This window comes from Phascolarctos cinereus, unplaced genomic scaffold, assembly GCF_003287225.1.
Source record: "Phascolarctos cinereus isolate Bilbo 61053 unplaced genomic scaffold, phaCin_HiC Scaffold_2;HRSCAF=192, whole genome shotgun sequence".
Taxonomy (NCBI): domain Eukaryota; kingdom Metazoa; phylum Chordata; class Mammalia; order Diprotodontia; family Phascolarctidae; genus Phascolarctos; species Phascolarctos cinereus.
The window spans coordinates 388,471,628-388,543,716 of NW_027555625.1; the positions used below are offsets into that span (position 1 = coordinate 388,471,628).

At 37.7% G+C, this 72,089-nt stretch overlaps 1 pseudogene; it reads left to right on the plus strand.

The window, feature by feature from the left end:
- The first annotated feature begins 45,436 nt into the window (after positions 1-45,436).
- Positions 45,437-46,090, plus strand: LOC110199706 (large ribosomal subunit protein eL14 pseudogene; annotated as a pseudogene).
- Positions 46,091-72,089: the final 25,999 nt, after the last annotated feature.

Consider the following 72,089-nt stretch of genomic DNA (forward strand, 5'->3'; position numbering starts at 1 on the left):
TTTAGCAGCTTCTACTTTAAAGTATCAGAGGAGTTGGAATAAGATATTCTAGAGGGCAAAAGGGCTAGTATTACAACCAAAAATCACCTACCCTAATCACCCACATCTACAACTAAGAATCACCCATGTATTAAGTATATAATCCTGCAGGGGGAAAAGTGGATATTTAATGTAATAGAGGACTTTCAAGCATTCCTGATGAAAAGAGTAGAAATTTTGACTTTCAAATACAAGATTCAAGAGAAGCATAAAAAGGTAAATAGAACAGAGAAATCCTAAAGGATTCCATAAGGCTAAATTTTCTACATTCCTATGAGGATAGAGGATACTTGTAACTTCTAAGAATTGTATCATTATTAGGACAATTACAAGTAGTATACATAGACAGAAGGCATAGATGTGAAATGATTATAATGGGATGACTTTAAAAAAATAAAATTAAGGTGGGGGAGAGACAGAGGGATGCACTGAGAGAAGGGGGAAGGGACAGGTAGAATGGGGTAAATTATCCAACATAAAAGAAGCATGAAAGGGCTTTTGAAGTGAAGGGGACTTGTGGGAATATCTGAACCTTACTCTCATTGGAATTGGCTCAAAGAGGGAATAGCATACACACTTAGTTGGGTATAGAAAGCTATCCTATCCTACAGAAAAGTAAGAAGGGATAGCAACAAGAGAGGGAGGCAGGACAGAGGATTGAGAGATATGGAAGTCAGAAGCAAAACACTTTTGAGAATGGACAGGGTAAAAGGAGGTAGAGACAAAGTTAGTAATCATAATAGTTTAAATTTTTTACAGCAAATGTCTCTGATAAATGTCTCATTTCTCAAATACATAGAGAAAAGAGTCAAATTTATAAGAATACTATTCATTCCCCAAAACAGGCAGTTTTCATTTGAAACAAAATTATTTATAGCTATATGAAACATACCCTAAATCAATATTGATTAGAGAAATGCAAATTAAAATAACTCTGAGGTGCCACCTCATACCTATCAGATTGGCTAACATGACAGAAAAGAGAAATTACAAATATTGGAGAGGATATAGAAAAATTGTGACACTAATGGATTGTTTGTGGAGTTATGAAGTGATACAATCATTCTGGAGAACAATTTTGAATTATGCCCAATGGGCTATAAAAATTTGCATACCCTTTCACCCAGAAATACAGCTACTGGGTTTATATCCTCCAAAATACACACATATACATACATGTGTGCACATAAAAGACCTATATCTAGCTTTTTTATAGTGGCAAAGAATTGCAAATTCAGGGGGATGCCTGCCCATTGAGGAATGGCTGAAATAGTTGTGATATATTATTGTGATGGGACACCGACATGCTATAAGCAATAATGAGCAGAACGCACTCAGAAAAACCTGGAAAGACTTTCATGAATTGATACAGTTTGAAATGAGCAGAACCAGGAAAACATTGTACAGAATAGCGGCAATATTGTATGATGATCAACTGTTAATGACTTAGCTATTCTCCACAATACAATGATTCAAGACAATGTCATCTCCAGAGAAAGAAGAGATGAAGTCTCAATGCAGATGGAAGCACACTTTAAAAAAAAAAAACAAACCTCACTTTCTTTTTCTTTTTCTTTTTGTCTCTGTTTTCTTTCACAACGTGACTAATATAAAAATATGTTTTGAATGATTGCAGAGGAGGGAGTGAGGGAGAGAATTTGGAACTCAACATTTTAAAAAAGAATTATAAAAATTGTTTTTACATGTAAGTGGGAAAAATAAAATATAAAAAAGACATTGCATTCCTTGCAGTCATTTATTAGCCTCCCAGGACATTTTTCTTCCTTTCTCAAGGAATTTAACATCTGGATCACAGAACTCTCTTCTACCCCAACGTCTACTTGAAGGATCTAATAAATGCTTTTTGTTCCTTCAAATACCCTAACATAATTCATCAAGTCTTGTGGCTTCCACATCTACTCTCCCTTTGCCATAAATAGTCATGGTATTGCCCATCTCTAAAAAAGCTCCCCTTGGCTTTTTTCAAATTACAATATTCAATCTCTCCTTTCTTTTTTATTTTCTTATTAAATATATTTTCACATTAGTCATGTTTTAAAGAAGCATTAGAACCAATAGGTGGAAACATGAGAAAGAAGAAACAAAACAAAACAGAAGGAAAAAAGGGAACAAATAGTATGTTTCAATCTGTATTCAGACTCCATAGGTCTTTCTCTGGATGTGGAAAGTATTTTCTATCATGAGACTTTTGGAGATGTCTTAGATCCTTGCATTACCGAGAATAGTTAAGTCTATCAAAGTTAGTCATTGTACAACATGGCTGTTACTGTGTACAACATTCTCCTGGTTCTGCTCACTTCATTCAGCATCAGTCCATAGAAGTCTTTCCAGGTTTTTCTGAAGTCTGCCTGCTCATCATTTCTTATAGCACAATAGTATTCCATTACATTCATATACTACAACTTGTTCAGCCATTCCCCAATTGATGGGCATCCCCTCAATTTCCAATTCTTTGCTACCACAGAAAGAGCTGCTATACATATTTTCTACATGTGGGTCCTTTTTCCACTTGTATGATCTCTATAGGATACAGCCCTAGAAGTGGTATTGCTAGGTCATCTCCTTTCTTTCACAGTCAAAGTTTCAGAAAGGTTACTAAAACTCATCACCTCTACTTCTTTATTTTTCAACCCTTGGAACCTGGCTTCCAAATCTACCACTAGATTGAAGCTGTCTGGTGTAAAGTTACTAATGTTTGTAATCACTAAATCTAATAGCTTTTTCTTGGTCCTTACTTCCTTGATCTGTCTTCAGCTTTGGACATTGTCAGTCACATTGTTTTCATATATACTTTACCCTTCCTTGGCTTTAGTGAAAATTCTCTCTTCCAATTTCCTCCAAGCTATCTGACTATTCCTTCTCAATTGTCTTTACTAGATTTATGTCATGTCTTAACTGTACCACAAGGCTGTGTCCTGGGATGATCCTTTACCTTCTCTCCCTATTTTCCCTTCCTCCTTCCCTCTGCATCTCTCTCTGTCTCTGTCTCTCTGTCTCTCTCTGTCTCTGTTTCTCTCCCTGTCTCTCTCGCTCTCTTAAATGATCACCTCTAAGAAAATGACTCAACAATTATAGATCCATCCCTAACCTGACCTCTAATCCCACAATCACAAGCTGTTGGACATTACCTGCATTTCCTATGTGCATATCTAATTCAACATATTCAAAATAGAACTCATTATCTTCCCTCTTAAACCTGCCCCTCCTCCAAACTTCCTCATTTTTATCTAGGGTACCACCATTCTTCCATTCACCTACATTTACTACCTTAACATCATGCTTTCCCTTATCACTCATTTGTTTTCAGGTTTCAAGTCTTGTTGATTCTGCACCCATGACTTTCTATTATTTATTAAACCCCTAATATGGTTACTACCCTGGCTTAGAATTTCATCACCTTTCACCTGGACTATCATACTAGTCTCTTAATTGTTCTTTATGCTTTCAACGTTTCCTCTTTCCAATCCACTCTCCAGCCAAATGCCAAAATAATCAAGTGCAAATCTGACCACATCATTCCCCTGCTCATGAATCTTCAATGTTTTTCTTTTGTCTCTAGAACAAAATATGAGCTCATCAGTTTCACATATAATGGACTGCATATCTGCCTCCATCCTATACTTCCAGACTCATTTTACATTACTCCCGTTTTTTAACTCTATATTCCTGCCAAGTTTGCCTACTTGTAGTTCTCAGAAGCTGGCATTCTATCTTTCATCTTCTTTCTTTTGGACAGGTTGCTCACCATAGTTATAATCAGTCTATTCTTATCTCTCCCTCTTAGAATCCTTAGCTTATTTAAAAGCTTATCCTAAGTGAACTTGTCCTGATCCCACTAGTTTTGTGTGTGTGTGTGTGTGTGTGTGTGTGTGTGTGCGCGCGCACATGCATATGTGTACATGCTGGATTCTCCTACCTCAAATTATCTTGTAATCTGTTTACATATTGCATTTCCCATTAGTATATAAGCTTCTTGAGGGAAGTATGTTTTTATCTTTGTTTTTTTACTGCCTAGAGAAAATAGTAGGTACACAATAAATGTTTCCTGAATGGAATTGCTTCCATCTTTAAAATCTGATAATGGTTCTATGATTCTCCCTGTTCTCCCCCACCTCCAAGCAATAAGTAGCATAAAGCTAAGGGTTTATCTCCAAATGGAAGTAGCTAGAAATGCCACAAGAGACAACAGATACTGCCAGGATCTTTGCCTACCCATCTGTTCAGCTTCAAGGATTCCTCTCCCTCTGGCACAAAGGCTCAGACACACCCTGAATAAACAGTGTGGAAATTGTGAATTAAGGCCAAAGTCATGTAGGCTAACGACCTTCCCTCCCCACCCTCCATTCAGCCATCAGTAGCTCTGGAACCCAACCACAAGGACAGTTGCTTCCTAAGCTGACAGTCCTGGTAGATGACACTTTAGTTAAATTAAGCAGAATGCAAGTGAAAAATGAAACTTGGTCCCAATCTAACAATCCCAGCCGTCTGCAAATTTTACAATGACCCTCAAAAAGCCCATTGTTTTTAGATCTTTCTCTGGCATCACAGTCCTGGATCATCTTTTATAAGGCATGCTATGTAGGAGGAAATAAATAAAAGGAAATGGTTCTCACATAATCATAGCAAAGGCAGATTTACTAGGCAGTATTATGATCTGTTTGGGGTAGAAATCCCCATATAAGAAAGTGTCCTTGTTATAAACATTTATATACCCCCTTTTTTGTATCAGAAGTGAAGATTGATCCAGGAGGAGTGGAGTCAGAGTACAATTTCCCTTTTCATTAGTCAGTTGGGATAACAGAAAAAAATATGTCTGCAAAGCCTCAAGGAGAAAGTAAGTTTGAAGGATTTTGTATTTAAGCTCATAGAATAGCCTGGAAATCCCTATTTTGTTACATTCTGCTTCCCCCCCACCCCCACCATTAGCCTCATTTCTCCTTTGGAGAAAGAAGCAATTACAGTACTTGGGTATGTGAATTGTAGACCTAACTTGGTATAGGCTCATAAAATTACAAGACATTATAGTGATTAATAAATAAAATTAATGAGTGTAATGAGTATAGTAGTGAATTGTTCTTCCTTGAAGTAGATGGTACAGCAGACTACTCTGCTGAGGCTGTTATTTAAAGAAATGCAGCTGGTCTCACAAAAGGGAAAAAAAAGGTGATGGATGACAATGTAGAAGAATCAGTATTGAAGATGGAAGAGATTATAGAAGAGAGAACATAGACTGTTAGTGCTGAAAGGGAGTATAGAACATAGAACATAGAACATCAGAACTGGAATTGCTCTTAGAACAAAGAGTGTCAGAGATGGAAGTAGATAGAATACCAATCTTAGAGTTAATAAGGAAGACTTGAATTTGAATACTGCTTTTGAAATTTGCTAGTGGTGAGATCAGGAGTGAATCATTTCCCATCTGGCTGACCTCCTGGATTTCATGATATCTAAAATTTCATCATTCTGCATGATTAAATCAAGTCAGAAATTTATACCTCCTTGGCACCCCCTAGCCATGGGGCCCCTCCCCACCTCTGACTGGAGAGGGTGGAGATTGGACATTGGAGAGCTCCTCCCAGGTCCTCTACCGTTTAAAAAGGAATTTACCTCATCATTTTGTATCTGCTTGACCCCCTGGGTTTCATGATGTCCGGGAACTCATCATTCTGTAAAACATATTTAACTCGGCAACTCACACCTCAGATCATTTCCTATCATGGCTACAGGATTTTATCATGTCCCCCCAACCTTTTGACCCTTTTTCAGTTTCTTCCCTTCATTAGATTGTGAGCTCTTTGGTGGCAGAGATGATCATTTAGCTTTCTTTGTACCCTTAGCACTTAGCATAGTGCCAGACATGTAGTAGGCTTAATAAAATGTTTATTGACTGTTGACTCCAAAATAACTTAGTCTCTCTAAATCTGTTTCTTAAGCAGTAAAGCAGGAATAATAATAATAATAATATCTGTAGTACCTACCTTAGAGGATTTTTTTGGGAGTGAGGCTTAAATGAAATGAATGTAAAGTGCTTTGTAAACATTAAATCATTGTAGATTTCTCAGGTATTGTTACTACTACGGTTATCACTAGTTTGACCTATTTAACAACGGAGGAAACAGTACCAGAGAGCATGTGTCAAAGGCTTATTAACAGTAGACCTGGGACTGCTAAAATCTTGACCCTAGTTTAGAACTCTTTTCACTGTCACCCTAGCTTTCATACAAACAAGTTGAGTTTCACACAGCTCCCTAGGTAAGGGGAGAGAAGTGGTTTTGTTTTTGTTTTTGATTTTTTTGCAGCTTCATTGATATTTTTTGCTATTATATCACCTTCATTTCTGAATATATTCTTTTCCCTTCTCCTTCCCACTGAACTATGCTTTGTAACAAAAAAAAATTAAGAAAAATAAAAGTAGTTCAGCAAAACTAGCCAATACATTAAACAAGTTTGACAGTATATGCGGTGTTGCCCACCTATGTACTCCTTCTGTAAAAAAGGGAGGCATGTTCATTTTTTAAAAACCTCTTTGTCTAAGTGTGGTCATTAGAGCATTCTGTTTCATTTTCTTGTTCTTTCCATTTAAATTCTTGAAATCATTGTGAATTTTTTTCTGGTTCCTTTAACTTTACTCTGCATCAGTTCATTTGTCTTCCTATGTTTTTTCTAAATTTCTCATATTTGTCTCTGCATACAGCACAATAATATCCCAGTGTAATCATGCAACACAATTTGTTTAGTCATATTCCCAGCTGATGGGCATCTACTTTGCTTCCATTTCTTTGTTACTGCAAAAAAGTGTCACTGTGAATATTTGAGTATATATGAGTCCTCTCTACCTTTGACGTCCATAGTATATATGCCTGTTCATGAGATCATATTAAAGGGTATGAACATTTTAATGACCTTTAAAAATACATAGTGCCAAATTATTTTCCATAAAGATTGAACCCATTCATAGCTATATAAATGTGCATAAATATGCCTATCTTTCCACAGTTCCCCTAAAATTTACTATTCTGATCTTTTGTCATTTTTTTTTCAATTTTCTGGTGAAACCTAAACATTCTTTTGATTTGTATTTATATTTTATTAGTGATATGAACTAATTTGTCATATGCTTCTTAATAGTTTACAATTCTTTTGGATTGTTTGTTTATAGTCTTTGATCACCTACCTACTGTGGCATGGCTTTTATTCTTATATATTTATGTTAATTGCCTATATGCGTCATCTAGATATATCCGCTGCAAGGATAGTTTGCCCCAATTTACTCTTTCCATTCTTTTCAGCTACATTGATTTTGTTTCTACAAAAACACTCTGATTTCATGTAATCAAAATTATTTGTTTTGTCTTTTGTGATCTGAATAAGAAATAGTAAAGTTATTGAAAATAAGGCTTGGACCTCATCGATTTCAAGAAAAGTGACAGAAAACATTAAAAAAACCTACTGAACTATATATCTGCATTCCAAGCAATATAAAATCTTTTAGTAAGATCTTGCAAAATCAAATGCTTCTTTTGCGTACACAAATCAAAGACCCTGATGAGGATATTGTTAAGGAATAGGAAGATATCTGGAAATAGATAATTACTATTTCTGAATTGTCTAAAAGATATAGAAGATGTAAGATTTCATTGTGTTTATTATTTGTTGATAATTTTATAAAACAATTTGATGGAGCAGAAATGCCACTTTGGAGGTTGTTAGATGCCTCCAGTATCAAATACAAAATGCTCTGTTTGGCAGTCAAAGCCCTTCAAAACATAATCCCTTTCTACCTTTCAGTCTTCTTACACCTTATTCCCTGACATGTACTCTTCGTTCCAGTGACACTGGCTTCTTGGCTGTTCCACAGACAAGATAACACCACTTTTCATTTCAGGGCATTTTCTCTGGCTATCCCTTAGGTTTGAAACACTCTCCTTCCTTTGTTCCAATGACTGACCTCCCTGGCTTCCTTTAATCCCCATCTAAAATCCCACCAAAAGGTAAGCCTTCCCCAACCTCTCCCTCCCTCCCTCTCTGTCTCTCTCTCTCTGTCTTTGTCTGTCTCTCAATATTTTATTTTTCCAGTTGCATGTAAAAATAATCATTGACATTCATTTTTAAAAATGTGAGTTCCAAATTTTCTCTCTCCCTTCTTTCCCTCCCCCTTCAGAAGGCAATCAATTTGATGTAGACTATACATGCACAGTCTTGCAAAAGCATATTTCCATATTACTCGTGTTGTAAAAGAAAACACAGACTTTAAAAAATAGCAAGAAAAATAAAATAAAAAAATAGTATATTCCAATATGCATTTAGACTCCATCAGTTCTTTCTCTGGAGGTGAATAGCATTTTCATGTTAAGTCCTTTGGAATTGTCTTGGAACATTATATTGATAATAGTTAAGTCATTCACAGTTGAACTTCATAAAATATTGTTGTTACTGTGTATAATGTTCTGGTTCTGGTCATTTCAGTTTGCATCATTTCATGCAAATCTTTCCAAATTTTTCTGAGAGCACCCTGTCATAGTCGTTTTTATAATACAATAGTGTTCCATCACAATCATATATCACAACTTGTTGAGCTAACCATTCCCCAATTGATAGGCATGCCTCTCAATTTCCAATTCTTTGCTACCACAAAAAAGAGCTGCTAGAAATATTTTTGTACATGAAAGTCATTTTCTTTTTTAAAAAAATACAAAAAAAATTGAGATACAATTTTGTAGCTGGATCAAAGGTTATGTAAGGTTTTATAGCCTTTTGAGCATAGTTCCAAATTACTCTCCAGAATGGTTAGATCACTTCACAACTCCACAAACAATGCATTAGTGTCCTAATTTTTCCACATACCCACCAACATTTGTCATTTCTCTTTTCTATCATGTTAGACAATCTGATAGATGTGAGGAGTACCTCAGAGTTGTTTAATTTGCATTTCTCTAATCAGTAGTGATTTAGAGTATTTTTTCATATGAGTATAGATAGCTTTAATTTCTTCCTCTGAAAATTGCCTGTTCATATCCTTTGACCATTTATCAATGGGGCAATGACTTGTATTCTCATTGATTTCATTCAGCTCTCTATGCATTTGAGAAATGTGGCCTTAATCAGAGATACTCACTCTAAAAATTTTCCCCAGTTTTCTACTTTCTTTATAATTTTGGCTACATTGGATTTGTTTGTGCAGAACCTTTTTAATTTAATGTAATCAAAAATTTCCTGTAAGGTTATCTATCTCTTGTTTTGTCATGAATTCTTCCCTTATCCATGGATCTGACAGGTAAAATACTCCATCCTCCTCTAATTTGCTTATGTTATCTCTCTTTATGTCTAAATCATGAATCCATTTTGACTTTATCTTGGTATATACAGTGTGAGATATAATGTATCTATACTTAGTTTCTGCCAGACTGCTTTCCAGTTTTCCCCAGGATTTCCCACCTCCCCCAATAATGAGTTCTTGTCCCAGACATTTGGATCTTTGTGTTTATCAGACACTAGATTATATGGTCATTTACTATGGTATATTGTGTACCTAATCTATTCCAGTGGTCCACCACACTGTTTCTTAGCTAGTACCAGATTATTTTTATAATTATCATTTTTTAACACAGTTTAGATCTATTACTGGTAGGCTACTTTCCTTCACATTGTTTTTTGTTGATTCCCTTGATATTTTTGAACTTTCATTATTCCAGATGAATTCTGTTATTATTCTTTTTGATAGTTTGATTTGTATGACACTTAATGAGTAAATTAATTTAGGTAGAATCATTTTTGTCATGTTGGCTCAGCCTACCCAGGAGCAATTAATATTTCTCCAATTGTTTAGATCTGACTTTATTTGTGTGAGAAGTTTTTTGTAATTATATTCATATAGGTTTTGGGTTTGTCTTGGCAGGTAGACTCACAAGTATTTTATATTGTCTGCAGTTATTTTATGTTATTTAAATTTAGTATTTTATTTTCCCCAATCACATGTAAAAACAATTTTTTAACATTTGTTTAAAAAACTTTGAGTTCCAAATTCTCTCTCTTCCTTCCTCCCAATCTCCTAAATTGAGAAGGCAAGTAATTTAAAATACATTTTACATGGGTAGTCATTCTGTAGTTATATTAAATGGAATTTCTCTTTTTATATCTTCTTGCTGTACTTAATTGGTAATATATAGAGATACTGATGATTTATGTGGGTTTATTTTATAACCTGCAACTTTGCTGAAGTTGTTAATTATTTCAATTAGATTTTTAGTCTATTTTCTTTGATTCACTAAGTGCACCCTCCTATTATCTACAAAGAGCAATAGTTTTGTTTCTTCATTGCCTATTCTAATTCCTTTAATTCTTTTCTATAGTTAGAATTTCTAGTGTAATATTAAATAATAGTGGTGACAATGAGTATCCTTACTTCACCTCGATCTTATTGGGATGGCTTTTAGGTTATTCCCATTGCAGATGATGCTTACTGATGATTTATCATTTAAGAAAAGCTCAGTTTATTCCTGTATTTTCCAATGTTTTTAATGGGAATGAGTGTGCTATTTTGGCAAAAGTTTTTTTTTTCTGCATCTATTGAGAAATCATATTATTTATGTTGTTTTTGTTATTAATATGCTCAATTATGCTAATAGTTTTCCTAATACTGAACCAGCCCTACAGTCCTAGGATAAATCCCAGCTGGTCATAGTCTATGGTTTTTGTGATATATTGCTGTAACCTCCTCACTAGTATTTTATTTAAAATTTTTACATCAATATTCCATAGAGAAATTGTTCTATAGTTTTCCTTTTCTCTTTTTGCTCTTCTTGGCTTAAGCATAAGCACCAATTTTGATTCATAAAAGGAATTTGGCAGCACTTCTTCTTTGCCTATTTTTCCCAAATAGTTTATATAATATTGGGATTGATTGTTCTTTAAATGTTTGGAAGAATTCATTTATGAATCCAACTGGCTGTTGGGATTTTTTTTTCAGAAGCTTATTGATAGTTTGTTCAATTTCTTTTCTTAAGATAGGATTATTTAAGCATTCTATTTCCTCTTCTGTTAATTTTGGCAATTTGTATTTTGATGAATATTCATCCCTTTCACTTATATTGTCAGATTTATTGGCATATAATTGGGCAAAGTTGCTCCCAATAATTGCTTTAATTTCCTCTTCATTGGTGGTGAATTCACTCTTTTCATTTTTGAGACTGGTAATTTGGTTTTCTTTTTTCTTTTTAAAAAACAAATTAAATATTTTTATTGTTTCCCCCCAGAAAACCAGGTCCTAGTTTTATTAGTTAAAAGATTTTCTCACTTTCATTTTTATTAATCTCTCCTTTCATTTTCAGGATTCCCAATTTAGTGTTTAATTGGGAATTTTTTATTTATTTTCTTTTTTTTTTATTATTTATATACCCAATTCATTGATCCACTTTTTCTTTATTTTACTTATGTAAACATTTAGAGATATAGATTTTCTCCTAAATACTGCTTTGGCTGCATCCCATCAATTTTGGAATATTGTCTCATTGATGTCATTCTTTTTAATGAAATTATTTATTGTTTCTATGATTTATTCTTTTACCCACTCATTCTTTAGGATTAAGTTATTTAGTTTCCAATTAATTTTTAATCTATGTTTTCATGGCCTTTTATTGAATGTAATTTATATTGTGTCATGATCTGAAAATGATGCATTTAATATTTCTGCTTTTCTGCATTTACTTGTCAAGTTTTAATGCCCTAAAACATGGTCAATTTTTGTGTAGGGGCCATGTACCACTGAGAAAAATGTATATTCCTTTTTATGCCCATCTAATTTTCTCTAGAGGTCTATCATATTTAACTTTTCTAAAATTCTATTCATCTCCTTAACTTCTTTCTTCCTAATTTTTTTCATTAGATTTGTCTAGTTCTGAGAGGGAAAAGTTGAGGCCCCACTCTAGCATACTTCTACCATTTCCTCTTGTGACGCCTTTCTTAAAAATTTGGACGCTATAACATTTGATGCATACATGTTCAGTATTGATATTACTTCATTGTCTATGATGCCTTTTAGCAACATGTAGTTTCTTTGCTTATATCTTTTGATTAGATCTATTTTTACTTTGAGATCATGATTGCTAATTCTGCTTTTTTTTAACATCTGCTGAAGCATAATAGACTCTTCTCCAGCCCCTTCTCTTTACTCTCTTTGTAGCCTCTGCTTCAAGTGTGTTTTTTCTAAACACATATATTGTTGGATTCTGGTTTCTAATCCACACTGCTATTTGCTTTCATTTTATGGGTGAGTTCATACCATTCACATTCATAGTTGTGGTTACTAACTGTATTTCCCTCCATCCTATTTTCTACCTGTTTATCTTTCTCTCTCTTCCCTTTTGTCCTGTCTCTTCTCAAAAATGTGTTTGGCTTTTGACCCTTGCCTTCTCCAATCCACACCCCTCTCTCTAATCCTCCTCCCCTCCTACTTCATTGTAGAGTAAGATAGATTTCTATACCCAATGAGTGTGCATATTGTTCTGTCTTTGAGCCAATTCCAATGACAGTAAGGTTCAGTCATTGCCTCCTACCCTCCACCATCTTTTCCTCTGTTATAAAAGTTCTTCTTTTCAAACATCTTTTATGTGAGATAATTAACTCCATTCTACCCCCTCTCCCAGTGCATCTCTCTTTCTCCTCTCTTAATTTAATTAATTTTTTTAAATCATCCCATCATAATCAACTCATACCTGTACTCTCTGTCTATGCATACTCCTTCTAACTGTCTTAATAATGATATAGCTTTTAAGAGTTACAGGTATCTCTTCCCATTTAGGAATGTAAACTGTTTTTTCCCCCTGTTATTTTTATTAATTTATTTTAAACTTAAATACAAGATAAAAATGAGAAAAACAAGGCATTGCCATGTGCACAGCATAATGCAAGAGAGGATTTAAAATATATACACCAAAAAAACATACAGCAATAAATTCTTATTTCAAGAAAGCCTATATAATAAATATTGCACATTGTGTTCAGAGCTGTCCATCTTTGCTTCCTTGTAAGCTTTCTATTATCCTCTGCTGTGCATTTTTTACTTTGTTCTTTTCCCCCTCTTTCTCCTCCCCCCTTCTCCAAGAAGGCTATAATTAAATGCATATGTGTGTGTGTGTACATATATACACACCTATACACACAAACATATATATCTACACACATACAAATACAAATACATACACACATGTACATACACGTACACTTAGATATCTATAATTATACTTATATATAGATATATACACTTGCATGCAATCATGTAAGACCATGCTGTACTTTACGTGTTTGTCTTCTGTTTCTTTGAGGGTAGATAACAGCTTCCTTGAAAAGTCCAAGTCTTTCTGCATATTTTTAAGTCCACCAACTCACCGTTTCCTACGCCACAGCAATATTCTAACTTTATACTATCTAGTTATTTTAAATAGTCTAAAACAATATTGATTAATATGGCTGACATATAGTGTAGTATCCCTACCTTTGTTTTTTGATTAAATCTATTTTATCTTTAACTTTGTTTGAGATTATGATTACTACACCTGCTTTTTTCCTATAAATTCTACTCCTGATCTTTATTTTATGTTTGTGGATAGCTCATTTCCTATCCCTTCTTACTCTTCTACTTTACTTCTACTCCCTACCTTGCCCACCTTATTACTTAACCTATGCCCCTCCAAAGGTCCCTCCTTTATCCTCTCCTTTCACCCTTTGCCCTTCCCTGTAAAAATCCTGCCCTTATCATGTTCCCTTCTGTATCCCCTTTGCAGTCTTTCTTTCCGAATTTTGTATATATTGTTCCCTCTTTAACTTATTCCTGATGAGAGTAGGGTTCCAGAACTATTAGCCCTCCTCCCCCACCTAATTACTCTGTATCAATTCTTCTCCTCACACCTCATTTGTATAAGATATTTACTTTTTTTGCCTTTTCCTAGTCTGAATTACTTTTTGGAATCACATGGTACTCAACTGTATGTGCTAGTTCCTCTTCATCCAGGGCTGCATCTGGGCAGCACAGCTGTGCCTAGCATCCCTTATCAGTAGAGGTTTTCTCAATCTTCCCCCTCTTAGATGCCTGACTCCCCACAGTGTACTACAAGTGAAAACCTCTGTGACTGGGGCCTAGGCTACCTCCCAACCCAATTAGCTGCAGGGTTCACTGCTTGCTGTTTCAGTGGAACTAGCCTGGAGGTGTTTACATTTCACAGGGACCAAACCTCAGGTCTGGGGTTTTTCTCCCCCTTCTTCTCCTGTTATTGGGAGAGGACCATTATTCTGCCCCAACTCTTGTTTATTTTTACCTCTCTACATTCTCCCTCAGGTGCAATTTTGTCTTGTTGGTGGGGGAAATCTGGAGAGCTTGGAATTTTCTGACCTATTCTTCCATCTTCTCAGAATCCTCTTGAATATAAACAGTTTAGCTTTGTTGAATCCCTTATGAATTCTTTCCTGTTTACCTTTTTATGCTCTTGAGTCTTGTATTTGAAAGTCAATTTTTTCTATTAGCTCTGGTCTTTTTGCCAGGAATGCTTGAAAATACTCTATTTCATTGAATGTCCATTTTCCCTTGAAGGATCATATTCAGTTTTGCTGGGTAGATGATTCTTGGTTGTAATCCTAGCTCCTTTGTCTTCTAGAATATCTTATTCCAAACCCTCTGATTCTTTAAAGTAGAAGCTTCTAAATCTCATGTTATTCTGACTGGCTCCATAGTATTTGAACTGTTTCTTTCTGTCTGTTTGCAGCATTCTCTCCTTGACCTGGGAGCTCTGGAATTTGGCTATAATATTACTGGGAGTGTTCATTTTGTAATCCCTTTCAGGAGGTGATTGGTGGATTCTTTCAATTTCTATTTTCCTCTCAGGTTCTAGACTTTCAGACCAGTTTTCCTTGATAATTTCTTGAAAGATGATGTCTAGGCTCATTTTTTAAATCATAGCTTTTAAGTAATCCAATAATTCTTAAATTGCCTTTCATGGATCTATTTTCCAGGTCAGTTGTTTTTCCAATAAGATATTTTACATTTTCTTCCATTTTTATTCTTTTGATTTTCTTTTATTGTTTTTTGAATTTTCATGGAGTCATTAGCTTCCCCTTGCCCAATTCTAATTTTTGAGGAATTGTTTCCTTCGTTGGGCTTTTGTACCTCCTTTTTAATTTGACTAATTCTATTTTAAAGTGTTATTTTCTTCTGTATTTTTTGTTTAGAGCCATTTTTACAGGTACTTGGAGGAGTTTGGGGGAGAGCTCAAGCAAATCATTGCTTTTACTCTGCCATCTTCTTCAGTATTTTTTGTACCTCCTTTACTGAGCTATTGTGTCTCTTTTCACAGTTTTCTTGCATCACTGTCATTTCTTTTCCCAATTTTCCTTGTATCTCTATTGTTTAATTTTTGAAATCCATTTTGAAGTCTTCAGGAATTCCTTTTTGGAGGTCTGAGCCCAATTCACATTTTTCTTTCAAGCTTTGCATGTAACTGTTTTACATTGTTGTTTTTGTCTGGGTTTGTGTCTCGATCTTCGTCATCATAGTAACTTCCAATGGTAAGGTTCTCTGTTGTTGTTGTTTACTCATTTTTCCATCTTATTTCTTGACTTATAAATTTTTGTTAACGTTGTGCTCTGCCCCCAGGGTGGAGGGGGCACTATCCCAAGCTTCAGGTCTTTCTTGCTATTGTTTTCAGAACTAGCTCTGGGAGTCTATAGGTTTTCAATTCTTACAAGGTGGCATCATCTAAGAAGAGGTGTGGTTATTGCCCTCCTGGCCAGTGCACTGGTCTGTGAGTGTCCGGAAGTATTCTTCTCTGCCCTATAACTGTGACCAGGGCCTCTTAATTCATGCTGCCACAAGTGTCAGTGAGCTGGTGCTCCTCTTAGCTCTGGGACTTTGACCTAGAAACTGTCTTTGAACAAGTCACCCACTGCCAACAAGTGTTCTCTGTAATCTCCTTCTGACCAGTTGTTCAACTCCCTTACTGTCTGTGGGTTAAGAGCTCCTGAAGCAGCTGCTGCTGTTTCCAATGAACTCTATCCAAGGTCTGCTGCTCGTCCCCTAGCAAGCCCAGTCTGACCACTGCCCTACTGAAATAGACCTTTCCCAGTGACCTTCTAAGTTGCCCTGGGCTGTAAAATTGTTTCACTCCTACCTTTGTTGTTTCTGCTGCTCCAGAATTCATTTTGAGGCATTATTTTTAAAGTTGTTTGGAGGAGAATTTGGGAGAGCTCAGGTGAGTCCCTGCCTTTACTCAGCTACCTTGGCTCTGCCTCCTTCCCAATCCCTCCTAATTCCAAGGTCTCCCTTCTGCTAATTATCTCCTATTTATTCTGTATATTGTTTGGTTTGTATATATTTGTTTGCATAATCTCCTCCTCTCTCCCCCACTACGTTGTATTCTCCTTAAGGGCAGGATTGTCTTTTGCCTCTTTTTGTATTCCTACCTCTTAGCACAATACTGGCACATAGTAGGTATTTAACAAATGTTTATAAACTGACTGATCTTTTCAAAGTGTCTGCTATCCATTCACTAAAAAAAATATGATTTCTTGAAATATAGCAATCAACCCCACCCCCCACTATCTCCCCCCAAAAAACCCTGTTCAATGGCCATCTGATTATAAATGTCAGGCCAAAGAGAACAAAGGAGATCCATATTCAACAAGGACATTTGCCACTGTGATAGGGGAGATCTAGTTCAGAGGCCAAGTTGAAGAGGCTGTCTCTGTGGATGAAGTCCACCAGATGCTACTTTTTATAGTGACACTGTGGCAGTTGCTTCAAGCCCTGGAACACTGAAAACTCACCAGGAAGAAATCTGTATTTCTCAAGAGTTTGTCTTGATCCTTAGCATAAGAAAGAACAAGCTGGAGAAGAATATCTATCGCCTGGAGGGTGACACATATTTAGATGGATGCCCTATAAGTATACAACACTAGACATACCTTAGCACAAATCCCTGGGATAGACAGTACTAATGGACAATGAGTTGAACCCAGAGTTGAACAGAAGAAAGAGAGTGGACTGGGTTGTATTGAAAGTATTTCAAAATTCTTTTAATGACCCTCAGCTTCCTATGGAAATTAATGCCCATCTTCTTATTAGCCACATTCATTTTTCAGAGTTGCTGTATGGCAGTGAGAAATGGAATAAATAAATACTTCAAAATTTAAAAATGAACAGCACAAAGAAATCAAAGGAGAGATACATGAAGGGCATGTAGAGGCTGCACCATATAATTGAGGAGCTCTGAAGAACATGATTAAAAGACGACGTTAATGAAATGTATGATAGAAAAAGAAGGTGGGCTGGTCATGAGGTAAGGGCAAGAGATAGACAGCCAGAATGCTCCACCAATATCCTTACAATGTCAAGAGGAAAGTAGGAAGGCCTCCGGCACATTGAATGGACTCCTTGTAATGAACCCATGGAAGGATATGGCTAAGAGTGGCACAGGATGGACAAGCATGGATGAATTGTGATCTAGGGGATCATTGATGGAACCGATGAGATCACAGGTACAATTTTAGTATCTTTTGTGATGACCTCTCTTGTTTGCCTAAGAATTTCCTCAAGTCCCCAAACCCCGCCCCCAACACTTCCTGCTGAAATTTTGAAAGTTACTTAATCTTCTTTTCTTCTAATTTTTAAAAAGTATATCCTTTCATATTCAAGTCAAGTATCATTTTATGCTTATTGTGGTATATGATGTAAGATGTTGATCTCAACTTAAGATCGTTCAAGCTGCTTTATAGTTTTTTTTACTAGCAGTTCTTTCCAAAAAGGAGTACTTCCCCAAATAATTGAATGAAAATAATCACAATAATAGCTAATGTTTATGTATGACCTACCATGTACCAGGTACTGTCCTGTGCACTTTATGAATATTATCTCCTCACAACCTGGCTGGTACGTGCTATTATTTTCCTCATTTTATAAATGAGAAAATGGAGGCAAATAAAGGTTAAGTGACTTGCCCAGTCACTTTTGTGGTTTTGAATTTATCAAATATTGGGTCATGAAGGGGAACATGTTTTGTTTTGTTTGTTTTTATCCTAAGTGGTATGGGCAATTTGACTATTTGGTTTGAAAACTGCAGAATGAGTGTTATTTGTTCATAACGTGAAGAAAACATCATCCTTTAAAGTCTTCTTTGCCAACTATGAATTTTTAGCAGCTCTGTTTTCTGGATAAAAACATTCTCCAAGGCCTCCTTTCACAAAAGGCCATCCTCCCTCTATCTGACCTAATTTTCCAACTAAGTAGTTGAGATTGTTTAATAACCAATTAAAGGATCAAGAACTCTCAGAAGCCACAGCCTCATTTTTCTCATGAGTACGTTGCTTGGATGTGAGGTTGGGCCTGGAATATCTTTAAGACACCACAGGGCATTGATTGACAAGCCTATGAGACAGAATTTTCCACATGGAGCTGGGGTGAAACTGAAAGGGTCAAGAGATTATCTGTCTCATGTTATCTTGCCAACACTGGTACAAGTACTTAAAGGTTAGAAAAGAAAAAAAAAGAAGTGGTCGAGTCCATTGCTGTATGATCCTAATTCTAGGCATAATTGACATGTGAATGCATCCTCTATTCAGATGAACCTCAAGAGGGAAACAGGAAGTTTTCGCTAAATTTTAGTGTCCTGATTGCTTCCCATTGAAAAAAAAAGAGATGAGGCATGAATTGTTTTTATTTATTTCAACTTTTCTTTTGAAAACTGATTCAGACAGAAAAATAAACAAACACTGAAATAGCCACTTCTGGCCAGAGAACATTCTGGCCCGGGAATTTTCCAGGAATTCTGGCTCCTAGGATAGAAAGGAATAGTATATCCACACAAATAAGCCAGCATCGTGGAGAACCGAGGAGGAAGAAAATCATGGTAGGGTGTCATAGGATTTAGATCCAGAAAAGACCTTAGACTCCATCTAGTACAAGCTCCTCGTTTTATTGACGAGGAGATTGAAGCCAAAGGATAAAAGTGATTTTCCCAAGGTCACATAGGTTGTAAGGAGCAGAGTGAAAAGACTTTGGTTCAGATCCTGACTGATACTTTCTGCCTCTGTGATCTTGAGAAAATCACTTAGCATCTTTAGTCTTTAATTCCCTCATTTCTAAAAATGAGGGTGTTTCACTATATGATCTGTATGAGTCCTTTCAAGCTCTAGTCTAAATCCTACAATTCATTACTTTCTAGGCAACAAATTTCACAGAAATGGAATAGATTCAATGAGCCTCTATCGAAGGGGTAGTGGGTAAGAGAAAAATGTAGAAATGAAATGAGATGTAAAATGGATGCTTGATATTATAGACTTCAAAGAAAAAGAATCACATACAGTTATTTGAAGAATTCATTAGAAGAAAAGCAAAACACCACATCATAGCCTAAGCAGAGTCTGAAAAGGAATAGCCCAAAGCAAAAAAAATTCCGTCTTTTATTCATTCAACAAACATAGCACCAGCTAGGGTTAAGGCATTCTACCTAGTGCTGTGACTTCAGTGTTCCTGCCTCTCACTTTTTGCATTCTTTTAAGTTCCTTTCCCAGGCTCTCTTCCAGCATGCACCTCTATAGTTCAGGGCTCTCCATTGTCATCACATTCCAGCAGATGGAAAGAAGATCTGATGAATCACTAATGTCTGTGAATTATCCCTCCATAGAGTCTTTATATTTTTAAAGACAGTATTAGGGAGATAAATGCAAAGAAATGAATATCTAAGAATGGAATTTCAGATACTGGTAACTGGGCAGGAAAGATTTTTTTTTGTTTTTTATTTTTTTTTGGTGGGAAGAAGGGCTGAGTGGTGGCAATAACACTTTCCCAGTGCCCCTGGAATCCAATCTACTCTGTCCATATTTAAGGCCTTTGCATTGTAAATATTTAGTAAACTTTAGCTGATTTGATTTATTCATGTGGCAGTTCTCCAGCCCATTCAAACAAAACTTCTGTTAAATGGCTAACAAACAAACAAATAACAATGAGTACAATAATAATAGATAAGACAATATAGCAATCTGGAGCAAAAGCTGAACTGCAGCTGGGTGGTGCAGTGGATAGAGCACCGGCACTGAAGTTGGACCCAAGTTCAAATCTGGCCTAACATCTAACACGTGACACTTACTAGCTGTGTGACCCTGGGCAAGTCACTTAACCCCAATTGCCCCCCAAAAAAAGTTAAAAAAAAGTTAAAATTCCACTCTTTCCACTTACTGTAACTTGTGTGATTATGGGCAGATCAGTTAACTTTTCTGGGCTTCAGTGTCCTTAGATGGAACATTAGGGCATTGAACTAGATAAGTTCCAAATTCCCTTCTAACTCTAAAACTACACTCCTAGATAATGCTTTAAGTCTGTAAAGTGCTTCACTTGCATCCTATCTCTTGATTCTTATAACACTCCATGAAATAACTATTTTGATGCCCATTTCACTGATTAGGGAACTGAGGTTCAGAGACTTTTAACAACTGGCTCATAGTCACACAAACAATAAATGTAAGAAGTAGAATGTAGGAATGTCACCTTGACTCCACATTTAGTACCCTAGCCAGTATTCCACATTGCTTCTCTAGAAAAATGACTCACTCCTCACCTTGAATGTGGTATTTCCATTCCACTATGTTCCTAGGTATTTCTTTTTGTTTTATGCCCTGAGGACATGGCTTGTTTTGCTGTTATTTTTGCCCATGATTTATCTACCCGACTTAAATGTGAGCTCCTGGAAGGCAAGGACCATTCCTTATTGATGCCCCCCCCCCACCTGGCACAGAGTAGATGATTAAGAAATATCTGTTTAGATTCATAAAGCATTAAAACTGGAAGGGAACTTAGTGATCATTTAGTCCAACGCTCTCATTATGTAGGTGAGGAAACTGAGGCTCAGAGAAGCTAAAATACTTGCATAAGGTCACACATGTAATAAGTGGCAGGGCCCCTAGATCTACTACCTCTGCATTTTATCTTTTAAGACTTGAATAGATTCTTTATTGGTTCATCAAATGCAAAGTTATATAGTTCTTTAGTCATTTTGGACCCAGATTAATTTTAAGAGAACTACCTCAGGTTTGCCCAGAATGACCCAAGTAACTCTGTGGACCTGCACCTGGCAGTTGAGATTTTGACATAGGACCTTCTGGCGTCGGGTTGGTAAGCCATCTTAGTTGCTGTGGTTCAGTTTTCTTTATCCACATCGGGAAACCTCTTTCTCTGGCTTCTCAGAAAATTTAGAAGCAGGACTGCCTGGGGATCTTCTCCTCCCCAGACTTGTGTATGTGTTTCCACAGTGGTCTGGTAGCTCTTTCATCCTGTTTTAGGGAGCTTCCTTTTTCTCTCTGCCGCTCCTGTTATTTTAATCCAGGACTATAAATAAGGTTGTTTTCCACACCCTGAGCAAGCCCTCTGAGAAATTCTCTATTGTTGCTATGTGACAAGAATGTGCCATGCTTTCTGTTTGATAAATTGGGTGCTCTTTTCTGCCCTGAAAGCTCTGAGAAATGGGCAGCAGGGGGAGTTTTCTCAGCCTCCAGGCCTCATCCCCTAACAAGCATGAACGTCCACATTGCTCCAACTACCAGGCCTAGCCTCACTCCTGAGCAAAGCAGAAGCCTGCCAGTAAAACCCAAAACTCCACCCTTAGGATTTTTTCCTTAGTGTGACAGCATTATTTTCTACTAAAAAGCAAATATCCCTGATAGAAGTAAGCAACTCTTTAAACCAAGTCAGTCATCAGTACCTATGTGGCCTTAGGCACTCCTTTAACCTCTCTGGGTCCCCTTCTTCATCTACAAAATGAGGGTGTTGACTAGAAGGTCTTTGAGGTACCTTCCAGTTCTAGAACTGTGATCCTGTGGGATCCCTATCTGTGTGCAAAAACTATTTCTGTCATTTACTAGCTGTGTCACCTTGGATCAGTCATTTCACTGGGAGGGGCTTCAGTTTCCTTATCTCTAAAATAAGACAGTTGGACTAGACGGCATCTGTGGCCTCTTCTAGTTCTAGATCTATGATTTCCTAATTGGTGGCAATGTAGTATAATTCAACTCAACAAATGTATTTGTTTGTTTAAGCCTATAATTTTTTTTTTCAAATTGGGAATTCCAAATTCTCTTCCTTCCTCCATCCCCTCCCCCACCCATGGGCAAGTAATATAATGCCCATTATACAAGTAAAATCATTCAAAAACTGTTTCTATATTAGCTATTCAAGAAACACCTATTAACATGCAAAGTAAGAGGTTTTGTGTTATAATGATAGTTAATTAATCAATATTTATGAAGCAGGAGCTAAAAAACAATCCCTGTCCTCAAGGAGCTTACAGTATGGAGAAGAGCTAGCATATACAAACAAATATATACAAAGCAAGCTATGACCAGGATAAATAAGAGATAATTAACAGAAGGCTCTGGAATTAAGAGGGGTTAGAGAAGATTTCCTATAGAAGGTGGGATTTTACCTGGGACTTAAATGAATCCAAGGAGGTTGGGAGTCAAATTGGAAGAGAGAGGGAATGAGGAGAAAAGCCAGAGAAAACGCCCTGATTCAAAATGTGGAATGCCTTGTTCTTGGAACAATCAGGAGGCCAGTGTTGCTGGAACAAGGAGTACATGGCAGGGAGTAAGGTTTAAGAAGACTGGAAAGTTAGAACGGGGCTGGTTATGAAGGGCAGGCTTGAATGCCAAATGGAGCATTTTGTATTTGCTCTTGGAGTTAATAGGAAGTCACTGGGTGACATGACTGGACTTGCACTTTAGGAAAATCACTTTAGTGACTGGATGGAGGATGAATTGGAGTGGTGAGAGACTTGAGACAGGCAGATCCACCAGCAGGCTATTGTAATAATCCAGGCACGAAGTGATGAGGTCTGTACCAGGCAGGTGATAGTGTCAGAGAAGAGAAGGGCTCATGTTGGAGAGAGGAAGCTAAAGGTGAAATTGACAGGCCTAGGCAACAGCTTGCATAAGGGGGGGGGGGAAAGGTGGCTGAGAGATAATGAGGAGTCCAGGATGATTCCTTGATGATAAGCCTGAGAGACTGGAAGGAGGGTGTTGCCCTCTATAGTAATAAAGAAGGTAAGTGGTCAAAGGGTTCAGGGGAAGATAATGGATTCCTTTTTGGACATATCGAATTTAAGATACCTACTGGACATTCAGTTTGAGAAAGGAGAAGCTAGATGGCTCAGTGAATAGAACACTAGGCCTAGAGTCAGGATGACCTGAGTTCAGATCTGGCCTCAGACACTTACTAGCTGTGTGACCCTGGTTAAGTCACTTAACCTCTGTTTGCTTTAATACACTGGAGAAGGAAATGGCAAACCATTCCAGTACCTTTGCTAACAAAACTTCATGGACAGTGTGGTCCATGGGGTCACTAAGTAACAACACATTAAGGGAGGAACCAGTTATAAGCAAATGAACGCTATGGATATATAAATATGTTTATAGCTCTTTTCCAAGTGGCAAAGAATGAGCATTTGAAGAAGTATCCACAAAATGGGGAAACAATACATAAGTTATGGTATATAAATGTGCAGAATTCTTATGAGTGTAATGACCAACCATAATTCCAGAAGACTGATGATACAACAGAGGGAGGTTACCCAGAGTGCAGAATAATGCAAATATTTTTTAAACATGGCCAATGCAGAAAGTTGTTTTGATTGGCTTCCTTTAAGTCCCAACTAAAATCCCATCTGCTACAGTGGCTTCCCTTTCTTAATTATTTCCTATTTATCCTGTATATAGTTGATTTGTATGTATTTATTAGCTTATTGTTTCCCCCATTAGATGGTGACCTCCTAGAGAGCAGAGACAGTCTTTTGCCTCTTTTTGTCTCCCCAACACTTAGCACAGTGTTTGACACATAGCAGACACTTAAATATATATTGACTGACATTGATCAACCATACATGTTTGTAATGGGTTTGGTTTTTTTTGTGTTCTCAGTTGGGGTTGGGGAGGGGAGGTAGCAGGGTAAGAAGGTGTATTTTGACTACTTAAAAACAAATTACACACACAGAGATATACACATAAAATATGTATATGTATGTGTTAAATACATATGCATACGTATATGTATAGATGCATATAGACTTTCCCAACTCCCTTTAACTGTAAAGCCTTCTTTCTGTTGATTATCTTCAATTCACCCTACGTTTTTTCTGTACATAATTGTTTATATGTTGTCTCCTCCATTAGATTGTCAGTGTTTAAGAGTTTACTGTGTCCCAGGTACCATGCTAAACACAGAAGACCCAAATGTAAAAAGAAGTCAGTCTTGTCACTCAAGGGAAGTATGTATATTCACAAATAAATACAGTGTTAGGTGGTCACTCATATCTGATGGGATCATTAAAGACTTTGCCTAGGAAGCAGCATATGGGCTGAATCATGAGGGAATCCAGGGTTTCCAAAGAGATGAAAGTGAGGAGAGAAAGCATTCTAGGCAGGGAGTACAGCCTGGGCAAAGACACAGAGATGGGAGATGGAATGTCATGTTTGGAGGTTAGCAAACAGGTCAGTGAGGCTGGAACATAAAGCATGTGAAGGGGAGTAATGTGTAATGAGCCTCTAAAATAGACATGAGCCACATTGCAAAGAGCTTTAAATGTCCATGGGCTTGCACCTAGATTTTCCAGATTTAGTCAGAAGATTTAAGTTCAAAACCAGAGTTGACCAATTACCAGATGTGTGACTGAGGACATATTACTAATCTCACTGAACCTCAGTTTTCTCATCTGTAAAATGGAGAAGATCACATGTGGACTGACTACTAACACTTTACAAACTATAAAGCACTGCAGAAATGAGAACTAGTGTATTATTATTGCCAGTCCAACCTGATGACTGAAAATGGGTATTGATAGAGAAAAGAAGCTACAGAAAATAAGACTACCTAGGGAGTGATAGAAATAAATATTTGTCAAAGGAATATGCCAGACCCTGAAAGAACTCTTGCTCTTCTGTGGCATCTGTGGATGATATAGAAACTTGAATCCCCATGGCTTTCTAATCAATGACATTACCATAGAATAATCAGACAGGATTGTCCAGCTTACCAGCAACTGGTATTGTAATGTGCAAAGGCCTGGGGAGGGAGAGATGGGGAAGGAATTGTTTAGGGCTTTGGGGGAATTTACAGACTAATTATGTACCACAGTTTCTCCAACTGGATTTTATTTGCATGGAGTGGGAGCTGATGAGAAATTCTTGGTGCCTCAACTTATATTACTATTACAATCCTAAGCGTTTAATAGTCTGAAATGGACACGTGGTAGTAAGAGTCTTTTAATGAGAAGGTGAAGATGGTACTTTAGTGAACTGAAAAAATTCTAACTAGAAGTCCCCACATCTCTCTCTCTCTCTCTCTCTCTCTCTCTCTCTCTCTCTCTCTCTCTCTCTCTCTTACACACACACACACACACACACACACACACACACACACACACACACGGAAGAAGCAATCATTGATAGGCTTGGGGTTTCATTTCCAACACTTGTCAGAAATCCCTGGAGGAATATATTGAATCAGTGACTGAATTGTTCAAAAGATCTCTCAGACCACACAGCCGCATCATTATTAAGCTGAGGTTGGTTTAGGAGAGTGGGTGAAGAGAGACAGCAGTCCCGAACCCCCAAGGAAGGTTTGGACACTGTGAGCACTAATATTAGCACTGGGACTTCCAGGGCATACTTTTTCAAGAGCAGCAATGCCTAGTGTGCTGAGAAGCTGCCTAGCTCAGTGGGCCAACCACAACAGAAGGGGGGCTTAGGGTTCTCACATTTGCAGCGTCTATCATCTGCTTTGCAGTTTCATAGTGAATTACCTCATCTCTTCACTGAATCTGGGGGCAGGCAAAGGGGTTCAGAATAGTACTGCAAATTCCCAGATGCAGTAAGAAAAGGCTAATGGACTGAATAAGTAAGGTTGTGGTCTCTACTCAGTGCGGTCAATTTCAGTTCTGTCTGCTCTATGGAGAAGGCTGGGGTAAGGGGAAAGTTGCAACAAGCTGTAGAGTATAGAATGTAGGACTTGGAATGAGAAAGGCCAGCATTTTAAATACTATCTAAGGCACTTCTTGGCTTTGTGACCCTGGACAAGTCACTTAACCTCTTAAGAGTTGAGTTTCCTCATCTGTAAAATAGGGGTAAAAATAACACTTATATTTACAACCTAATAGTGTTGTGGTGAGGATCAAATGAGGTAATTTATAAGATGTTTTGCAAACCTTAAAGAACTATAAAATAATGCTCTTATTTTGATAACTTTAAAAAAATTTGATATATTTTTGTGAACTATGAGAGAATAGATAAAAAATTGTATTTAGTACTTACTAAAATAAGGGCTGTTTTTACTTATAGAAAGAATAGACCCACAGACATAAGATTTTTTTAAACTAGCAAGGGACTTCAGAGATCAGTTAGCCCAATATTTCAGTTTTCAAATGTGGAAGTTGAGGTCCAGAAAGGAGGCATTACTCCAAAGACACAGATTATTGGTGACAAAGTCAGTATAATACCACTTTAGGATTACTTCTCTGAATCGTACTTGCACTTATGGATAGGTCCCCAAAAGGTAGACAGTTACTAACTTGGGTTCTCTGTGGCTGCCCTCCTATTATAATTCATGGGCCCTTACTGGAATGTTGCCCCTTAATGATCATCCAGTAAACACAATTAGCTCTTAGCATAGCTATCCAATATGATGCTAAAGTGAAAATAATGTCTGCAAAACAGCTTTCCCCATAAACGTGAGGCATACCCTTCCACAAAAACACACAGCATGCATGGGAAGAGCGGAGTCAACAAAGTACAAAGGTATGAGGCACATACATACGCTATATGTGTGTCAAAGGTAACTTCGACTTCTGGTTCTGTCAGAAAGGAAATCTCTCTTTGAAGAGTCCTCATACAGCTATCCTTGAGTGGAGCGTCTTTTCTGGATGATTGCTCATTTGTGTTCCTAGGATCTGCTTCTCTTCATGGCTCTCCTCCCCTCTTCCTTTTTTCAAAGCTGCTTCCTCCCTTGAATGACTACAATTTTTTAAACTGTATCAGTCTGGAATGTGTACCTTTGCTCTCCTAATTATGTCCAAAGTCTTAAACTGACAAACTCTTGAACTGCTGGTTGGGAATCCTCCTGCATTGCTTCTAGCCATAGTAACCAATAAGGGTGGGAGGAGAGAAATCAAGCCCCTCTCCCACTCCTTTAGAAGTATTCTTCACAAAGAAGCTCCAAGTCTGCACTATTTTAGGGTTTAACTCTTTAAAAAAACTGCAAAAGCATGTCTAATTTTTGCTTCTCAAAATGAGGTTGTTCCCTTTAATTCTATTAAAGGAATAAGGGAGTGAACGCATTTTTTTTTCACAATTTAACACCTCATTAGCACTGTGCAGTGAAGTGAATATATCCTACCTCCTTGTGGTAGAAGAGAGGAAAGTCATGCATAATCTGATGTGCACCCTGGGTTGTGGGTTCAGAGGAAGGCTATATAGGGTCCCATAGACTAAAACTACTGAAGAAATCAGTTAAAGAATTGTAGGAAAGCTACATGAAATTCCAAAGACACAAAGGAAAAGCAATTCTGATGAGGAGGAAAAATGGGAATTCTCAAGAGACAGATGTAGATGTAGAAGGAACTCACTAACTGACATACTTGCACACATATTCATAGAAAAAGGAGGCAAGGGCAAATAGATAGAAAACAAAACAAAACATGAATATGATACAGTCCCGTAAAAACAGTGTTAGGAGTTGAATGAGTTGAAGTTATCTAGGAAAGAAAAAAGCAACAAAAATATATTTTGAAAAATAGCTAGGGTAAAAGAAGACTAAAGAATGGATGGGACCGCTGCATGAATCGAATTGGATGATCCCAGCGGCAACAGAAAGAAGGCAGAGCTGTTTAAGTCACATTTTCTTTGGGTTTTCTCTGACCAGTAGCATGAACTTTATACTGGGAAGGATAGAGTAATCATGATAGACAGGGAGTTGATCCTCAAGATAAATAAGAAGTTAGTAAGATGTTCTTGATGAATTTAAGTCACCTGACCCAGCTGAACTATACCTTAGATAGTGAAAGAAGTGGCATATGATGAGGGCGGGGCCCAAGCCAAGATCTTCACCCTTTGCCCCAAAGGGAATCTGACTCACAGGCCCCAGACCCTCATCTCCCTTGAAAGCCCTAGCTTACCTTTAGATCTTATTCAGGTGCACCTTCAACTCTTGCCCTGAATAGAATCTGGCTCTTGTCTATAGGCCCCAGAAAGGCCTTCCTTTATCTCCTTTTGAAAGTCCTAGCCCCACTTTGATTTTGTGCAGATGCCTTTCAAACTTCTGCCTTCCTGTTCCTCCATTATCTATTCCCATTGTCTATTCAATCTCACGGACCTCCCCAATTAGAATTGTTACCTACACCCTTTACCCAATCCCCTTCTCTGGCCACCCAAAGTTACTTTAGTATTTAAGATCCACCTTGGCCCTCATTCAGATGCTGAGAATCTCATGCTCTAAAGGCTGAGAACCTCTCATGCTCGCTCATCTTTATGGGCATCACCTGGCCTATATTTTTTACCACTAATAAACTTTTCCTCTGGCTGAAGAAGATTTGAGTTGAATTCTTTCAGGCAGGGCCCAGTACCACGATCTTGGGGTCCCAGCACCCCAAAACCCCTAGACCTCTTCAGCATATATGATTGCCATGTCATCATCAGGGAGATTTGAAAGACCATGGAGAAAAAGAGAGGTACAACAGAAAGGAAGAATGGCAAACATTGACTCTGTTAAAAAGAAAAAGGCAAGAGATTAGAACTTTCTTCTTATAGTACAGTGCACTTGACTTCAATTCCTAGAAAATTATAGGATAGATACTGTATTTTTAAGTACTTACTATCCATCAGATTCTAGGCTAAACACAGGAGATAAATATACAAATAAGCAAGACAGTCCTTGCCTTCAACTAGCTTCTATTGTAATGGAGAAAGAGAACATATAAAGAGCGATGCAGTGGGATATGTGTAATGAGTCTAGGAAGGGATGGAGTGACTAGTTCATGGTAATATAAAGTGAAAGCTCACCCATCAGAGTCAGAGGACCCAAGAGCGGAGTCTCAGGCTACTTGGAGTAAATGAGGATGATAGTTATAATGTAGACAGCATGATTAGGAGTTAGCTGGGATCATGGATCATTAAAGAAATGATTTGTGGTCCAATATAAAAAGAGGTAATGATTATGAAGAGTCAGCAATCCTATATCAAGAACAATCATGCCAGAGAAAACATTCCTTTTCTTGCCAAGGTTACTAAACTGGTAGATCAGGAGAGTGTTATAAATACAGTTTAGCAAATAACTTGGTAAAGCATCTCATACTTTTGGATAATATGGGGACATGTAGACTAGACTAAAGCAAGTAGATAAATTCAGAACTGGTTAAATGATTAGGCTCAAGGAGCATTTGTTGATGATATAGTAACTGTTTGGCGGGAGGTCTCTAGTGGTCTCTAGATCCCAAAGATCTGTGCTTGCCCCTGTTCCATTTCCTAATTTTGTAGCTGACTTGGACAATACTTATCAAATAATACTCATCAAACATTTCAAGGATGCAAAGCTGGAAGAGATATCTAACACACAGGACAACAGAGTCAGGATCCAAAAAGAAATTGACTAAGCTAGAACACTGGGCAAACTCAAGTAAAATGAAATTCACCTAGTGGTAAAGGTGATGCTTTATGTGGGTTCAAAAAGGGTAACTTTACAAATACAGGATTGGGGGATATATGGCTGGATAATTTTTTCAACTGGAAAATTTTTCAACTGGAAAAAGATCTAGGGTTTTTAGTGGAATGCAAAAGTCTAATCAAATATGAATTGACAGTGAGATGTGGTCACCAAAAAAAAAAAGTGAATGGAATTTTTTCCCAATTAAAAGAGGCATAATATCTAGGAACAAGGAGATAATATCCCCTGTTTTTTTTTTCTGCCCTGATCTGGAGCATTTTGTTTAGATTAGGTGCCAAAGTGATAAACTGGAGTGGACAATAATGGTAACCAATGTAATGAAGGGATCTGAGTTCAAGGCATACAAGGATTATTTGAAGGGAGCTGGGATGTTTAGTCCAGAGAAGAAGCAGTATAATAATTGTGTTCAAGTATTTGAAGGGCTTTCATATAGAAGATATATTAGATTTGTTTTGTTTAAGTTTCATAGGGCAGAACACAGAGCAATAGACATATATTTTATTCTTTAAATTATGTTTTTTTCTCCCCAATTACATGTAAAAACAATTTAAACATTTTAAAAAATGTTTTGAGTTCCAAATTCTATCTCTCCCACTTTCCCCTTCCCCTCCCTTTGACAGTAAGCAAGCTGATACAGGTCATACACGTGCAATCATGTAAAACATTTCCAGGATATATGTTTTAAAGAGAAGTCTAGGCTTGATGTCAGAAAAAAAAAAGCTTCCTAACACCAAGAGAAATCTAAAAAGGGAATCTGCTGCTCTGGGAAGTAGTGGGTTTCCTTCCATTGCTTGTCTTCAAGCAGAGTCTACATGACCACTTGTCAGTAAGTTATATTGGAGATGCCTTTTAAGGTATGGATGGTATAGATGGGCCTGGATGTCCCTGGAGTTTTCTTCCCTCTGTAAAATTCTGGGATTTTATGACCCTCTGAAGCTCATAGCATATAGAGACATATCTAATACTGGCTGATCAAGATAGCTTCTCAGAGTGCTGAATTTCAAGGATGCTAACAGCACTTGCAGGCTTGCAACACCTGGAAACAATAGGATTTTAGCACCTAGTTAGCAAGAAAAATGAACTAAAACAGAAAGGTGCCAGATGGTGGACTGGGATTAGCAACTCTCCTACTTGCCCTAGTTGCAGAAATTCCTAGTTATGGCTCTGGCTAACCTGCCTACATGCATTTTAGGAAGTATAATTTATTAATTTATGCTAGGTCTGTGAGCTAGGTAGGAGGCAGTTGAATACACTTGAGCTGTTTGCAATGACAAAAAAAAAGTAATCTGGCCATCAGCAGGGGCCAAATGTAATCACATTCTATAATTTTAGGACTCACACAAATAATTCATCAGAAGTGTTAAAGGTAAAGTGCAAGAAAGAAGTATGAAAATGACATAGAGAGAACAGTAGGTATAAAAACTATGGAAAATAAGTTTTTTTTCATTTCATCCATTAACCACTCTTAGAACATGAATTTTAGAAGTTGAATTAATCCTTTTTCTTAGAGGAAGTTATATTAATTGTTGAACTGATAGAATGTGGTTCCACATGGTAATAATTACATTTAATCTTTATAATGCTTGAAGGTTTATAATGCACTTGGTATATATAATTTCATTTGTTCCTTATCATCAATTGACCAAGAGCTTCTGGAGAGCAGGAGCTGTTTCATTTTTCTTTGTATCCTCCAAGCTTATCTGGTGCCTGATATATAGAGGTGCTTCATAAGTGTTTACTGAATTGAAATGAACAAATTTGCAGGTATTACATCCTCATTCTAAGGACTAGGAAACTGAATGAATGAAAAGGAGTGTATTAAGTCTCTATTATATGGTAAATACTAGGGATACAAATGCCAAAGTGAGATAGCTCCTGCCCTCAAGGAGTTTGGATTCTACTAGGAGGAGCTAATACACATAGGGTTGTGGTGGTCAGGCAAGGGTGTTTTGGTTTGGAATGTTACATGAATGGTGAGCAGAACAATAGAGGAGTTTATTGACATACTTTTTCTAGCATCAATAGCAGTATTGATTCTATTATGCTTCTCATAGCCATATAGTTGGTAACTGACAGAACTAACACTTGAATCCAGGTCTTCTGAGCCCGAGCTCAATGTATTTTACACTGTACCTTACTTGTTCTCATGTAAACTATTTTACAAATTTTCTGTTGTCTAGGTGGGAATCTTTATGATTCCTTAGGGACACTATTTTGCTCATCACCAGACAGCAGAAGAACACAGCAGTAACAGAGAGAAGTCCCCAGGGACTGACTGCAAAGTGATTACAACAGGATGTGGTATGGATGGCTTGAAGCCCAGTGGAAATGCCCTATGAGACTTTGGGGACAGCACCACCACCTGTTAAAAATGGCATTGAGACCAGTAACAAAGCCAGCTTTGCCAAATTCTGCTGGCAGTGCCCCTGGGTGAAATTCCTGTATTATTTGTGAAAACCAGCATAATCTCTCTGCTGCTTTTGTTCAACCCCTAGACTTCATTGTCCTCGAGTCCTTTGTCCTATATCCATGATGTTTCCCATGGTCCTCTGCACATGCTGGGCACCCAATAGGTACTGACTGTTCAGACCTCTCTCCTCACAATTAGCTTTTACATAACTGACTGCACCGAACACCTTGCCTAGCTGGTTATTCTCTGCTACACTGTCTGCTGGAAGAACAAGGCCATCTGTTCTGGCAGGAGCTACTCTCCTCATGTCAGTGATGCCGAAAGCTTTTGTTTTCTCCTCTGACCTACTTAGTCTTTCATAGCCCTGGTTTCACTCACCTTCCTCTGAGAATCTGGCCATCAGCATCCGAACTGTTGTGGTAATTTTTCTGACTGTGGTTCACCTTCTTCCCATCCCTATAACTTCCCTTTGGCTGTCAGGAAATCACTTACCTGGGGAATTAATCACTGAATTGATAGGATTGAGAATTCAAAACAGGAAGGAGCCTGAGAGATTATAGCATGCTCTATACTCCCTTATATTATTCAGTGTCCTAACAAGGGAAGCGACTTGCCTCAGGCCACATGGGCATTGTATATCACAGCTGAATTCTAACCCAGTTCTCTGGACTTCAAACAGGGCTATTTACTTCAATCTGCATACAGCTAAATCCATTTACATAGTCAGCAATATCTAGCTGTGGAAGCATAGGTTCTAGGAGTGCTGGGACCACAAAATCACAATACTTGGGTACTGTCCAAATGAATTCGACCCAAGACTTCTTTCAGCCAAAGATAAGGTTTATTACAGATGAACCATATAGACCAGACTCTTAAGGAGTCTGAACATTAGTGATGCTCATAAGGATGAGCTGGCATGAGGAAGTCTCAGCCCTTAAACGGGAGCCAGGGTGGATCTTGTATACAGGCAAGTAATTTAGGGTGACCTGAGGAGTTTAGGGAGAATCCCAATGGGAGTATCTTGGAGGTTGAATGGGGTCATCCAGGAATAGACAGTAGAGGGCTAGACTTTATTAGGGTAACAAAGAACTGGAAGATAAGGCCCAGGAATAAGGAAGAGGTTGAATGGGGTCTGGATAAGATCAAAGATGGGAAATATGCTAGGCTTCATTAGGGTGTCAAAGGGAGATAGGGCCTAGGATAAGGAAGAGCTGGTCAATTAGAATAAGAATGAGAGATAAGGAAAAGGCAGTTGAGTGGATTATAGATTCAGGCAACCACCTGAGGCTTTTTGGATCAAGTAAGTGAGTTCAAAGAAAGTTTAAGAGTTTTCTGGGGCCTATAGACAAATGGGACCCAAATTCATTTTGGGGTAAGGGGCAAAGATCTCACCTTGGGCCCATACCCCATCAAAGCTATCTAATCATTAAGGTTAACTGGATTAAACTGTTGGGAGTACAAACATGACTGGCTAGATGTCAAATCTAAGCCATCTAATAGAGACCATCTGGGCAGTATGGCATTGGTGTAAAGGAAACAACACAAGGCTGGTAATCATATCTAAGTTTCATTTATCTAGCTCTGAAGTGAACTAACACACAAATAATTACTATTTGTATGACTTTGGACAAGTCATATAACCTTTCATGGTTTCAGTTTTTCCTTATATACCTCATAGGTTTGTTGTGAGGATAAATTAAGATAAAACATGTAAAGTGCTTTGTAAACCTTAAATCACTGTATAAATGCCCACTATCATCATTGTTATTGTCTTCATTGTCATCATCACCATCACCATCAAGAATGGTAAAAGGGATAATTAAACAGGCAAATCTTGAAAGTCCCTTTTAGTTCTTATGTTTTAGGGTTCTATGGATCAGAGGAGTAATCCTCAAAGAACTCAAAAGGTTCATACACTTTGAATAAGCACATACTCTGTGCAAGGCCATAGGGATACAAAGATTAAACAAAAGGATTTTCCATTCTACCTGGAACGTAAATTACATTTGCCACAGAGTTTCTATTGTTTTAATTGCCTCTGATCATGTTTTACTCAGACCTTACCATTTCTGTCAACTTCATCTAGCATGGAACTTTCAGATTGTTCTTGCATGGGCTTCTTGGAGTTATCAAACCATGTGATTAACTTCCTGGTTCCTAAAATGGCAAAACTGAGACCTTAGATTTTCTAACATCTATTGATTCAACTGAGATAGCTTGCATTTTTCTCCACTTTTGTTACCATTTCCACCATCCTGGTTATGTATTACCCACCTGTACTATTTGCAATAGCCCCCTAACAAGTCTTTTTGCCTTCAGTCTCCCCCCACCATGTCCTTTCATGCTAATAGGCAAAACTTCCTTAACCACAGAATTGTCTATACCACTTCTCTGCTCAAAAATCTTCAGTAGCTCTACATTGCTTACTGAAAACAACTCAGACGTCAACCCTGTTATTCAAGGCCTTCTACAACCTTGTACCATTTTGCTTTTTCCAGTCATATCACATGTCATTTCCCTCTCTGCACTTGATACACCAGTCTAACTGGAATGTTATCTGTTCCCTGTATATGCTCTCTTTTTTGATTGAATTTCTGCCCATTGTTAAAAGTCTAATTCAAATGCCATCTCATCAGCCTCAGAGTTAGAGAAGACTTCCATCCCAGTCCCTATATGAATTCCTTCCTCAACTTTCCAAATAGTCTCTTCCCGAAACCTTCCAGTGAGGGGAAAGCTACCACCCTTCAGGCAGTCCTTCTACACCTGGACAGCTCTAATCATTAGAAAGTCTGTACGTCCATCAAGCAGAACCTTCTCTCTCTGCAGCTTCTAATGGCTATTCTTAGTTCTGCCCTCTTTGGATAAGTACAATAAAGCTAATATATCTTCCTCGTATTCCTCTTCTCTATTTCAGGCTAAACCGATCTTCATGTATTATGGTCTCCAGGCCTCTTATGCTCCTGGTTGTTCCTTCTGGATGGGCTCCAGCTTATATGCTTCTTTCCTAAATGTGACATCTGGAGCTGAGCCCAATTCTTTAGCTGCGGTCTGACTATGGCAGCATGTAGCAGTACTATTATCTCCCATCAGGAATTCTTAAACTGGTGTCTGTGAACTTTAATACATACACACATATAGATATATATCTACGCATATACACATACATACACACACAGATGTATTTCAACATAGTTAGTTTTATTTGTAATTCTATGTATTTTATTTGATGCATTTAAAAGCATTATTCTGAGGAAGAGTCCATAGATTGCACCAAATGGCCAAAAGGTTCCACGGCAAAAAAAAATGTTAAGAATCTTTGCTGTACAATTTGGGGCTATGGCCAAAGGGCTATAAAAATGTGCATGCCCTTTGACTCAGCAATAGCACTATTAGGGCTGTATCCCAAAGAGATCATACAAATGGGAAAAGGATCCACATGTACAAAACTACTTATAGCAGCTCTTTTTGTGGTGGCAAAGAACTGGAAATCAAGGGAATGCCTATCAATTGGGGAATGGCTGAACAAGTTGTGGTATATGAATATAATGGAATACTATTGTGCTATAAAAATGATGAGCAGGCAGACTTCAGAAAAACCTGGAAAGGCTTGTATGGCCTGATGCTGAGTGAAGTGAGCAGAACCAGGAGAATGTTGTACACAGTAACAACCATGTTGTGTGATAGCTGACTTTGACAGACTTAGCTCTTTTTAGCAATACAATGATCTAAGACATCTCCAAAGGTCTCATAATGGAAAATGCTATCCACATCCAAAGAACTACGGGGTTTGAATGCAGATTGAAGCATACACTATTTGCTATTTTTTTCTTTTCTTTGTTTTGTTTTGTTTTCTCTTTCTTGTGGTTCCTCCTATTGGTTCTAATACTTCCTTACAACTTTACTAATGCAAAAATATGTTTAATAGGAATGTATATGTATAGCCTATATCAGATTGTGCACCATCTTGGGGAGGGAAGCAGAGAAGGAGGGGGAGAAAAATTTAAAACTCAAAAGCTTATGGAAGTTGATAAATCAAAATAAATTAATGAAAAAAAGAAAAAAATCTTTCCTCTAGGTTTATTTTATTTTTATTTTTTATTTTTTTGTATCCTTAGTGCTTAGCATAGTGCCTGGAACAAAGTAAGTTCTGAATAGATACTTGGTGATTTAACTTGATTCTAGACACTATGCGCCTTAATGTAGCCTAAGATTGTTTGCTATGTCACATTGTTGACTTATTGAATTTTCAGTTCATTAAAACTCCCAGATCTTCTTTTCATGAAAAAGACGTGTCCTTTCCACTCAGTACCCAAATAATTCATTCCTTGAATCCAAGTAAAGGATTCATTTTGATTTATCTCTGTTAAATTTAATCTTGGTGAATATTACCCTTCACTTTAGCCTGCTGACATCTTTTTGGGAAATAAATCTGTAATCTAATGTTAGCTCTCCTTTTCAGCTTCCTATCATTTGTAAATATTATAAGTATGTGATCTATGCCTTCACCAAAATCATTGTTGACAAATTTTAGTAGCATAGGACCAAAGAAAGATCCCAGAGCTACTCTACTAGCGATCTCTTTCCAACTTGCCAATGACTCATCCATCACCACTGGTTAGGTCTTTTCATTTTGTCTATGTGGAAGCATTTCCAAATGCTTTGGTGAAAATTAAGTAAACTGTGCCTACAATACCTCCTGAGCTACCATTTTAATTACTCTATTGAAAAAGAAAATAAAGGCAATGCGGCTTGATATATTCTCGGAGAGATCCATGAAGCTCTCAGAGCTTACTGCTTTCCCTTTGTAAATACACATAAAACATTACTTTAACATTATATGCTCTAATTTTATAAGTAATCAAAGTCAAACTGCCAACTGCCCAGCCCATAGCTTATGGATTGTGCCACTTATTATGTTCAAAATTGAGGCAATATCTGCCTGTCTTGAGTATGTTAATATCTCTCCTGTTTCCCACAGTTTTTTAAAGATCGCTGACGGCACCTCAGCAGTCACATACGTCAGTTCTTTCAGAACTAGTAGCATACATAGTAGCCCATCTGGACCATGTTACTTCAACGCTTGGAGGACATGTTATTACTTGTTCTATCTTCTTGGTTTTCAGCTTCCGGTCTACCATTTTTATTGGTAGAATTGTTTTGCTCAGCAAAGAAAACAGATGTAAAATAGGAGTTGAATAGTTCTGGCTTCCCATCATAGGCCAATATTGTCATCCATTATCATCATCCTAGCCATTCTGACCTGGCCATAAAAGCCCTTTGTATGATCCTAGGTAATCCTTGCCGGCCTCAGCTCCTTCAGGGCTTTCACGTATTTGACATTATTCTTAAAGGACCAAGCTTGGCTTTTGTATTCGTAATCAATTTCTTGTCCTTGCTTCTAGTTTCCATATATGACTTAACAATCTTAGTTGAAGTACACCCACATACACTGTAGATAGCACCTCCTTTTCTTCAGCATTAGGACTGCTTCCATTTGTGGCTACAGTATTTCATAATTCAAAATTTCCTGTCTTTGGGGGTTGACTTTCCTTGTAGAATTTTTAGCCATGGGATATTACCTCTTCTTTTGCTATGCCTTTGAAAGGCTTTCTCCTTTAGTTTAGAGTTCATTTTATAGCTATGCCTAATTTCTCTTTTCACTTCTGTCACAAATTATAATGTGATACAATTATTTCTTCCTCCTAAGGTTCCTGTTATTTTGACTATGTTGTAACCTTGCTGATCAGAAGCGGGTACAAGATAGCAGTTCCCCTCATTGCTTTGTCTACCTCTTTATTGTAAAACTATCGTTCAGGCACAACAAGCATTTTTATCTATTAATCTGATTGTGAGTGCTGCATGTGTGTGTGTGTGTGTGTGTGTGTATGTGTGTGTGTGTGTGTGTGTGAGAGAGAGAGAGAGAGAGAGAGAGAGAGAGAGAGAGAGAGAGAGAGAATAATTGAGCTGCTTCATCACAACTACATTGTGGCTATATGCTGGTTTCTTTTTTCTGTTTTTGATCCCCACCTAATTCTTTCTTCTGTCCAAGTGGTCTGTAGTATACTCTCATGGCAATATTTCTTCTATTTCTTCCTCCCTCTGGATTCCCATACAAAAGTTCTTCATCATATTCTTCCATCTAATTCACGGATTGCTTCATGAGTATATCTTCCTGATATAAAATGCCGTTACACTGCTGATTTTTATCTACTTTAATCCTTTTAAATAAGGTTTGTACTTTCAGGTCCATATATTTTCATATTCATTTTATTAACTATATTTTTCACATTTACGAACATGTCTGAGACCTTGGTAGGCTTTTTTTTTTTACTTATTTTCTTCTTGGGTGCTTTCACCTGTGAAATTTTTCACCTGTGAATTATTAATACTGTCTATTGACATTCTTTCTTTGTATGATGTTTGCATGTGGTATATGACCTGGCAGGCAGATGTTGGTGGTGTTCTTCCTCCACTATCATTTTTAGGTTAAAGCACATTGATCAGATTCATAAGATTCAAGAAAAATATATTTTTTGTCATCAGACCATAGTCACAGTTGGGAAGGACATCAGAGGCCATCAAGTCCAAACCTCTCATTTTGCAAATGAAGAATCTGAGACACAGAGAGGTTAAGTGACTTGTTCTAAGTCACAAAGAGAGTATACAGCAGAACTAGGGTTTGAACTCGGGTCCTATAACTCCAGACCCAGTGCTCTTTCCATCATACCATGTTGTCTCCCATTACCAATTTCAGATGCACTCTATGCCTGTTTAAGAACCCATTACTCCTGAACTTGAAACCATGATCCAGAAATCCAGATATTACAGTAAGATTCTATTTTACCCAACTAATAATTTTTTAAATATGACTTTCTTTTCTGAAACCTCTACTTTTTTTCAGTAGCAGTGATGAAAACAAAACTCATACTTTGAAGACCTTAAGCTTTTTGACCAGGACTTCATAATCTCTAGCAATGTTTTCCCAGATTCTTTAGGCAATATTATTTATCTCCATTTGTATCATCAGAAGCGGGTAGTGTTTTTTTTTTAAATTTTGACAGTTTTCAATAGATTCTGTCATGAGCCAGATACATATTCAGAGAAGACAGCTAACTTCTCTATTTTGGATGTTAGGTCAACAAATTTCTGCTTTGGAACTCCTTGGCGGAGACTCACCAATGAGCTCTGCTTAGCTCTTCCTCCTCTTTCCATTACTGGATCACCTCTCTTCTGATAGCACATGGGGATCCACATCATCCTTCCTTTGAGCACAATAATATGGTTCTTCCATAGAGAGTATAGCTCCATCTTCTACCATAGGGGTTCTTAGTCTGGAGTCCATAGACCACCAAGGGATTCATACATAGATTTCAGGAGACCCATGAACTTGGATGTTAAAATTACATCTTTGTTTTCATCACCATATAACTGAAATTTAACGTTTCCTTCAATTATGGATGCAGATAACAAGCATTAATCAGAAAAGAGGCCCATAGGCTTCTACAGACTTCCCTCCCCTCTTCTCTCCACTACCTTCCTCTTTCTTCTTCTAGCCTTTTAATTTCTTTCTTTCTTTTTCTTTTATTTTGAGATCTTTACATTAGTTTTATTTGGAAGGTCCTTCATTGTACCTAATTTAAATTTGCTGTTCCTGCATTTGAGTTCATTTACTTTTGTTCGGGCCTCAATGAAGGTCAGGAACAGACAGTCATCATTCCATGCAATAACTTCCCATATATTTAAAGACTCTGCTTAAGCTTTCCCAATTTTCCCTCTGCAAGGTAATTGATATGCTCAGGCATGAGCTTGGAAGTGTGCAAAAACCTGGGAGAAGATGTAGTCTTCAAGTTAATTTTGTTTTCTAAGATGGAAGAAAAACACTTTTTTTTTCTGAAAATATCAAATAAAAGTGTGGCTCAACCTGGGGTTGAGAGGCCTAAAGCTTTTCCTCTTGTGAACAATAGACATAACTGATCCAGTAAACTTAAATATGCCTATAGAAATTAACATTCCATTGAAATATTTTCAAAAGTTGTTAACCTTAATGGTTTTTTGATGGTTTAGAGAAACCCATAGGTGGATAGAGCACTAAATCTGCAATAATCTAAATGAGCCTTTTCATGGTTAAATGAAATAAAAACTTTTATAAAAAGAAACATCTTGGAATTCCTAAATAAAAATCTCACCCACTGCACTCAAACTACATCTTGATGCCATTTCTACACGAGCCTTGTCATTTGAATAGTAATTACTCTGTCAAGACGTTTTCTCCAGTCATCAATTAATCCTTGTCCTGAGCATGTATCTGTGGGAAGGGATGATGGGATAAGTGTTTCCAGGTTTTTTTTCCTTTTTTTAAATTAATTTATTTTGATTTATCTACAATCACTTCCATAAGTTTTTGAGTTTTAAATTTTTCTCCCCCTCTCTCCCCACCTCCCTCTCCAAGATGGTGCACAATCTGCTATAGGCTATACATTTACTAAATATTAAACATATTTTTCACATTAGTGATGTTGTAAGTAAGACTTAGAACGAATAGGAGGAACCTCCAGAAAGAGGAAAGAAAACACAACAGAAGAAAAAAAATAGCAAATAGTATGCTTTGATCTGCATTCAAACTCCACAATTTTTTCTTTGGATGTGGATAGCATTTCTCCCTCATGAGGCCTTTGGAGATGTCTTAGATCCTTGTATTGGTGAGAAGGGTTAAGTCTATTAACATTAGTCATTACTCAACATGGCTGTTACTATATACAATGTTATGACCTTCTATGTTCCATGCTCTAAAGAAGAGATGTCAATTTCATAGGCTGCTCACTTCACTCAGCATAGAAGTCTTTCCAGATTTTTCTGAAGTCTGCCTGCTCATCATTTCTTAAAGCACAATAGTATTACATTACATTCACATACCACAACTTGTTAAGTCATTCCCCAATGGATGGGCATCCTCTCAATTTCCAATTCTTTGCCACCACAAAAAGAGCTGCTATGAATATTTTTGTACATGTGGGTCCTTTTCCCATTTGTATGATCTTTTTGTGGTATAGCCCTAGAAGTGCTATTGCTGGGTGAAAAGGGTATGCAAATTTTTATAGACCTTTGAGCATAGTTCCAAATTGCTCTCCAAAATGGTTGGATCATTTCACAACTCCACCAACAATGCATTAGTATTCCATTTTTCCCACATCTTCTCCAGCATTTATCATTTTCTTGTTTTGTCATCTTGGCCAGTCTGATAGGTGTGATACTGTACCACAGAGTTGTTTTGATTTGCATTTCTCTAATCAATAGTGATTTAGAGCATTTTTATATGACTATAGATGGCTTTAATTTCTTCATCTGAGAACTGCCTGTTAATATCCTTTGACCATTTATCAATTGGGGAGGTTTCTTTTCTTGGTGGTACTACTAAATTACCATAATCATCAGCCGCCATTTTCAAAAAAATTTCCCACTGCGTGCAAGAGGCTGCCCCAGGGCCTTCTGGAGTTTAGAGAACAGATACTGGTCCCAGTGTTCATGAAGCAATTCAGCCTATGAAATTGACATCTCTTCTTTAGAGCATGGAACATAGAAGGTCATAACATTGAGGAACCTGAGAATAAAGAACATAGAACAACAAAGCCAGAGGAAAGCAGAATTATAGAAGATTAGTGTTGGAAGGGATGATCATGATCACTCCCCTCATTTGACAGGGGAGACAACTGAGACCCAGAGAGCAGAACTGCTTTTTAGCCAAGATCCTATAATTCATGGGTAGGAGAACTGGGAGTAGACCTTATACCCAGGTCTCTTTCTATGATGCCTCAGTATTATGGCAGGCTGGGGGTAAGTGGGATAAGATATGGTGATGGCCTATTCTAGGTGTTTCCTAAAATCTATTTTGAATGCAGGGCAGCTAGGAGGTGCAGTATATAGAGCACTTGGCCTTGAGTCAAAAAGACTTGAGTTCAAATATAACCTCAGACACTTACTAGCTTTGTGACTCTGGGCAAGTCACTTAACTCTATTTGGCTCAGTTACCACATGTGTAAAATAAGCTGAAGGAGGTAATGGTAAACCACTCCAGTGCCTTTGCCAAGAAAACCCCAAATGGGGTGACCAAAAGTTGGACACAACTAAATAACAACACCAAATTATCTTACAAAGGGATTAAGGGTTAGGATGACTTTGTTCTCCTCAATAACTGCTATGTCTGAAGTATTTAAGCAGGTTTCAGCCTACATTTAGGCAGAGGAGAAAGTGCTCTTCATGGCATAATGCAGTATATGAAAATGGTACAGTACAAAAACAGTGAATTCTAAGTCAGAAGACCTGAATTCAAATCCTTCTTTTAATAATTATTACCTGTATGACCCTGAGGAAATCTCTTCATCTCCTGGGCCCTCAGTTTTCTTATCTGTAAAATAAAGGATTTGTTGAAGTCGCTTCTAGTTCTAAATCTATGAACCTATAAAACTTGCAAAAGTCCAGCCTGTGCCTGCTGTGCTACCTGAGACATAGTTACCCTTAGATATCCTTTCCTTTGGGGTAAATCACTGTGTTTAGAAAACTCTGATCACACACATGCATGCATGCACAAACTTCAGTCTATATGTATGTATATATGTGCCCCTGAAGGCACGATTTATTTTCTAGTTTTTGGTCATAAACATGTAAGCATTCCTTTATCATATTCTTAATGTCCTAAGACAATAGGCAGAGGACAGGGGCATTTTGATGGGGATCAGAACATGGTCAAAGAGGGAAGCGTAGTATAGGGCACAATCTGGCTCAATTCTTGTCCATGGATAGGAGATCTTTAGCTATCAAGACAGCCATTCTCTTGTAGGGCAGATCAAATAGCTAGAAAATTTTTCCTCACATGGCAGAGAAATCCAGCTCCTTTCCAGTACACTGTCATTATTTAACATCCAGTCCAGAATCTACTTCCTCCAGACAAGCTGTCCTCAATTATTGCTATTCCTCAGAGAGCTTCTCCAAGATAGCACACATTAGTAACTTTTATATTTTTCCCCTAATAACCCTATTAGATTATAAGCTCCAAAATGATCAGAATCATGTCTTAAATGTTTATTACACCAGCCTTTCACGTCTATGTTGACAATATAAAGTATTGTGTTGTTAGTTTCCTTACATTTTGATTATCCCAGTTGTACATTTAATATTTTCTGTCTACACTGGAAGGCAAAAATGCCGAAATGACCAAGGACACCTGGGTTTGGGTATTAGTTTTGCCATTCATTAGTTGTGTGACTTTGAGCAGGTCACCCTCTCTAATCCCAGAGGGTTCCTCATGGTAAAGACCTAGAAAATAACATTGTTGCCTACATTATTATAATAAATAATATTATTTCCTGTATTATTTACCTCAGGACTAGTGTAAGCATTAAATGAGATAACAGGCTTGAAAGTCACATGAGAAAGTTAACAATAATTAAGAGCCTACATACTGTACTTTACTGTTTACAAAGTGCTTTCACCTATGTCATCTCAAATTTAGCAGGGGGTGTGTTGATTTAACAATCAACAATCTGAAAAAAAATGGACAACGCACTTTTAATTTGAATCTGCATTATTAACATTTTCCCCATGACTTTCTTAAGCCTAAACAATAATCATATGAATAAATCAAGCCCTAACTTGTAGTGTTTGACTATTTCCAAGGGCATAAATGCTCACATAGGCATTTAACCATAGGCTGTCACAAACCCTTATAAGCTGGCTCCACTAAACCAAGACTTTAGAAATTATGCAACCTTTTCATTTTATAGATGAGTGAGATCAAGAGAGTTACAGTGACTCATCCAAAGTCATGTAGATAGCGGATGGAAAAATCAGGATTTGAACCCAGGTCTACTGAATCCAAATGCAGAATTCTTTCTACTGCGCAATGCTGACTCATTTGAGTACTGTTAGATAGATAGGCATTTCTGTACCTATTTGAATCTTGGGAAATACGAGGTCCAGAAAAGTGAAAATAACACAGCAGTAGTCTTGAACTAGAAGGCAGCTCTGAATGGGTGTTCTGACTCCCTGTCTACTGCTTTTTATACTATTCCCCAATCCCTTAGGTTTTGTTTGATTCTATAAAATTATAAAAGGACAGCAGCTAAATGGCCCAGTGAATAATGTTAGAGTCAGGAAGACTGGTATTCAAATTCTGCCTCAGATACTTAGCTGTATGATATTGGACAAGTTACAACCTCTCTCATCCTCAGCTTTCTTCATCTGTAAAATGAGGATAAAAATACCACCTGTTTCATACAGTTATTGTGAGGATCAAATAAAAAATATGAAAAGCACTTTGTAAACTGAAAAATGCTATTTAAATACTAGCTAATAACTATTATTCATTAGGAAAAAAATCAACATTTATTTTATATTGTAGAAAAACAAAACAAAAGCTAACCCTGAGGACTCATTGTTTGGTGGTTTTATTATTTTTTAAAATCATTTGTCAAATGCCAGTGACTCATAAAATCCTGAGTCTACTACCATGAACAGTTCAGCTCTTCAGTTCTTGCTAGTCTGGTCTTTAAAATGTCAGCACTGGACTACGCAGGATAAAAAAATCTAGCCCTAGAAGAAACCCAAGTGACCATCTGGTCCTCTCATTTCACAGACTAGAAAAATGAGGCCCAATTTAAACTCAGGTCTTCTACCTCAGGAGTCAGACTCTTTCCATCATAGCATACTGCCTCCCTATCGTTTTTGAGGTCCCATTCAACAATGACATTCTATGTTCTAAGGTACCTATCAGCTCTGAATTACTATGTTATAAATTCCCTTGGAGCTTCGAATTATGATGTTCTCAGTTCCTCCAGCTCTGACGTTGTAATTTTAGTAGTGCTTTCAGTTCTGAATTTCTACGTTCTAAGGTCTCTTCCAGTTATCACAGTCTGGGCTACTATAACATCATTTAGAGCTTTGAAAAAGGATGCTTTTCTCCGTGACTAAGTAGTAGCCCTAGTGGGCTAAGTGGCACAGTGGATAAAGGCTGGAAAACTCATTTTCCTGAGTTCAAATCTGGCCTAATATACTTATTGGCTGCATAACCCTGCGCAAGTTATTTAGCCCTGTTTGCCTCAGTTTCCTTATCTGTAAAATGAGCTTGAGAAGGAAATGGGGACTCACCCTAGCATCTTTTCCAAGACAATCCTAAATGGGGTCACAAGGAGTTGGACATCATTGAAAATTATAACAGTTTCTTGTTAGGCGCTGCCAACATGGTATTCAAGCACTATGTGGAAATTGGCCAGGGTGGCCTACATTTCCTTTGGACCACATGCCGGCAAGCTGGTAGCTATTGTGGATGTTATTGATTGATGGCTCATGCAGTGGTGTGAGGAGGCAGGTGATGTAATTTAAATGTGTGCAACTTACAGACTTCGTGCTCAAGTTCCCACACAGAGCTTCTCAGGAGTATTGTCCTGGCTGCTTGGGAGAAAGAAAAGATCAATACAAAATGGAAAGCCACAAGATGGGCCAAGAAGATTGAAGACAGAGGAAAGAAAGCTAAGATGACAGATTTTGACCACTACAAAGTCATGAAGGCCAAGAAAATAAGAAACAGAATTATCATGCATGAAGTGAAGAAAATCCAGCAGGCATCTTCCTAGAAGGGGTCTCCTAGGAAGGGAGCTGCCTGGAAGGTGCTCACCTCAAAGGTCTCCACCAAGAAGATCCCCTCGAAGAAGGCTGAAGGCCAGAAGGCAGCCCCTGGCCAGAAGGCTCAGAAAGCCTCTGGCCAGAAGGCAACCCCAGCCATGAAGGGACCTGCTTAGAAGGTATCTGCTCAGAAGGTATCTGCTCAGAAGGGACTGGCTCAGAAAGCAGCTGCTTAAAAGGCAAAAAATAAGAGGCTGCCAGAAATCAAATAAAAGTTTTTCTACACACACACACACACACACACACACACACACACACACACGCGCACACACACACACACACACACATACACACACGATTGAACAAGAGCAACAACAATGTCCCTTCCAGCTATCACAGTCTAGGATGCTATAAAATCATTTAGACCTTTGAAAAAGGATACTCTCTGACATATAATGTTCCAAAACCTATGGTCTTTTAGAGTAGAAGCTGCTACGTCTTGTGAAATCCTGACTATATTTCCACAGCATTTAATTTTTTGTTGTTGTTGCTGCTTGCAATATTTCTCCTTAAACTGGGACCTGAATTGAAAATAAATTAAATTTTAAAAAAAGCTAAAATTGGTTTCCATTATAAAAATAAAATTTAAAAAGGATGTTTTTCTCCATGACTAAATGGTAGTCCATATTTTGTTGTTGTTTTTTAGTTGTTTCTGCTTACACTATGAAATAATCGGAGTTGAATTTAAGCTTCTAGTGCCTTAACATCTTTTCACCTTGACCCTAGATAAAAAGAAATTTCTCTTAATGGCTGGTGAATTCATGGAATGATTGAACTTGAAAGGGGAAAAGGCCTCAAAAATCATCTCATTCAACAGGGAGCAGTTTCTAGGTTGACCTATAGTATTTCCTACCATAGAAAGGGAAAAGGATGAAGATTAAATACACAGCACAAATGTTGGTCCCTAAAGCACACGTAGTGCTCTCAGTTATAGGAGGGTAATCAACCAAAAATTGAGCCCTAAATAACAAAGAGAATTGTAGTCCAACATGTCAGACTTTAGGAATTGGCCATTTAGCTCCTCTAGGTCCTGTGCCTTATGAACCATTTGGGGGCCTTCTCAAAAAACCCTCTTATAACAGGTGATTTTGCTTCCTCTTTGCCCTTTGGAATTTCAATTCACAGTGAAAATAGAAGAGGAAAGATATCATTTTTTCCAATTTTAAAAAATCGAAAGAAAATGTAGAGACAATAGCTCTGCAGGACATTGAACTGAGTTCTCTTCTAGATTATGTCAGTATGTTGTCTGTGTGTTTATAGCAGGAAATAAGATACAGCTGTTGCCATGACGACCTTTCATCAGGAAACCCCTTCTACACATTCACAAATATTGATAATAACTCACATTTACATAACCCTTTAATGGCTGTATAATACTTTCCTTGCAGCTTCTATCCTGTGAGGTAAGAAGTGAAAGTATGATTATCACCATTTTTACAGATGAGACAAGTGATGCTTAGGGAGATTATGACCTACTTAGAGTCACAAAATGAATATGTTTTAGAGCCAGGATTTGACCCTCGGTTTTCTGGCTATGAGACCAGTGCCTTTTCTGCTATATTACTCTGGCTCAAAAGAAAGGCACAACTTAGCACCTTCCCAAATGACTCTGAGAAATCTTAATTTGGGGGCAGCAAGGTGGCGCAGTGAGCTTGAGAAGGAAAGGCAAGGCTTAGGGTCAGAAAGACTCATCTTCATGGGTTCAAATTTGTCCTCAGACACTTGCTAGCTGTATGTTCCTGGGCAAATCACTTAACTCTGCCTCAGTTTCCTCATCTCTAAAAGGAGCTGGAGAAGGAAATAGCAAACCACTCTAGTGTCTTTTCCAAGGAAATCCCAAATAGGGTCACGAAGAATTGGATGTGACTGAAAATGACCAAAGAACAACAAATCTTAATTTACTGATGTGGGGACTTTCAGTTTGTCTGTGATGAGAATAACATCATTTTCACTTAAAAAGCTAGGTACTTATATAAATCCAAGATCCTATCTTGTATCATTTTTTTCCCTCTGCTCAGGGATATAATCTCAGGAGGACAGGGAGAGGGGGGAGAGAGAGAGAGAGAGAGAGAGAGAGAGAGAGAGAGAGAGAGAGAGAGAGAGAGAGAGAGAGAGAGAGAGAGAGAGATGCCTTTGGCTGAGGCCCAAGGATATGATCTGTAATTTGTGCTGATGAAATATCTCTTCATCTCGCTGATTTTGTAGTTTGGGGATTTTGGTGCTCTTTCATTTGTGTGATATTCTTTTCCCTGTTGACCCCTTAGAACAATGGTTCTCAAACTTCTTGTTGTTTTGTTCACGACATAGAATTACTCTTTTCTATGAGGAATCTAGATACTAGTGGGGAATTAAGAGATCAATGCATGTGCATTTAATTGCAGATGCCAGTTCCATACTCTCAGCACATCTAGCTGAAACTTCTGGCACATCAGGGTATGGCACAACTCATCTGTGAAGTATGTGTACCTTAGACAAAGGAAACAACTTGAAGAATGGCAATGTGTGGCCATGCTCTGTTTTCTCACCAGTAAAAGAAGGGTTTGGACTTAGATCATCTCAGATGTCTCAGTGACTCTATGGTGCGGGGCTTACAATGGATGCACATCCTTTCACATCCTCTTTTTGAAACTTTGGGGCTATGAGATTGAGTTGACCACCCATAGATGACAAAAGGATTCACTTTTTTTAATCCAAGTGAAACAATTTTTTAAAAATCAATTAAAAAATTAATGGATCTAAAAGGTGACATATTGCTAGAGCTAGAATAGAACCTTAGATACCATCTTGTTCACTACCCCTAATGTGTACTTTTTTTTTCCTCCACCAAAAGCTCAGGATTTTTAGTCCAGAAATGTTAACTCAAAAAATTTGACTCAATAAACGCTTAAGTCACTACTATGTGCACAGCACTGTGCTAGATGCAATAAATACAAAGAATGATACAAAGAAAGATGCAACACAGCTCTTGCCTTTAAAATTATGAGGATCTAATAGTAAAAACAGATATAGATATATACATATATACCAATATATAGCAATAACTATGTTAAAAGGGAGAGTGAGTTAAGTACAAAGGAGACATCCAGGGATATTATAAGGACGATTAGAGATGGAAGAGTTGTCTCCAGCTGATGGTGAAGTAGAATGAGTAAAGAAATTGTCAGGGAAGACTTTATAAAGAAGATGGTTAAAACAAACCAGGCCAGTCTTCACAATTCATAGGTTTTCTTGTTCATTATTATCCACATAATAAATATGTCAGTTATGACTAAACTTTGGGAAGCAATCTACTTTGGGTGTAATTATTCAAAGAAAGCACAATTCTAACTATAATTAGTTACTTCTTCCTTATATACTGTCCTTATTTTCATGATTTTATACTTTTCTGTCTTAACTTACTCTTTGAAGCTACTTCTTCATTCAAAGTCCAGCAATTCTGTCCCAAGCAGGTCAGCCTTAGACCTCTGAATGTATAGGTGAAAGCTTATCTTAATTAAAGATTTATATCCTTATTTAACTTATTGGTTGAAATTGATTAAATCACGTATTTACAAAGCACTTACTATGTGCCAGGCACTCTGCTAAATGTTGAGGATGCAAAGAAAAATAAAAAGCTGTTCCTGTCCTCAAGGAACCTAAATTCTGATGGGGAATACAATTTGTATATGTAGAGATATATTCAAAATACATATGGAGCAGATGGAAAAGTAACCTTAGAAAGGAAAGCATTAGTAGCTGGGAGGGAAGGAGGTTGGGGAAAGTTTCCTGAAGGTAAGACATTGAGTTAATTTCCTAACCTCATGACAGTTTTCTGCCCAGTCCCTGAGATTCAAGGAAATCCAGAATGCTTTGTGATATCTTTGTGTCATCATTTCTGTCCATTTTTCTTTCTTAGAGACAATCAGATTCAATTATCAAACAGGCACTTAATCTATGTTACCATACACCCCAAACTTTTCAATCTCTTTAGACTTCATCACTTTTTCAAACCTGGTTCTTTTAAAGGATTTGAAATTGATTTTACAAATAGTAACCACCTTAGAAACACGAACATATAGGTTGTTTCTCCTTCAACATGATATTTAGTTTTTCTCTGCTATTGTAGTTGTTGTTCAGTTAATTCAGTCATGTCTGACTCTTTGTGACCGTCTGGGGTTTTCTTGGCAAGGATGTTTGCCATTTCTTTTTCCAGTTCATTTTACAGATAAGAAAACTGAGGCAAACAGGGTTAAGTGGCTTGCTCGGGGTCACATGGGTAGTAAAAATCTGAGTCCAGATTTGAACTCAGGAAGGTAAGTCTTCCTAACTCCAGCCCTGATACTCTACCCACTGAGCCACCTAGCTGCCCCATTCTCTGTGCTATTTCTCCATTAGGGTAGCAGACTAATGGAACAACTGCCATTGAAGAAATCCTAGATCATGGGATCATCCATTCAGGGTTGAAAAGGATCTTAGAGGTTATCCAGTCCAAGCACTTTATTTTACAGATGAAACTGAAGTCTAGAGAGGACAAGCGATTTACCCAAGGTCACACAGTTCATAAGTGGAAAAACTGGAATTCAATTCAGGTCCTCTGATTCCAAACCCACTGGCTTTTCCACTGTACCATGCTGCCTCTTCTAAAATTTGCTCAAGCATTCAAGTTGGGAGGAGAAAAAATTCTGAAGTAAAAGTTATCTGAAGTAAAAGTTGTTTTTACATGGTAAAAGGAAGACTATTCCACCAATATCTTCCTTTGATGACTTCACTGTCCAAGAAGGTGACCCTGAAGGTTAAATCAGTGTATTAAAAGTTCTGATGGGTCATTTTACCAAGCTGGAAAGGCTTGATTATGGACCTGACGATAGAATGTGCGTCTATTCCTAAAAGACCAAATTTAATTGTGGAGAGGCTCACCTCCAGATGGTCAAAAGGATCATATTCTACTTGGAACAGGGGTTCTTGCTCTAAAATGTGTTTTTTTAATTTTTTTTGATAATTATATTTTAATAAACTGATTTCCTTTATATTCCTGTGTATTTGATTTATACATTCGAAAACATTATTCTGAGAATGGGTCCCTAGGTTTCACCAGACCATCAAAAGGGTTATTCAATCATTTTGGTGGTGTCCAACTCTTTGTGACTTCATTTGGGGTTTTCTTAGCAAAGATACTAGAGTGGTTTGCCATTTCCTTTCTCTGCTCATTTTACAGATAAGAAAACTGAGGTAAGCAGGGTTAAGTGGCTTGCTCAGGGTCACATAGCTAATAAGTATTGAGATTTGAACTCAGGTCTTCCCGACTCTAGGCATAGCACTCTATCCACTACATCACCCGGCTGCCCCAGCACCATTGGGGTCCATGACACAGAAATGTGGGAAGGGAATAGACATTTACATAGTGTACACTATGCGCTAAGCATTTTACAAATATTATATTATTTGATCTTCACAACAACCCTGTAAGGCAGGAGCTGTCAGCCCCGTTTTAAAGTTCTGGAAACTGAGGCAAACAAAGGTTAAATGATTTCCAATAGGGTCACACAACTAGTAAGTATCTGAGGACGGATTTGAACTCAGGTCTTCCTGACTCCAGAGCAATGCTCTACCTACTCTACCCACTGCTCCACACGACCCCTCTGCATAAATGGCATGCATATTCACAGTGTGGTCATCATGGATCTTTGGAAATGCTGAGGTCATGGCAGGAGCTTTCTTGGGAAATGCTTGAATTATCACTTATCTTGCAACACTTTCCAGGTGTCAAACCCTCTTCATTGACTAAATGACTTACCGGTGATACTAATTTTGACACTCAGTTTCAATATTCAGGACTGGAACATTAATAGAAAACAAAGCATCATCTCTCACTTCTTGTACACCTATAAAACAGCCTGACAATGTAAAATCTAGTTTAAAATTCCTTAAAGTAAAAGAAGCAGCCCAGCAGTGTCCCAAATCTATCAGTCTTTTCCAACATGCATCATATTTCATTGGTTCATGGAGCTTATGATATATAGCCCAAAGCCAACCTCATGGAGAGAGCTTTTTTTTTATTTATTAAATGTGTTCTGTTCTTATCAGGCACACCAAGCTTCCTTATTATATCTGATTTGAATTATTTATCTTTGTTTGACTTGGGAAGAGTATCCTTAGGGAGAAGCGAAATCTGCGTTTACGTGAAGCTGATGTGTAACTGCCTACTTGAACTCAAGTAAGAACTTTTCCGTTTCAGGCCTTCAATTATAGCAGCTGGGTGGCATAGTGAATAGAGTGCTAGACCTGCCGTCAGGAGTACCTGAATTCAAATTCACCCTCAGACACTTAGTAGCTATGATTCTGGATAAGTTATTTAATTTCTGTTTGCCTCAGTTTCCTCAATTGTAAAATGGGAATAATAATAGCAACTACTTCTCAGTGTTGTCACGAGGATCAAGTGAGATAATATTTCTGAAGTGCTTAGCACAGTGCCTGGAGTGTAGGTGGTGCTTGATAAATGCTTACTTCCTTTCTCCTTCCCTCTTTCTCTCCTTCCTTCCCCCCTTCCTTCCTTCCCTCCTTCCCTCCCTCCTTCCTTCCTTCCTTCCTTCCTTCCTTCCTTCCTTCCTTCCTTCCTTCCTTCCTTCCTTCCTTCCTTCCTTCCTTCCTTCCTTCCTTTCTTCCTTCCTTCCTTCCTTCCTTTCTTCCTTCCTTCCTTCCTTCCATTTTAGAGGGAGCTAAAAGGTGTCTTGGAAGTCACAGTCCAACTACTTGATACGGTACTCTTCCACAACATCTCTAACAGGTGAACTCTAGTGCCTGCTTGAGTACTTAGTATCATAGGGATTTACATTTTGGAGGGAATCTTAAGAATCAATCAGGTGTGTGTTGATAAATGTTTCCAACCTACCCTTAAAAAAAGGAAAGTTCTAGGGATAAAAATGTGCTAATGGCCCACATTAAAATTTAATCTGCATTATTGATGTTTTCTCCATCTAGACAAACAACAAAATAAAAAGTTAAGCCTTGATTTGTTACATTTGTTGATTTTCGAGGTGTAAATGCTCACATTGCAAATATAACATGAGGCTCTTGGATGCTTGTGTGAGGTGGTTCCAGCACATTCTTGCCCAGAGTGAGGAAGGGCTTAGCCCAAGTTCATACAAGTTATAGGAGAGATTCCAATGCAGGCACATGGTAAGTTCTTAATAAATGGTCTATCCATGTATGTATGTATGTATGTATGTATGTATGTATGTATGTATGTATGTATCTATCTATCTATCTATCTATCCATCCATCCATCCATCCATCCATCCATCCATCCATCCATCCATCCATCCATCCATCCATCCATCTATCTATCTATCTATCTATCTATCTATCTATCTATCTATCTATCTATCTCACCCAAAGGGTAATAAACCTAATGAACAGAGAAATAATGGTTACCTTCTGTATGATGGAGTTAAAACAGTAGCATTAAGGGGAAAGAGGCATAGTAAGCAAGAGCATGGTACCTTTAGAGGCTTTGGGTAATTTTACTCATATTATTCTCCCCTAGCAGTTATCAGTCCTATCTGGCCCTGAGTAAAGGGAAAGTCATAACCTCATAGCTAAAGCAAAGGGTTAGGAAAAAGTAAATCGATCCACGTAAAGGTGGGGCCACATGAGGCATAGTAGCTCATTTTCTGCTCACTTAAACATGTGTAGTCCTGTACAGCACTATCAATAGATAAACTTATAGGTCCATAGAGGCAAATATATTTGGTGTAGAAGAGGGCCAGCCTCACTATCATGAACACTGGCTTGGGTTCAAGTCCGGCCTCTCAAATATTTTTGGTATGTGACCTAAAGCAAAGCAGGGTCAGATTGATATCTGCAGAATTTCTACAATTTCATTTCCCTTCCCTCCCTCACCTTCCCCCTCCTTCCCCTCCCCTCTCTTCCCCATCCCTCCTCTCCCCTCCCCCCTTCTCTCCCTTTCCCCTCCTCTGCCCTCCTCTCCCTTCCACTTCCTTCCACTCCCCTCCCATTCCCTTCTTTCCTCCTTTTATTTTTCTTTGCCAGGATTAGAAGTTGTTTTGCTTTTTACTATTACCTCCTCAGTATTATCCTCCCTCTTAACCCTTACCCCCCTCATCTCTGCCTATTTTTCTTGCTATTTGATCTCTCTGTCTCTCTGTCTCTCTCTGTCTCTCTCTGTCTCTGTCTCTGTCTGTCTGTCTGTCTGTCTGTCTGTCTGTCTCTCTCTCTCCTGTCCCAATAGGATTCCAGTAAGAGTGAAGTTCATATATTTTCACACACAATGAGAAATACTAAGCTTCTCCTTCTTTCTTTTTTTGACATCAATATATTGCTTTTACCAATTCACTTAGTATCTATTTTTCTTAATTCAATTCCTTAATACCCTTTGAAGATGTTAAGATTCTAAAAGGACACATTGTTCTCCCTTATTAATACTGATAATAGCTAATATTTACATAATGCTTATTCTGTGCCAGGCACCATGCTAAGCACTTTACAATTATTATCTCTTTTGATCTTCACAATAACCTTTAGAGGTAGGTGTTATTATTATCCCCATTTTACACATGAAGAAACTGAGCCAAACAGAGGGTAAGTGACTTTCCCAGGGTCACATAGCTAGAGTGTTTGAGGCTAGATTTGAATTCATGTCTTTTTGACTCCAGACCCAACACTTTATCCACTGTGCCACTTAACTGCCTATTAGCTAACAGTTATGTAGCGCTTACTATGTGCCAGGCACTGTGCTAAGTGTTTTATAATTATTGTTTCATTTCAAAATGACCCTGGCAGGTAGGTTTTATTATTAACCCCATTTTACAGATGAAGAAAATGAGGCAAACAGGAGATGTCACTTAGCAAGGTTCGCACAGCTAGGATGTATGAGACCAGATTTAAACTCTGGTCTCCCTGAATCCAGGGTCTGAGCTGATTAGAATATTAACCCCTGATAGGACTAACATTCTATCATCATATCACCCTTTCCAAATAGCTCAAATAAGTTGATCTTTCTAAGTTTCTCTTGAGTCTTGTGTTTGTATTTTAGAATTCCTACTTAGCTCTGGTCTTTTGAATGTCCTCTATTTCATTAAAGATTTATTTTTTTCCCCTGTAGGATTATATTCAGCTTTGCAAAGTAAGATATTCTTAGTATAAGCCTCTGTTCCAAGATCTTCTCTGGTTTAAAGTATTTTTGCTTTGTACTAAGACCTGGACTTTTGGGTGGGTAAGAGGAAAAAAACCAAAACAAGTTCAACTGAGTCAAGAGAGATTTCTAAAATGCTTACTGTTTGCCCAGAAATCGATTGGGAAATCATTAATAATTGTGGTGAGAGACTGAAGGATGAAAACTAAAAATATATCTCAGTTCATTAAAGAAGTGAATTTCAAAAAAATAAAGTTATATGCATATTAATATATTATGCATTGAATTTCTATTTCCTTCTTGATTTATGCAATTTCTTTAGGCAATTGGGGTTAAGTGACTTGCCCAGGGTCACACAGCTAGTAACTGTCAAGTATTTAGTCTGAGGCTGGATTTGAACTCAGGTCCTCCTGACTTCAGGGCCAGTGCTCTGTCCATCACGCCACTTAGCTGCCCCTGTATACAACTTTTAAAAAAGCAAATATGTAATCATTTTTACAAGAAAGCAGTTTTGCACAGTCTGAGAAAACTGAAAATCTGGAAAGAGAAAGGGTTTTGTTATACTTTTGTATTGCTCTCTCTGCTAAGAGCTATAGCCCCATCAATAGTTCAGTTTGGGATTTCAATGGAGCTCCATATCTTCCTTTAACACCTTGTTATATCTCTCTCTTTCCTTGACCCAAATCTTTGTGGTATAGTTAGAGGGCTCTGTTCATCCCCTCAGCTACTATTTTGAGAGAGTTTTGCATCAGACCACTTATTACTAATATTGTAGAAGTGGTTTTAGGTACAGTATAGGGTAAGATGATATTGATCTCAGAAGTACCTTCTAACTCTTGCATTCTAGATTCCAAGTACCCTCACCATCCTCATTTTTTTCCTTTTGTGTGCAATCCTATTTTTCAATGTCTCTCCTAAAACATGCTACCTCAAACTGAGCACAATATTCCAGATATAGCTTGACAAGGGGGAAACACATTGGGAATACTACCTTCCTGGTTCTGAAAACCAAACTTCTATTATTTCAGCCTAAAATTGAATAAGGTATTTTGGAAGACACATCACAGTGTTGACTCATCTTGAACATACTAAAAATAAAAGCACTTTTTATTGTCTTTAGCATTTTTCTCAAGTCTCAGCTCATTCTGGGCTAAAGCCTCCTTAACATTGTTACCTGGGGGAAATGGCACTCTTATATTTGTCCTTTATGTACCCCTTCTTTCTGTATATCTTTGAACTGTTTGGAATTTTTTGTCAAAGTACAGGGTAAACATATGTCTATAATCTTCATTCACCTTCTCAGCTATACCAAATATTAAAATGGTGTCATCTCTTTCTTCCATGAGTCCTCTGATTGGTTAGAATTTGGTCCAGAAAAAAAAAAAAGTTTTTTTCTTGTTCACTCATTTCAAATTCTGTGACCCCATTTGGGGTTTTCTTGGCAGAGATACTGAAGTGGTTTGCCATTTCCTTCTTTAGCTCATTTTACAGATGAGGAAACTGAGGCAAACAGGGTTAAATGACTTTCCCAAGGTCACACAGCTACTTAGTGTCTGACGCTGAATTTGAACTCAAGTCTTCCTGACTCCAGGCCTGGTGCTCTATCCACTGCACCACCTAGCTGCTCTCTTTGCTTACTGATCTCTGAGACAGCATTGTCAGAAAATTCAGTCAAGAATTGATTGTATGATCTGTTTTCAACAGACTGAGACTTTTACCAGATGTCAAAGATGCTTGAAATCCTACTATCACTACTTGATTTTCTTTCTGTACCAATTTTGTGATTTGTTACAGAAAAGTACCATTTGTATCTTCCATCAGATTTGGCAGTCTATTGTATTCTCTCATAATGATATAATTTCTATTCCTTCCTCCATTTATCTTTATAAAAGTGTTTTTCACCAAAGCATCATTAATTTAGGGCTGGAAGGGGTCTTGTGGCCAGATAATCCAACCCCCTGCATTTTACAAATGAAGAAATCAAGGCCCACAGAGTTTTCCAAGACCCCACAGAGAACTAAATCTAGCACTCTTTCCACTGCATTACAGTCTTCCCTTGGGTAGGTAGGTATTAAACAGGTGTGATACACGGTGCTACTCATCTCCCCTTTATTAGAGCTATTTCTTTTGAACATGACATCATCTTCTATTGCCATTTGCTAGTCATCAGTGCCCTTTTTCTCCCAAATCTCAATGGTACCCGTTAGGTAATAGATACTCCCTTGTGTTAAAATCTCAAATTTACCCCACACTTCTTTTTTAAATTATTATTACCCATATTCTGGGCATTGGCATCTGAAGACAAGCATTATCATGAGCCTTCTTCCTAGTTATGTCTTCCTAGCAATTGCCAGCACCTCTCTGATTGCTATTCTCTCTATGTTATATGTGATACCCTCTAATGACTGCTCAGGATGAACTTCAGATACGTACCTCTCAAATGTGCTGATGCATTTTGTGGCAAAAGGGGATCCGGCAAGGAAAAAGAAGAGGGGGAAAACATAAATCTTGGTGCATAGTTTGTCCATTATAATAATTTTGAAGAGCTCCAAATCGATGATTTCATCCACGAAAAAAACCCCAAACCCGTCTGGTAAGGAAACTCTTTCCAGTGGGGCAGATGGGCCATTTATCTATAATTTATGATCTCAAAGGATTGCCTGGTCACTGAGAGATCTTAATCTCTTGTTCATGGTCACACAGCTAGTCTATGTCAGGAACAGAATTTGAACCCAAATCTTCCTGACCCATGTGCTATACTGCCACAATAATAATAGCTAACAATTTATAATAAATTGTGATTATAATTTATAATGTTTTATAGCTATAAAATATTTTAACATACATTTTATCATTGATACAATGGCCCTATGGAGGTAGCTGGTACAAATATTGTGTCCCATTTTACAGATGAGGAAAATGATGCTCAGAGGAGGTAAATGTTCAAGCTAACAGAGCTAGTACTTTCCCTCTAATGGGAACTTGTATTCAACCTTTTTGACTCCTAGGTCCAAATCCCACCTTTGCCCAGTTGCTGTGCAACCTGGAACACATAACTTTCTCTAAGCCTTTGCTCTCCAGTCTAGAAAATGAGAGGATTGTACTAGATGACCTCTAAGGTCCTTTCCAGCTCTAAATCTCTAATGCAGTTGGTGGCCCAATGCATAAAGTATTGGGCCTCATTCAGGAAGTTCAAATATGGTTTCAGACATTTACTAGCTTAACCTGAGCAAGTCATTTAACTGCAAATTGCTTCAGTTTCCTCAACTGTAAAACGGGATTATACTAGCACCCACTTCCCAAGGTTGTTGTGAAGCTCAATAAAATGATTGTAAAAGCACTTAGCATAGTGCCAGGCACATAGTAGGTGCTATATAATTGCTTATTCTCTTCTTCTCCCCCCCACCCCAGATAATCTATTATTCTTCCTACTATACCACACCTTCTCCCAAACACCAGGAGTGGTCCTGATCACTTAGCATCCTGCTCCTACACAAGGGACTCATTTCATTCTAGAATGAAATAAGACAAAGTCATTCAGAGATCCCTGTGATGAATCTGAAAATCAAAGATAAGCTTTCCATTGGACCTTTGGACATCCCCGTGCCACAAAAACCCTTCTAGAAAAGCCTTCCATTGTGGAAATGTGACTATTAGGAATGGATTTTTCCATGTTCTCAGAAAATCTAAGGAGCTTAATACAATTTGCAAAAAGCCAGATCAGGCTCAGTGGTAATTTTCTGCCCCATATTTTAAAATTCGCTATAATGGTGTTCTTTTGGAGTTGAGCGGCTAGAAGCATTTGGGTTCCTCTGTTACTGCACCTGAGATCTCTGTTAGGGGGCCAAGTGAACAGCCCTCAGCATGTCATATTGCCATTGAATTGACTGCTTTCAGTTCCCACCTCAGGTCCCTGGTTAAAATAGGTTTGGAAAAAGTGGAGGTCTTCCTGGTCAAGAAATGTCATCTTGAATTTATTTTCTTCCCCTGTCCTGAGCCCATATTTATTACTAAAGCACGGCTAGGCAACGCACTTTACTTTTCTCAAATGTGTCGACTGCAAATAATAAATATTGGAAAATATATAGTGCAATAAGCAATTGATTTATAAGCCCCCAGCAGACTCATGCAGTATTCTGAATACATAATTACATTGCCAGCAGTACATTTTTTACCTGAGATATGACACATTTAGATAAAAACTAAGTATGCACAATGGGGTGCCTTGTCTAAATCTGGGTATGAAGAATGCATATAAAATTAGCATTCCATTAGAAATAAGCAAAATGTAGAATGGGATTGTAAAGCAAGGCTATATCCCCATATAAATGCAAATGACATCACTTTAGAACTGCTTCCTTGGTTTGCTTATAGCAAAAAGGTCACTGCCTACTTTAGCATTAGAGCTGGTGAAATCCTATGTGCCAATTAACCTTTGAGGTGTGCCAAGTATATAGCCCATTTATTCCCAAACTCTTCCTTTCTGAGGTCACAGAGCCCTCTATAGGTAGGGAATATTCATTGATCATAGGAGCATTGGATTTTAAACTAGAAGGGACTTGAAAGATTACTTAGGCAATCTAAGATTGAAGACAATGAAGCCCCAGAAAGAAGTCACATGGAATCATAGATTCACACATATAAAGCAGAAAGGGTTTCAAGGGCCAATTAGTCTAACTCTCATATAATAGATAAGAAATCTGAGACTCAAGGAGGTTGAATCATTTGCCCAAGGTCACAGGGGTAGTAGAAAATATAGCCAGGATTTGAACTTGTCTTCTGTTTCTAAATCAGTGCACTCTCCTCTAAACCATGCTGTCTACATGAGCTATGAAAGATCTTACAAGGAGTCCTACACCAAGGAAATCAAATAACTTTGGACTAGGAGTTAGAAGACTTGGGTTCTAGCCCCACTTCTGCTCCTAGCTAACTATGTGACCTCTGGCATATCACAAACCCAAGTCAAACTTTCCCCTACTGTCAAGCCAGAAGGTTGAACCATATGATCTCCCAAGTTTCCTTCAGTTTTTACATTCTATGACTCATTCTGTGAAATCAATTAAATGACCCAAATATTAGTTGAGCAGCAACTTCTATAGAATCATAGACTGCTAGAGCTGGGAAAGACTTTAGAACGCTCTCATTTTATTTATTTATTTATTTGTTTGTTTGTTTGTTTGTTTGTTTGTTTATTCATTCATTCATTCATTCATTCATGCCAGGCAATGGGGTTAAGTGACTTGCCCAGAGTCACACAGCTAGTAAGTGTTATGTGTCTGAGGTCGCATTTGAACTCAGGTCCTCCTGAATCCAGGGCTGGTGCTCTATCCACTGTGCCACCTAGCTTCCCCTAGAATGCTCTCATTTTATGGAGAAGGAAACTGAGGCACAAGGGGAAAGGAACATTCACAGAACTGTGTTGGTATCCTATGGGGAAAATAAACAAAGTTTAAGACATGATTCTTCCCTACTGCCTCCATCTTCTAGCCTTCTGAAATTATAAGATTCATGGCTTGCACATACGAAACAGGTGACTGGGACCCTATATCTGATTACTGAATTATGTGATATAGATGAAACAAGTTGTAAAAATTCATAGAAGGTAGAAATCTGTGAGAGGTGCCACTAGTCAGGGAAGAGGGTGGAGATGGTTAGATTAGACTAGGCAGAGAGGACAAGGGGAAAGTAATACAAGAACATATATTTCTATAGTACTTCATGTTTCACAAGGCACTTTCCTCACAGCAACCTGCGGGGTAACTAATGCAAGAGTTATTATCCCCATTTTATAGATAAGAAGACAGGCTTATAGAGGTGAAATTATTTGGTAAAGATTATATAGTTAAGAAATAGCAGAGCCAGGAACTAAGGACATTTTAGTCATACATTATGCCACCCAAATGATACGGCTTTTCTTCCTGCCCAGCTGAATATCATTAAGGTCACTTCTAGTTCTAAATTTTATGACCTAATGGAAGTATTACCTAAGAGGTTAGTCTATTAGTTCTTTTCTCTGGCCCTTCTAGTAAAAAAGATGTGAGATCTTTCCTTAGGTAACAATTTTTATTGCCTTTCTGGCTTCCATTCCCAATCTATTCCAAATGGTTTTTTTCTTTTACTTTCTTTCCTCATTCTCTTCTAGTCATTTATTATTACTATTGGTAAAAATATCATTGAACTATCTTATATGCAATTAATGATTTATATTTCATAAATCACTTTCCTCACAACCTTCTCAACCTGTTTAACTTCAGTGGTATAGGGAACCCAAATGAGAAGTCCCTCTGAGAAAGCAGATTTTCAATTCATAGTTTTAGAGAATTGGGAGTGCTTAGAGTTTAAGTGACTTGTTCAGGATCACATATGTAGTATGTGCCAAAAGCAGGACTAGAATCTGGGTCTTCAGGTTACAAAGTCTACTTTCTATCTATTGTGGTCTAGGGATGCTAGGAACCCCAAAATTCAAGGGCAAAAGGCATGGGTCTGCCTTGAAAGAATTTGACTCAAGCCTTTTTTCAGTCAGAGACAAAATTTATTGTTTCACTAATAGAAGCAGGTGAAATTTTAAGAACCAGCACATTTGTGACACTAATACAAGCAGCCAGACTCTTAAGGAATCTGAGCAATTTAATGGGGGCAAGATGGACATATAAACAGAAAGACTGTGGGAAGATCTGGATGTGGGCAAGGAGTGGTCAATAACTTGGGGTGACTGGGAGAGAAGAGGTCTAGATGGAATTAAGAAGTGGCAAATAGCCTGTGATGGGTCCAGGTGCAGACAAGGAGGGCCACAAGGAAAGGGCAGTTAAAAGGATTATTGACTGGGATTGGTCAGGTGCCTCAGGCAAATGCCAGAGATCTAGGTTCAGAGGCTGGGTTGTGTGGGAAAGTATCAGGGGCTTTTAGGGGTTCAGGTCCCATCCCCATCATATCCACTACATTGTCCCATAGCGCATGTGAACACAAATATTGTTATTTTCATTTACAGAAGAGAGGTCTAAGGCTCAGAGCCCTTTGCAAATTTGTCTTAAAGTTCTGAGTTTGGGAAGGTCCTCTTCTATATGCTCTTCACATTCTCATTTCCACTGTAATCTGTTTCCTATACTCCTCCTCCTGTTCTCTTCCTAAAGCAATTGCTTTATTTCATTCTCTCCTTTATCTTTTGTATCTGGTTTCTCTCCTTTCTTAGGTACTGATTTTCTTTCATGCTTTATTCTAGGCTAGTGGGTGTAAAATATTAAAAATAACTCCAAATCTCTTATTTCCTTGAGTTAAAGTATAAACCTAGAGGCACAGGAAGAATGGATCTATTATAACAGCACACCACCAATTCACCCCCAAACTCATTATGGTATATGTGACTTGGATCAGTGGCTGACCTCTTGAGATTTAAAAGGACTGGAGGAGAGATTTACTTCCAGCAAACTTGGAGGCTGGTGGGCCAAAACCACTGAGAGAAGGTTGCATCTGTTAAGACCATTTTGTAATTGACTTGACCTTCAGTCACACATTTATTTGCTGGTTCCCAAAATAAGTGCTTCCTAGTTTAGGGGTGTGTGAATAAGCAGGACAGCTCAGTCCTTAGGAGGAGCTTTCAGGATGAATTTGTCTCTCATTCAGAGCATTTAACATATCCCCCTAAGCCTGGATGCTCTTTGAAGCAAGATACTGGCTTAATTGGGACTCTTTAATAAAATTTAAGGGTATTTTTTTTTAAAACCAAGAAAGATGAAAAGTTGCCTAGAGGGGAATCTTAAGCACAAGGTATTTAAAGAAATGATTCTGTGAGGATGCAGATCACTATCTCAGCCTCCACAATTCATTTAATGAAATGAGATTAGCATTTCAATATAACACTTGCTCTCCTCCCCACCTCCTCCTCTCTTTTTTAACCAAAAAGGAGGAAAAAAAAATAAAGACCTTAAACAGTAACCTCATGATTCTGACTGAAGTTTAGTATTCTCTATTTTTTGCAGATGAGGGTTGGAGCTTTCACCAGATAATTAAGTAGGTAACATTCTCTTTTTGTTATTAGCACTGAAATTGAAGCTTTCATAGTTTCTCAAGTAAGCTTGAGGAAGAATGAGGATGAAGCAGCTAGAAACTCATCTGTATAAGACATTCAGCATCTCTGTACCAGAGTCAAATTTCAGTTCAACCTAAGGAAGAATATTCTAACAGAACTCCCATAATCCTGTGGACCATTTTCAGAAGCTTTTTAGATTCAAATGGAAGCTAGATGGCCATCCATCTAGGATACTGTCAAAGGAGTTTCTGCACTGGGTAAGGAGACTGTAATAAATGACTTCTAATGTCCCTTTGACCTAAAATTATACCATTCTAAAAGGTCAAGAAATTAATGAAAAAAATCAAAGGAAGGTTGCTTAACAGTACTAGATCTCAAACTGTATTACAAAGTAGCAATGATCAAAACAGTCTGGAGCTGGTTAAGAAATAGAGTGGTGGATAAATGGAATGCTAAAAAAAAGTCCAAGATTTTGGGAAAAGAGTTCATTATTTGAAAAAACTGCTGGGAAAACTGGAAAAAAATATGGTAGAAACTGGCATAAACCAACATCTTACACGCTATACCAAGATAAGGTGAAAATGGGTACATGATTTAGACATAAAGGGTGATACCATAAACAAATTAAGAAAACAAGGAATAATGTATTTGTCTTATCTATGGAGAATGGAAGAATTTATAACCAAATAAGAGATAAAGAATGTTATAAAATGCAAAATGGATGATTTTGATTACATTGAATTAAAAAGTATTTGCACAAACAAAACCAATGCAACCAGAATTAGATGGAAAGCAAAAAGATGGGAAACATTTTTTACAGCAAGTGCCTCTAATAAAGGCCTCATTTTTCAAATATATAGAGAACTGAGTCAAATTTATAAGAATACAAGTTATTCCCCAATTGATAAATGGTCAAAGAATATGAATAGGCAGTTTTCAGATAAAGAAATTAAAGCTATCTATAATCATATGAAAAATGATCTAAATCACTATTGATTAGAGAAATGCAAATTAGCACAATTCTGAGCTACTACTTCACACCTATCAGATTGGCTAATATGACAAAAAAGGAAAATGACAAATATTGGAGGAAATGTGGGAAAATAAATTGGAACTCTAATACACTATTGGTGGAGTTGTAAACTTATACAACCATTCTGGAGGGCAACGTGGAACTATGCCAAAAGGGCTATAAAACTGTATATATTCTTTGACCCAGCAATGCCATTGCTAGATGTATATCTGAAAGAGATAAAAGAAAAAGGAAAAAGTACCTGTATGTATAAGAATATTTATAGTGGCTTTTTCATGGTGGCAAAGAATTTGAAATTGAGGGGCTGTCTGGGGAACTGCTAAACAAATTGTAGTATGTGATTGTAATGGAATACTATTGTACTATAAGAAATGATGAATAAGATGGTTTCAAAAAATACTGGAAAGACTTATATGAACTGATACAAATTGAAGAGAGAAGAACCAGGACAACATTGTCTATAGTAACAGCAATATTGTATGATGATCAACTGTGAATGACTTAACTATTCTCAGACAGGTATAGAGATAGAGTGACAGGCCTGGAGTCAGGAAAACTTATCTTCCTGAGTTCAAATTTGGCCTCAGACACTTACTATTTGTGTGACCCTGGACAAGTCACTAACCCTATTTGCTTCAGTTTCCTCATCTGTGAAATGTACTGGAGACGGAAATGGCAAAACACTCCAGTATCTTTGCCAAGAAAATCCTAAATAGGGTCATGAAGAGACAGACACAATTGAAATGACTGGACAACAACAATTTTTTTTTATTTTTGGTGAGGCAATTGGGGTTAAGTGACTTGGCCAAGGTCACACTAGCTAGTGAGTGTAATGTGTCTGAGGCCAGATTTGAACTCAGGTCCTCCTGACTCCAAGGCTGGAGCTCTATCCACTGCACCACCTAGCTGCCCCTACTACAACAAATTGGAACCAAGGAGCATCATCTCACTTCCAACCTCATCTCTTATCTCCCATCCCAGTTATCACTCCTTATACTTATACTCTCTTGTGCCTATTGGAGGAAATCTAAACCCTTTCCCCATGTCAGCCTTTTAGAAGCTAAAGGACAACTTTTGTCTCACTCCAGTCTTCTCATCTCCAGTTCCTTCAAACAATGATTGTATTGATTTCTAAGCTCTTTTTCGCTGTCCTGTTGGCCCTCCTCTGGACACCTTCCAGTATGGCCATATGCCTGCCAGAATGTGGTACCACATTATTCCATATGGGAGGTCTTACCTGTGTAAGAAATCAAGGGCCTTACCTGGAAAGACTTATATGGTCTGATGGTGAGTGAAGTGAGCAGAACCAAGAGGACTCTGTACACAATAACAGTCATGTGATGCAATGACTAATATTGTTAAACTGAACCCTTCTCAACATTACAAGGATCTAAGACATCTCCAGAGGCCTCGGGATGGAAAATGCTGTCTACATCCAAAGAAAGAACTATGGAAGTCGAATTGCTCTCACTTATTTTTACCTTCTGTTGAGTTTTATTTCATCTTTCTGATGGTTCCTCCTATTGGTTTTAATTTTTACTTACAACTTCACTAATGTGAAAATATGTTTAATGGGTATGTAAATATAAAACCTATATCAGATTGTGTGCCATCTTGGGGAGGATGGGGGGGAAAGGGGAGAAAATTTTTCAACTCAAAAGCATATGGAAGTGATTGTTGATAAATCAAAATAAATTAATAAAATTAAAAAAATCTCTAAACCTGAATAATGTGCCCTATTGATTCAGGTTGAATTTCCACTTGTTTTTAAGGATGCAGCAATTAAAAAAAGTAACTATACAAAAGGGGACTCATCTTCCCTCTCCCATGTGGTAGCTACAGGGTCATAAGATCACATATTTTTGAACTAGAAGGGAATTTAGAAACTTTCTTCTCCAAGTCTTTCATTTTAGCATTGGGAATGCTAGTACCCACAGAGAAGAAATGACTATTTCAAAGTCACCCTAGGTAAAACATATTTGAACCCAAGGTGAGTAATTCCCCTGTGACACTGCTCTTTTGACTACATCATAGCTGTACAACTTTTGCCAAATCATTTCAAGCAAGCTTGAACTAAATATCCCCATCTGTGTAATAGACATTTGATTCAATTAGTCACACACTAATTGAGAGAGAGAGAGAGAGAGAGAGAGAGAGAGAGAGAGAGAATAAATTGGCAAACCACATGCTGTTTTGCTACCATTATATTGCTAGGCCACTGGCATGACAGTTGACATCACTCTGGAAGCTTGAGCCAATCCATCCTCCACTGAACTGTCAAAGTGATTTTCATAAAGCTTTCTTTGACCATTACATCCCCCTTTTCATTAAATATAATGACAACCTATTACCTCCAGGAACAAATTTAAAACCCTATGTTTGGCATTTAAAATCCTTCAAATCCTGTACTCTGCCTATCTTTAATGGGACTCCTCTAATTCTTGACTCTGTGCCTTTTCACTGGCTGACCCGAATTACTAGAATACTTTACTTCTGCATCTTGGGATCCCAGGGTATTTTCAGAACTAATCTGAAATCTCAACTCCTCTAAGCAGTCTTTTCCTATGATCCCATTCCCCCAAGTAGAAATGTCTTCCCTCTGAGAATCTCTTTTTGTTGTTGTTGTTGTTTTGTTTTTATTGTTGTTCTTGTTTTTAATAAATTCAGCTAACCCTACTGGGAAAATGTCTTTCTTTTACATGGACAAAAAAATTCACAAACCTAAATTTCAGAGTTTCTGGATTGTATAATCCAGCTAAAGTCACATCAAATATCATATAAAATCTTGCTTAAAATTGTAAATTTTATTTTTAGACGATCTTTAGGAATTAATCAGCCATGTTATAATACAGAAGCTTTAAGTTACATTAATTGATGCAAAAAAGCACTCTGTCTAAAACAGATTTGTGAACTATGCCTGTTTTTAAGACTTTTTTCTCCTTTGGTTTTATTTAAAATAATTTCAGTCAATGCTTATTTCTCTTGTTATTAACTTGCAAAGGTTTAAGTATTGGACCAGATATTGGATCATTTAATAGATCCTTAGCCAAATAGCAGTTTTTTTCCTTTTTAAAATTCATTCATTTAGTTTTAGTTTTCAACAATCACTCCCATAAGCTTTTGAGTTTTAAATTTTCTCCTCCTCTCTCCCTGCTTCCCTCCCCAAGAGAACATTCAATCTGATATAGGATCTACATATATATTGCTATTAAACATATTTTCACATTAGTCACATTGTAAAGAAGAATTAAAACCAATAGGAAGAACCACAAGAAAGAGGAAACAAAACAAAACAGAAGGAAAAAAAAGAGCAAATAGTATGCTTCAATTTGCATTCAAACTCCATACTTCTTTCTCTGGATGTGGATAGCATTTTCCATCATGAGACTTTTGGAGATGTCTTAGATCCTTGCATTGCTGAGAAGAGCTAGGTCTATCAAAGTTAGTCATCACACAACATGTCTGTTACAGTGTACAACATTCTCCTGGTTCTGCTCATTTCATTTAGCATCAGTCCATACAAGTCTTTCCAAGTTTTTCCTGATGTCTGCTTGCTCATCATTTCTTATAGCACAATAGTATTCCATTACATTCATATACCACAACTTATTTAGCCATTTTCCAATTGATGGGCATTCCCTTGATTTCTAATTCTTTGCCACCACAGAAAGAGCTGCTATACATATTTTTGTACATGTGGGTCCTTTTACCATTTTTATGATCTCTTTGGGATACAGCCCTAGAAGTACTACTGCTGGCTCAAAGGGTATGCATATCTTGATAGACCTTTGGGCATAGTTCCAAATTGCTCTCCAAAATGGCTGGATCATTTCACAACTTCACCAACAATGCATTAATGATCCCATTTTCCCACATCTTTTCCAACATTTATCATTTTCCTGTTTTGTCATGTTAGCCAATCTGATAGGTATAATGGGGTACCTCAGAGTTGTTTTGATTTGTATTTGAGAATCAGTTCTAATTTCACCACATATACTTTTATGGACATATAATTTTTATGTTGTTTTCACCCTTAGAATGTAAGCTCCTTGAGGGTAAGGGTCCTGCAGGATAATCTTACAAAAAGCTGGTCTTCAACAAATCATTTTAACTCTCTTGACTTATACTATCTCATTGATTAGTTATGTTGTTACCTTTCTTACTCAATATGGGGATCCAGACCTAATGGTCTTTTTCAGGATTCAGTTCAATTCCCACTTCATGAAAATTCCTTTTGCTGGACCCTCCTACCCCTACCCAACAACCACTGTCTACTTTCTGCAATCACTTTCTATTTAATTGTACATGTTATATCAAAACAAACAAAGAAACAAACAAACACTGACTTGGAAAACAAGTTAAGTAAAGATGATTTAAGAATCGCTGGACTTCCTTAAAACTTTGATTAAAAAAAAAGTTCCCACTGAATCACTAAATTTATTTTTTAAAATTTTATTTGTTTTAATTATTAAAGGTCCATCTCCTCACCCTCCTGCCTCAATCCACCTTCTCCCCTTAATTGAGAACACAAGAAAAAAAACCCATTGTAAACATGTATAGTCATTTGAAACAAATTTCCATGGTGATCATGTTCAAAATAAAATTGTGTCATTCTGCATTCTGAATTCTTTACCTTTCTAACAGGAGCTGGGTAGCTTGTTTCATCATTGTCTTCTGGATTCCTGTTTGGTCATTATGCTGTTAATCGTTCAGAACAATTGTAGTCCATCACATTAAATATCACATCCTTTTCAGCCATTCTCTAATTTATTACTGTCCTTTGGCACCTCAAAAGGAGCTATAAATATTTTTGTGTATCTTTAGAATTTGTTTTGCTTAGGACTTATCCCCTCTCTTAATCAATCTTCTCTGTAACTCTCTTTGTCTTTCTCCTCTTTCCTTCATATTTTCCTTTTAAGTAAAATGGATTTTTGTAACCAACCCTATATGTGTGTGTATTTTTCCTTCATTTGACCAGTTCAGATGAGAGCAATGCTCCTGTCAGCCACTTTCCCCTACCCTTTCTCCTTTTTTGCATAGATACGTACTTAAGCATCCTGATTATGAGAGAGAATTTTCCTCTAGCCCTCCTTTCCTTTTCTCCCTTATGTATTCCTCTGACCCTATCTTATCGTTCTTTTCTTAAGATCTTTAAGAAATAACAGAACTTCTCCCAATCCTCATCTAGTTGGACCCCCTCTATTAACTATGATGATGATAGGGGTTAGAGTGGACACATACTATTTCTTCAGTTTCTCTGAAACTCTGCCTTTTTAACAGGCATGCTTGGAAGTCCTTTATTAGTATTATACTCAGTTTTTCTGGGTAAGTTATTCTTGGCTGTAAGCCCATATCCTTTGCCTTTTGTGATTTTTTTTTCAAGTTCTCTACTGTTTTATAGTGGTGGCTGCTAAATCATGTGTGATCCTGACTGCAGATTCTAGGTACTTGAATTATTTTCTTTCTGTCTGCTTGCAGTTATTTGACTTGGAAGCTTTGGATTTTGGCTAAGAGGTCTCATCCAGGAGAAAGTCTGATTGTTGCCCCCTTTATCAGAGCTCTGAAAGTTCCTGACCTAGGTTTGGGTCTGTGCAAACATAGATTTCTGCTAGACTCCAGTCCTATCAGCCAGTCAGAAAGCTCTGTTTGTTCAAAGTGCCAGAATTATAGAATTCCCATTTAGGCTGGGTTTCTTGCCTTGGTTATTTGTCTGCCGACTCTGTGAGATTTTGGAAGTGTGTCTTTACTCTGAGCTTAAGGTGTGAGTTACACTACTGCTACTGCTAGTTTCTAAATTTCTTCTTTCTTGATATAATGTCCATGGTCTCTCTACCTGGGAAAGATACCAACACCAGCCCTCCTGGTACTATGGAGTTATCTGCCTTGGCAAAGATACTTCAGAGCTTTGCATTGCTATTGTTATAAGGTTGTAGGCCCTGACAAGCTTTTATTCCTGAAGGATTTCAGTGGTGATAGCTATCTGTTAAGGTCAAATTTCTTTTTTTTTTCAACTTTAATATTCAATCAACTCTTATGCTTTCTCTTTGCTGTTTACTTTTTCATGCTTCTCTTGAGTCTTATATTTGAAAGTCAATTTTTCTAGTTAGCTTTGGCTAACCCTAAATGCATTAAATTCTTCTGTATCAGTGAATGTCATTCTCCCCCCACCCATTCATTACATAGGTGATTCTTGGTCTTAATCCTAGCTTCTTTGACCTCCAGGATATCATATTCCAAGCCCTCCAGTCCCTTAATGTAGAAGCTGTTAAATCTTGTGTTATCCTGATTGTATTTCCATAATACTTGAATTGTTTCTTTCTAGTGCTTGCAATATTGTCTCCTTGACCTGGAAACTAATGAATTTGGTTATAATATTCCTAGGAATTTTCCTTTTGGGAATCTCTTTCAGGAGGTGATCGGTGGATTCTTTCCATTTCTATTTTGCCCTCTGGTTCTAGAGTATCTGGGCAGTTTTTCTTGATAATTTATTGAAAGATGTTATCTAGGCTCATTTTGTTTTTATCATGGCTTTCAAGTACTCCAATAATTTTTAAATCATCTTTCCTGGATCTGTTTTCTAGGTCAATTGTTTTTTCAAATGAGACATTTCACATTGTCTTCAATTTTTTCATTTTCTTGGTTTTGTTTTAGAATTTCTTGATTTCTCATAGTCATTAGCTTCCATTTGCTCCATTATATTTTTTAAGGAATTATTTTCCTCAGGGAGCTTTTGGACCTCCTTTTCCATTTGGCCAATTCTGCTTTTTAAGGCATTCTTCTCCTCATAGGCTTTTTGGACCTCTTTTGTCATTTGGGTTAGTCTATTTTTAAGGTGTTATTTTCTTCAGTATTTTTTGGGTCTCCTTTAGCAAGCTATTGACTTATTTTTCATGATTTTCTTGCATCATTCTTATTTCTCTTCCCAATTTTTGCTCTACTTCTCTTACTCGCCTTTCAAAATCCTTTTTGAGCTCTTCCATGGCCTGAGATCAATTCTTATTTTTGTTTTGGAGGCTTTGGATGTAGGAGCTTTGACCTTGTTGTCTTCTTCTGATCGTATGTTTTGATCTTCCTTGTCATCAAAGTAAGATTTTATAGTCTGAGGTTTTGTTTTCCTGCTGTTTGCTCAATTTACCAGCCAATTACTTGACTTTTAAATTCTTTGTTAAGGTAGGGCTCTGCCTCCAGTGTGGAGGGAATACTGTCCCAAGACTCAGTGGTTTTGTGCAGCTGTTTTCAGAGATACTTCTAGAGACCTGTAAGTTTTTGGTTTTTCCAAGGTGGTATGATCTAAGGAGAGGTGTTTACTCCTCTCCTGGCCTGTGCTCAAGCCAGTGAGTGACCACAAGGTGCCCTGGAACTGTGAGGAGGGTTTCTTCTCCATTGCTGCCACAAACTCTGCTATTCTGGTGCTCCTCCTCACCCCAGAACTGACACCCAGGCCTGTGGCCAAGTATGGGCAAAGCAAGAGAATCCTGCATCAGTGTAAGCAAAGAGATCCCCATCATCTCCTTCTAATCAGTTGTTCCATCCCATTACCATCTGTGGTTTGAGAGCTCTGGAAGCAGCCACTGAAGTTGCTGCTGCCACTCAGGGCTGCACTGGGGTAGGGGCTGGATTGTGCTCCCCTCTCACCCAGGTCTGACAGATCTTTCCCACTGACCTTCTAAGTTTTCTTTGGCATTTGTGTGTTGAGAAGGGTGGAAACCATCACAGCTGCCAGGGATTCAATCCTCTGAGGCCTGCTCTGGTTTTCCGGAACTTGGTCTATGAGGCACAACTCACACTGAGCTGCGCTCCTCTCCCAGCCTAGAGCAACAGACCTCTCCTGTCAACCATCCAGGATGTTGTGGGCTGGAAATTTGTTTCACTCTCTCTTTTTGTGGGTTCCGATGCTCTAGAATTTCTTTAGAGCCATTTTTTTACAGGAATTTGGAGGAGTTTTGGGAACAGCTTAAGTGAGTCCTTGTCTTTATTCCACCATCTTGGCTCTGCTCCTTAATGCCTTTACTTTCAAAGAAG